Here is a 65,695-nt window from a genome sequence, read left to right on the forward strand (position 1 = left end):
CCCCTGAAGCAGCGGTTCCCACGGGAACTTAAATAAAAAAGCACGCAGCAGGAAAAATTAACCTGACAAAGCTATCCACTGGCAATACTGACCAAGTGACATCTTTCTTGTCCTCTTTTCCTCTCTTCCCATCTCAGAGGTCCTGGAGCCAAGACACCTTCAAGGAGAGAGAAAGAGAAAGCGCGCTCCCTCAGGCAGAAGAGAGGAGCTGACGGAGAAGTGAAACAGTTCAAGTCAGGAAAGAGAAGAAAGCTAACTCATCTCCGGATGTAAGTTCCAGGTCTGAGCTTTACCAGGGACTGAGAGAGTCTTCAATCGGACAGAGGGAGAATGTACAAGCTATGTTTTGCAACCGGATCACAAGGGGTGAGCTGGTTGCTGGTGGCTCACGGCTCTCATGCTAGCTACTCAGGAGGCTAAGATCTGAGGGCTGAGGTTCAAAGCCAGCCCGGACTAGCTTTGAAACAATTATCTCCAGTTAACCAGCAAAAAAGAAAAGATGAAAGTAGAACTGTGGTAGAGTGCCAACCTTGAGTGAAAAAACTAACATCCAGGCCCTGAGTTCAAGAGCCAGTTCTGGCACACAGACACCCAAGAACCTATCAATTACACCAGAGAGGACTTTTACTCTGCATATCCTTTATCTCGATCATTTTACCCTAGGGAAGACCTGCTGTAGCTTTGAGCAATCTATTTTTGTGGGTTTTCTTACGTTTTCAGGTCACTCGGGGGCTTTCTTGGCTAGATAAAACTAAGGGAGAAGGACTCCATTATCCTGTATCGAAGTTACACTAAGACTTTCCTTCTCGGGAGGGGGCGGTAAATCATAGCCACATGCCAGCTTTATGAATTAGAGACCTCTGCAACGCGCAATCGTGCTGCTCATCAAAAGCCAAAGCCTGGAGCGCAGGTCCAGGTCACGGTGTGGTACAGTGGGGCGTCTCCCTTGTAGAAGTGCTAAGGTTAGAGGTTATGCTCCAGCTCAGCAGGAAATCCCTGAACTTACAGAGACATCTTACCTGTGTCACCGTTTTTACCTTTACGTCCAGCCTGTCTAGTGGACAGCCCTGGTCCAAGGCCTTGAAATTTCTATTTTAGGGATTCAACCAGTTCCAGTGGATACTATAAACATTCTACCTACTAGCTTTCATGATTGCACACATGCACATGCACATGTGCATGCACACACACACACCATACCCCACACCACACATCAATACCATAGTTATAAAAACGAAAATGATCTGCATGGGCCGAGGATGTAATTCAGTACTTGAGGTCTTGACCAGACAGACAAGACCTCAGATGTAATACCCAGCACCGTGAAAAAGAAAAACCAAACTGAACCAAAACTACTAAAGATAAAAGGCTTTCCTGAGGTTGTCCAATGTCCCCCGGCTACAGGTACATTTACTCTATGTCGAGAAGCATTGATCTAAGATGAGAAGCTTTGATCAGTGACTGTCTTTAAGTGTGTGCTTCTGCTGGTCTGTCATCCAGAAGATGTCTTCCTGTTTCACACGTGTCTATTTGCAGCGGCTCTCTACTCTTGTGATTTGAGGGGTATGCAATGGGACCTCTCCTTGGTTCAGAATTGATTTTTCTTAGCTCAAAATTGGTTTCTTGCATGGCTGATGGAGAGGACTTGGTTTAGAGGATGTGGCGTGTGAGTGAACAGCCCCTTGACAGAGTAGAGAAAAACTAATTTAAATAGGAAATATGGGTAGGCACCAGATCTTAGGGAACGCCATAAATCACCCTGTGCTACGAAGCGCCGGGAAAGATAGAGGGCTAAACATGGACTTGTCTCCTTCTCACCCCGGTGGAAGACCTGAGTTTTTCAGTAAACTCTAAGAGATTACACAAACCAGGTCCAACCCGTGGTTCATGGAGTTGAGGGGGTTTTAGTCAATCCTGAATTCCAAAAATTGTGTGGAAGTATTGACTGTGTTTCTGAGAAAAGGCTTGAGTCTCAAGGAAATTGATCATCTCTCAGCTTCAGACCTACCTACCCTGTTTGAAAGTATAATCTCAGAATCACTAGAAAATACCATCAGAAATGCCTGAGAGCTGGGGTGGTGGCACACAGACGTAATTCCAGATATTTAGGAGGTGGCATTGGCATGAGGATCAAGGGTTTGAGGCCAACCCAAGAAAAGTCAGTGAGACCCCCATTTTATAAACAAGCCAAAAAGGTAGGGGTGTGGTTCAAGTGGGAGGCGGCGTGCCTAGTGTGCAAGGCCCTGTGTTTAATTTCTGGTACTGCAAAAAATAATTAGCCATGTGTTCTTCAAAACTCAGGTACAGTCTGGAAGCAGAGTCTCACACCTATAATCGTAGCTACTCAGGAGGACTGATTTTGAAGCCAGCCCCAGAAGAAAAGTCTGTGAAACTCTTATCTCCAATTAACCAACAAATAGTCAGAAGTGGAGCTGTGGCTCAAGTGGCAGAGCAAAAAAGTAAGGGACAGCACCCAGGCCCTGAGTTCAAGCCCTAATGCTAGAGCACACACACACACACACGCATACACACACGCATACACACACACACACGCACACACACACACACACACACACACACACACACGTATCAAGCCCAATGACTCAGGAATTTCCAGATAAATATTTTTAGCTTCCTATTTGTTTTCATTTTAACATCTTTCACTTTTATTATGAACGACAAAGAATGAGAAACTCATATAGAAAAGAATGAGACATTCATATACCATCCATCTAGACTTAACTAATATTAATACTTTGTCACATTTGCTATCAACCTTTCTTTTTCTTTTAAGGACAGAAAACATCAGTAACACATAGTCTTTCGATTGCAGTAGGCTCTTTCTAACTCGGAAGCTGGTCATATTGTTTCATTCTTCCCTATCTCTTTATTTTTATTTTACTTTGTATGCATGTATTTCCACACTGTAATATGCAATATTATTTTCATTTTTTATTTGCATGGATGTTATTTCTTACACACTATTGCTTTTAGGAAGCTAAACATTATGTTAAGGACATTCATCCCTTGATATTCCATTGATTTAGCATTTTCCAGATGAACAACAAAGACATTTTTAGTACATCCATCCATCCCTTGGTATCCATAGCAACTGGTCGGTCCAAGGACCACTGTCCTTACCTATTCCATCCTCCCTAGAGCCCCAAATTCCTGCATGCTCAAGTCCCTGATAGAAGATGGTGTAGTATCTGCAAAAACCTACAGAAATCCTCCTGCATATGTTATGCAGTGCTAAATTATTGACAATACCTAATACAACACAAATGCTGTGCCCACAGGCAGTCATTATACTGTACCGTTGAAGGAATAAGGAGAAGAAAAACAGGCTGACTACTGATGGACAGATGCAATTCTTTTACTTTTTTTTTTTTCTTTGCTGATCTAGGATTTAAATTCAGGGTCTGGTACTTGCTCAGCTTGCTTGCTAGACTGAAGTTATACTATATGGGACACGCCTCCAGTTCGGCTTTTTGCTGGTTATCTTGAGATAGAGTGTCATAGACTCTTCTGTCCAGGTTGACTTTAAACTGTGATCTCTAGGCATAAGTCACGAGTGTCTGACCTCAGATAGGAAGCTGGTGGGTTCTGAAAGCTCACTGTGTAAGTAAAAAGCTCCACTCGTTACATGGATAGAATTATTCTAAATTATATTATTTAACTATTGTTTAATTATTCGGTATTTGCAGCCTATATTTTTACTTACAGTATCTGGAAGCTTGTATTGAGGCAGCAAAACAGTTGTTAAAAAAGATCCTTCAGTAATTCTTAGGCACATCATGTAAGGATGCTTAGTAGCCAGTGCTGTTTGGTCATAAGGAAAATTACCATGCCGCCAATTAATTACTGGACAAGTCAGGCTATGTTACTTCTTCCTAGGGTCTGACACCGACTGCAGATTCGTCCGTCTAGAGGGGATTTGGGGTTCCTGAAAGCAGTCACGTGCCTCACACTGAAGAAGGGCCAGTTTCACAATGTGCAGGGGGCAGCAGGAAGAACTTTTTGTTCTGAGCCTCTCCAGCCTTTCAGTCTCTGGCTTGGCTTGTGTCTCTCTGTGTGCGGACACCAGGAAGTCTGGTTAAAACAGTTGCTAATGACTAGGCAGGAAGGCAACGCTTTCCTTCTGTTTTTCTACAACAGGGCATTGGCAGGCTAACCTCCATCCATTTGGGAAAGAAACATTGCCACCTAGTGGCAGAGCCCAGTGTCTTCCCAGGCTGCGGACAAAGGATGGAGTTCAGCTGTACCTTTTCAAGTGCACAGATTCACAAGTTAGAGTTTGGTAGCTTTCCGCTTACCATTCAGTGTGTAAACTTTAGCAGAATGCTGGGAGGAAAAGCCTTTTTACCAGAAGGCCTGGGCCTATAAAAAAAAAAAAAACCAAGTCTTTCAGAGAGGACAGCAAAATAACTAAGAATGGATTCCCTTCCATATACACTGCTGAGGATAAAATTAAACTAAGCAAAGCAAAGTGGAATTTGTTCAAAGAAACTTTTTTCCTGCCAAACACTATATGGATGGAAATAATTTATTTTGCAGTTTATAAAATGTCTGCATTTCTGATGCATTCATAATAACAAAAATGACCAAATTGCAGATACCAGTGGCTCATGCCTATAATCCTAGGTACTCAGGAGGCTGAGAGCTGAGAATGGTGGTTCAATGGGGAGACAAATCAAGCCACTCTTATCTCTAATTAAGCAGCAAAAAGCTGCAAGTAAGGCTGTGGCTTAAATGGTAAAGCACCAACTATGAGTGAAAAAGCCAACTGAAAACATGAGGCCCTGAGTTCAAGCTCCAATACTGGCACACACCAAAAAAAAAAAAGATCAATTATTAATACACAGGATCTCGTACAGAAGAAAAGCATTGAGTTGGCTTCCATCTGAGACTCCAGGTCCAGCTAAGTGCTTCCTAAGTCCATCTAATTGTGTCATCTTTAACCCTTACCAGCCAGGTTCTGAGGCTTGTGGTCTCACACGTGTGCTTCCAAAAAAAAAATCTTGCCATCCGTGTAGAGAAACTATGTAGTTAGAAATTTTCAAAGCGCTTCACACCTTGTCTTTTCTTTTCTCTTCCCTTCTTTTTTTGCTCCGTAAAGGAGCTATGGTAAGTTTAAAAGCACAGTTTTTTTCACGGTCACTTCTGACTATATCAGGTGTTTTATAGACAGGCCCCCATGTGCGGTGGCAACAGGATTAGATTGCTGTTATAATATATATTGTCTCTTCCTTGATGCTGAAGAACAAGGATTTCACAGTGGCTTCATCTTACAGTTGGCGCCTGAGTTTGTACCACTTGCTTCAATGAGATGGTTTTACATAGAAAACAAAAAAGGTATTTTCAACATTTTAATTTTGAAACAGTCTTCTCTTTCACCACCACGTCCTCCTCATCCTTCTCCTTTTCCTCCTCCTATTCCTCCTTCTCCTCCTCCTTTTCCTTCCTCCTCTTCTTCCTCCTCCTGTGTGATCCTGGAGACTGAATTTGGGGCCTCTCATATGCTAGGCAATCACTCAACCCCTAAGGTAAACCCAGCCAGAACCTGTCTGCCTGACCTCTTCCTATGCCTTGGCATCCTCTGAGAAAGAGATCCAGGCAGCAGCTGGATTCTATTTTTTAAGATAACTTTAGAAATCACAGAACTTCACAGTGCTAAGTTGTACTGTATCTGCAAAAAATATGTTTGAATCCAAACCATCCCCCTCCACCTCTGAAGAGGACCTTATTTGGAAATCAGAAGTTCGTAATTAAGATGAGGTCACTTTGGATTAGAATGGGCCCTGATCCAATGTTAGTGACTCTAGAGTAAGAGGAAAATGTGGACAGGGGATTCCCAGAGGAAAAAAATGACCCATGACAATAGACGTGGAAGTTGGACTGATGAGCTATAGGCTAAAGAAGGTCAAAGATTGCTATCTACTATCAGAACTTGAACTCAGGGCCTAGGTACTGTCCTTCAGCTTTTGTGCTCAAGACAAGTGTTCTACTACTTGAGCCACAGCTCCACTTCTGGCTTTTTGGGTAGTTACTTGGAGATAAGAGTCTTACGGGCAGGCTGGCTTTGAACTGTGATCCTCAGGTCTCAGCCTCCTGAGTAGCTAGGATTGATCCATCAATCCTAAGAGTGATCCATCAGCATCCAGCTTCTCTTTTCTTTCTTCATGATACTGAGAAATAAACTTGGGGCCTCATACGTGCTGGGTAGGCACTCTACCATTGTACTATGGCCCTGGCCTGAAGTTCTAGTATATTTTTAATGGGAAGTTGAAAGCTACTGAGCTTAGAATCCTCTTCTTTCCAAGTGCTGGAGTCAGTGGAGGTTTATCTTGGGAATCCATATTTTCAGAGCAATAAGAGCTGAAAACAAATGTGTTTTTAAAAATGTAATTCCACCAACAATCCCTTGGGCTGTGCCTTCTCCCATGGCTTATGTCTGTAACCCTAGCTGTGTAGGACTCTGAGATCTGAGGATTGCAGTTTAAAAACAGCCTAGGAAGAAAACTCCATAACTCTTATCTCCAACTAACCACCAAAAAGTGGAGGCGTGACTAAGATAGTAGAGCACCAGTCCTGAGCCAAAAAGAAAAAGCCACGTGAGAGTGTGAAGTCTTAAGTTCAAGCCCCAATACTTGTACTGTCTCCCGCCAGAGGGCGGGGGGAAGGTTTTGCATGGATGTCATCCTCAAATTTTTATTTTGGGGAGAATTGTTCGATTTATAAGTATAAATTTTATTGTAATATTAAAACAATTTTATTGAGCTACAGTTCACACACCCTAGTTTTGTCCATTTAGTATCTATTGTTCAGTGTTGTGCAATCATCACCACAAACCAATTTTAGAAGTTTTTTAGTGTTTTGCCAGTCCTGGGGCTTGAACTCTGGGCCTCCACACTGTTCCTGATCACCTGAGCCACAGCTCCACTTCCAGCTTTTTGTGGTTAATTGGAGATGAGAGTCTCAAGGATTATTTTGCCTAGGCTAACTTCAAACCTTGATCCTCAGCTCTCGGCCTCTTGAGCAGCTATGATTATAGGTACAAACCACCCATGCCCACAAGTTTTATCAAATTTTTATCCTTCCTCTTGAAAGATATTCTCCATTCTTCCAACCCCATCTGTCCTAAGCAAATGACTAGCCACTTCCCATCTCTTCAGATTTTCCTGTTCTTAGCAGAACCTATGTATAAAAGTTACAAAGTATATTATTTCACAAGTAGCTTCTTTCACCCTGCATAATATTTTATGGCTCATGCATGCTGTAACATGCATCAGCGTTTAATTTCCTTTTTATGGCTGAATAACATTCCATCCGAAAATACTATTCACTCATCAGCCAATTGACATTTTGTTTATTTCTAGTTTGGGTATTGCCAATATATTTCTATGAACATTCATATACAAATTTTTGTGTGGACTTGAGTTTTAATTTCTCTTGCAATTCTGTCAGCTTGGATGTTGTTTTAACATTCAAGTCGTTTAAATAGAGACTTAAGTATAGAACCTTGAACATGAGAAAAAGAGCCCACGTGCTCTTGTGGAGACTCATTCATTTACACATCCGTTCACCAACTCACAGATCAGGATGACTATGTGTATAACACCACCGTGGAGATCCCAGCCCCACAAGCCATGGCTTGTGTTTCAGACATGTCCCACGAAGGCTCGTTCAAGTTCAGAGCAGAGAAGGAAGCCACATCTTGCTTGGATTCTCACCGAAGTCTTCCCGGAGAAGTAGGTATAAGGTGAGGTTCCTAGCTGGAAGGAAGTGAAGACGAAGAAACAATGACACCTGGGAGGGATTTTTTAAAAAAGCAGATCAAAGTCAAATATGCAGAGCTTTCGATGTCAATCTTAAAGAGTGTAGACGAACTTTCTAGATGACCTTTCTAGACGTCATGGGAAGTTTTAGAATGGAGCAATGATGCAATCAGAGAGTTAGGACTGGTAAGGTATGGGGAGAGCCTAAATGTAAAAGAGCATGCCTTTCTTTGAAGTGTAAAATACAGATGGGTCAGAAATGATAAGAGTGCGGATAGAAGGACGGGAGAAGTAGGAGAGATGCTCCAAGGAGACACGGTCCAGTCTTGGCCATTAGTCGATTCATTCAGCAGATTTTGTCAGCAACAGTGCCAGCCACTAAGGAGGAAAGAGTAAGCAAATGAGATGTGATCCTTTCCTCGCCGCCAATGGCATTTGTTTACCTTAAGATGGATGTGAGGAAGGATGAAGGGTGTGAATGAAAGTTACCTGAGGCTCCACGCATCCGTGATGAGGGGCCTGCAGGGTCAGGGAAGAAAGGAATGCTTCCTGGACAAAATGACATGGTGGGCTGGTATAGAAGGGTGAGGAGAGGCGAGTTAGGTGTAGATTAAAAGGCAAGACATTCACACGGAGGGGACAGCATGGACCAAGACTCTCCATAAATAAGCAGGCCTGGAAGGCGGTCACCGTGGGAGGGGTTCCTGCGAATGGATGGGTCTAGGATAGAAGGTAAAGCTGCAAAGCTGGTGTGTATCCTGGAAAGAGGCAGTGTACCCTGCACACTAGTGCTATTCCAGGTGTGAGTAAAAGGAGATAAGGAGCTTAAAAAAAATAATGTAAGTAAGCTCACTGCTCCTTATAGCAAGAAAGTCTTGTGAGTGAACAAATAGCTGGTGGGAAGCTGGATTCAGGTGTGTGTCTGGGGAAATGAGGTGGGGGGAGGGGAGAGGGTGGGGCGAGGCGGGGGGTGGGGGCAGACCACGAGGAGAAGAGTGGGAGAATCCAGTCATGAGATCCAGGCATATACGTGAACAGGGAACTAGGAGGATTGGGGAGATGGATGGGGTTGGGAAAGATGGGGGGAAATGCTGGAAGGAGTGGCACTGATCGACATGCACGGTACTCATACACCGACATGCTGAACGGAAACCCTGTGCACAAAGAGAGAGGGAAAATAGTGCCTGGACAACAGCGCCGGCACGTTCACTGCAGACGGGAGTTGCACTCCGAGGCAAACGCTCGGATGCTGAGCACACTCACCAGGCCCAGCCAGCAGCCTGTCTGTGAACTCCACATCAAGTGGAGCCTTTTCTGTACATGAAGAGCAATGGGAAGTCACAGAAGGAGTTGAAGAGCCGGTGGTGGAAGCCCCGCTGTGGAGTGTGAGTTGGGAGGCAGACAAAGTTAGAGGAAAGAAGGCCAGGAGCTTGTATCCTGTTGTAGACAGGTGTTACTACAGCTGAGGGAGCCAGGTCATGGGAATAGGCTGAGCGTGGAGGAGGCTAGCCATGGTGAAAGCCATCTGCAAGAGAGAAGAAAAGAGGAGCGTGGCCGGGCGCTGGAGGCTCACGCCTGTCATCCTAGCTACTCAGGAGGCTGAGATCTGAGGATCATGGTGGAAAGCTAGTCTAGGCAGGAATGTCTGTGAGAGTCTTGTCTCCAATAACCACCAAAAGAGCCGGAAGTGGAGCTGTGGCTCAAGTGGTAGAGCACTAGCCTTGAGTGAAACAGCTCAGGGACAGCACCCAGGCCCTGAGTTCAAGCCACCAACAAGCACAAAAAAGAAAGAGAAAGAAAAAAGAATATGAGCAGAAGTCTTAAAGTAAGAGCGCTTGTACGGTTAGCCAGACGGACATCTTAGAACAAAACCCTCTGCTCTATGGGCTGTGTCATAAAGATTAATGTCAGAGATGGGCAGATGGCATCAGCACCGTGGCGCAACAGAGAAGCTGGCCGGGAAGTCAGGTGCAATGATGCTGGGGTTTTCTGGGAGTAGCGACTAAGATACACCCTGATGTTATTAAACTACATTCTAATCAGTACCTCCAACTTCACAAGTCAATCTTTATGTGTACCAACTGCCTACCCCACCCCTTACGGTGTCATTCTGCTTTCCTAATAAATCGCTCTTTATTACGTTCCTAGTCTTTGTGCCTCTTTTGCTGCGCCTAGGGAATGAACTTTGCTCATCTTAGGCACTGTATCCAGAAACTCAGGAACATCTGGGCTACCCCAATACTGCTAACAGTTGGAATAGAAAGAACTCAGTGGGTGGAAAAGGAATGCTATAAATGTAGTGTCTAAGGCTAGGCCACAGGAATCACCGTTCTAGAGGCCAGAGCCCAAGAAAAACTAACATTTTGTTTTGTTTTGGTGCCATTCCTGGGGCTTGAACTCAGGGTCTAGGCACTGTTCCTTTTTTATTTTGCTGTCATTTGAGCCATAGCTCTATTTGTGGTTTTTTTGTGTGTGTTAATTCGAGTTAAGGGTCTCATGGACTTCAAAGCTGGACTGGCTTCAAACCATGATCCTCAGATGTCAGCCTCCTGAGTAGCTAGGATTACGGGCCTGAGCCACTGGTCCCTGACTAAAATGAATGTTTTTAAACAGATTTTGAATGTCAAAAAGATGTCTCTGCCTAGGGCAGTAGCTACAAGATATTAACAGATGCTCTTCTGGTGTGTTAAAGTAGAATAATTTTAAGACCCGAATAACTTCTTCATATGCATTCAAAGCTTTAAGACATCATAAACATGTATGTTGCAGTTTGAATACAAATGTCTATATTTGAAGCAAATAAAAACAAAAAAGGTATTGGCTGTAGTCCCTTCCCAGAACATGGTAATCACAGTCCTCAGGAAGTGAGTCTTTGTTTAAGACTGAAACAGGCTGTGTTGTCTTACCAGAGATCACTTTGTTTCTGTCTAGCATTACCTTAATTTAATATTATAATAAAAAACCAAAGCATAGAACTGAATTTTCTTACCACTAAGTGAATTCTAACTTTATTTTCATTAGCTATTACAAGGAACACAGAGAGAGTGTGTTAAAATTACTACATCATACCTACAATCCTAGCCACTTAAGAAGTTGACATCTGGAGGATCATAGTTCCCAGCTAGCCTGGGCAGAAATGTCTGTGAGACTCCAACTTCACGATAACCAGAAAAAAAAGCAGGGTTGAGACAAGGCTCAAGCAATGTGGCAAGCAGGCAAGCAGACAGAGGCCCCGAGCTCAAACCCTGGTGCTGGCAAAGGAAATTAAAAAAAGGAAATTACCGTCACTTAGGACTCAAGTACACATTTGCATTTCAATTTACGTTAAAAATTATTACCAATAGAAAACAATTAAACTGAACTCTTGGTCTACCTGCTCCAAAGAGGAAAACAACCACAAGAACAGCTGAAGTCCAGCAGGGCGGGACTGGAGGCTGGGCATGGGCTGCGTAGTAAGACCTTGTCTCAAACACAAAAATCAGCAAGTGTTGGGGCCTCACCCTTGAATCCTCGCTACTCAGAGGCTGAGATCTTAGGTTCTAGTCCAGCTCAAAGTCTGAGCAGGACTAGAAGTCTTTGAGATTCTTTATCACCAATTGATCACCAAAAAGACAAAAGTGGATCAAGTGGAGGAGAGTTAGCCCTTAAGCCAAAAGCTCGAGGACAGCAATCAGGCCTCGAGTTCAGGCCCAGGACTGGACCCCCCCCCCCCCCGCCCAAATTTGGACAATTCTTCATCTAAATGTGGCCACTGCGAGACTGGGGACTCATCCGCTCCCCACGAGGCTGAGATCTGAGGGCTGGGGTTCGAAACCAGCCGCGCAGGAAAGACGCTGAACTCGAAAACCACCAAAAACAGCCAGAAGTGGAGCTGCGCGGCTCAGCTGGAAGAGGTCCAGCACGGCCGGGTTCAATTCCAGCTCCAAGTCCTCCGCCCCTCCCCCGCCCAGTGCACTGCTTTACCCACAACTCACAGCCAATGATCACTCCGCATCCCCAGACTCCGCCCACCCACCCACCACCGGTGGGCCGAGCCAGCCGTCCCGGCCCAGGCCCCGCCCCCGGAAGGCGTGGCCCCGCCACCCCGCCCTCGGAGGGCGTGGTCTACGTGCTGCCGCGCCGGCAGCGCGATGACGTGTACGCGCGCCGCGGCCCGCCGGAGCCCGCCCGCCCGCCTTTCAGCTGGAAACGCGTCCCCGCGCTGCCCGGGGTGCTAGGCGGGCGCCAACGGCCGGGTCGGCGGGGCCGGGGACGGCACGGGGGCGCGGCGTCGAGGGCCAGGCGCAGCCCGGGGGGCGCGGGGCCGGGGGCCGGCCATGATCGACTCGGTGAAGCTGCGCCGCGCCAGCGCCGCCGACTTCTTCTCGCACTACGAGTACGTGTGCGCGCTGCAGGACGTGGTGCCGCTGCCCGCCGTGCGCGCCCGCCTGCGGGAGGGCGTGCTCGACCTGCACGCCGACCGCCTGCGCCCGGCCGACTGGGCGCCGCTGCTCGGCGCCCTGTGCGTCAGCCGGGACCTGCCGCTCGTCTCCATCAGGAGCGCCTGCCCGCCGGCAGGTAGGGGGCGCGGGGCACGCGGGCGCGGGCGGCCCGCGGGCTGGAGCCCGCCGGGGGGTGGAGCCCGCCGGGGGGTGGAGCCTGCCAGGGGTGGAGCCCGCCGGGGGGTGGAGCCTGCCAGGGGCTGGAGCCCGCCGGGGGGTGGAGCCTGGGGCTCGGGGGTGGAGCCCGCCGGGGGTGGAGCCTGCCAGGGGGTGGAGCCCGCCGGGGGTGGAGCCTGCCAGGGGGTGGAGCCTGCCAGGGGGTGGAGCCCGCCGGGGGGTGGGGCCTGGGGCTCGGGGGTGGAGCCTGCCAGGGGCTGGAGCCCGCCGGGGGGTGGAGCCTGCCAGGGGTGGAGCCCGCCGGGGGGTGGAGCCTGCCAGGGGGTGGAGCCTGCCGGGGGGTGGAGCCCGCCGGGGGGTGGAGCCCGCCGGGGGTGGAGCCTGCCGGGGGGTGGGGCCTGCCAGGGGCTGGAGCCCGCCGGGGGGTGGAGCCTGCCAGGGGCTGGAGCCCGCCGGGGGGTGGAGCCTGCCAGGGGCTGGAGCCCGCCGGGGGGTGGAGCCTGCCAGGGGGTGGAGCCTGCCAGGGGTGGAGCCCGCCGGGGGGTGGAGCCTGCCAGGGGGTGGAGCCTGCCGGGGGGTGGAGCCCGCCGGGGGGTGGAGCCTGCCGGGGGGTGGAGCCCGCCGGGGGGTGGAGCCCGCCGGGGGTGGAGCCTGCCGGGGGGTGGGGCCTGCCAGGGGGTGGAGCCCGCCGGGGGGTGGAGCCTGCCAGGGGCTGGAGCCCGCCGGGGGTGGAGCCTGCCAGGAGGTGGAGCCTGCCGGGGGGTGGAGCCTGGGGCTCGGGGGTGGAGCCTGCCAGGGGGTGGAGCCTGGGCCCCCAGGAGGTGGGGCTTGCCCGGGGGTGGAGCCTGGGGCTCGGGGGTGGAGCCTGCCCAGGGGTGGGGCCTACCCGGGGGTGGAGCCTGAGCCCCTGGGTGGAGGAACAGGTGCTGGGTGTGCGGTGCGGTGCCCAGTGCTAGGGGATGGGTGCGGGGGGGGCTGAGTACTGGATGCTGGGTGCTGGGGGAGGGTGTCCAGTGCTAGGGGATGGGTGCGGGGGGCTGAGTACTGGATGCTGGGTGCTGGGGGAGGGTGTCCAGTGCTAGGGAATGGGTGCGGGGGGCTGAGTACTGGATGCTGGGTGCTGGGGGTCGGGGGCCCGGTGCTAGGGGATGGGTGCGGGGGGCTGAGTACTGGATGCTGGGTGCTGGGGGTCGGGGGCCCGGTGCTAGGGGATGGGTGCGGGGGGCTGAGTACTGGATGCTGGGTGCTGGGGGTCGGGGGCCCGGTGCTTAGGGGATGGGTGTGGAGTGCTGGGTGCTGGTCCTGGAGGACATGTGCGGGGTGCTGGTGCTGGGGGACGGGGTCCCGGTGCGGAGGACCAGCAGGTGCTTTAGACTGGTGTGCGGCCTGTTGACCAAGGCCTGCTGTCGTAGGGGAAGTTAACATGACCCACGCTGCTGCAGGGTGTGCGGTGTGAAGATGTAGGTGCTGAGCACAGCACTTGGAAACGTGGTTAAACTTCGGAGGAAGACCACCGGGTCGCCAAAATTACTTGTTCTTTATTTGAAGTGGTTGGGAGATGAACACATCCAGTCCTCCCCTCCTGCATGGTTTAGCAGGCTCTCTGCCACTCAAGACACTTTGTCCACCCGAAGAGGAGGTTTCTTATGTGGTTGTTTGTGTTGGTACTGGGGCTTGAACTCGGCCTGGGTGCTGTCCTTGAGCATTTGTATGTTCAAAGCTAGTGTTCTGCCACTTAAGAACCACATTTCCACTTCTGACTTTTTGGTGGTAAATGGGAGATAAATGTCACACAGACTTCCCTGCTCAACCGGGCTGTGGCTTCAAACCTCTGTCCTCAGCCCTCCGCCTCCCGGGCAGCTAGAATTACAGGCCTACGCCGGCCATGCCTGGCTTGTAAGAGGTTTCCAAAGGACATTGCAAGTATAAATGATTTACAACGCCAGGTACTGTAACTGGGGATTGCAGCCGTTGCATTATTCGGTAAAGGGGTAAATGCTGTTTTTTTTCTGCTACTTAACACATTTTGTACATTTGCTGAGTCCAGCTGCAAGAGGCTCGCATCTTTTATTCGTAATCACCATGCGAGAAAAGTAAAGTGAATCTGAATACAGTCTAGGCTGTTCCAGAGGGGCAGTGGGTGAAGCGTCTTGGAGGCTTGTTCAGATCCCTGCGGTAGAGATCTTGAAACGGACTCACAGCACAGGCAGGATAACCAGTTCTGCTGGCTTAGGATGACCTCCTGGGTGCTTCTTCATATTTATTTTATTTTTTTGTCGGTCTTGGGGCCTGAACTCTGGGCCTGGGCGCTGTCCCTCAGTTCTTCAGCTCAAGGCTAGCGCTCCACCACTTCAGCCACAGCGCCACTTCCAGTTCTCTGGTGGTTTATTGGAGACAAGAGTCTTGCCTGGGCTGTCTTTGAACCGATTGATATATTTTTTAAAAAGTAGCACATAGATGTTTGAGGCAGCCTAGGGTTTCAGTTCCAGAGCTTCCCTTCTGATCTGTGGCAAGTCACATAAGCCTTAAATACGTGCTGTGAAAGAACAGACATGAGTCCAGGGGCTGTGGAGACCAGAGAACCACAGGTCAGACCCAGGGAAGGCTTCCTGGCGAACGGGCCATCTTTTCAAAGCATGCGCAGAAGCCGAGCTCCAGATGGGAGGGGGGTGGCTTGCTCAGAAGTCCTATGGCAGGTTGGGGACAGGACAGAGAGCTGAAACCGGAAACCTGCTGGAGCTGTGGAGATGAAATGCTTGTTCTGTCAAGGAGTTCGGTCATGGAGAACCACTGGAAGATCTGAGGTAGCAGCTCCTTATGGCTTCCATGTGGCAAGGGAATTAAAGTAGGAGGAAGGAAGAGCGGTAATCCAACAATCCACATTAGCCTGATGATCTTGCCTAATACTTTACACTGAGTATAAGAAGAAATACATTTGTTGCACCCATTTCTCTTCAGATATCCTTAGCTGAATCTTCTTCATCTCTTGCACTGAGGCAGTCTAGATATTGCCGTTTGGCCGCCTTGCTCAGCCTGAATTACGCTTTGCTTGTACTCTTGCAGCAGCTGCGAGCCGATTTTCATTTCCATCAGTCCCTCCGCCTGCTTCAGTTCAGACGATCTTTCTAAATGAGAAGCGAGACTTCACCGCCTACAGCAACTCCCCCGCCCAGCACTCACACATGTTGGTTGCACAGCTCATTTTCTTCCTTCACAGAGGGACCGGCACCCAGCCAGGGTGCGTGTGCCCCTCTGGGTGAAGCGGCTGCCTCCCTCTAGTCATTTCCTTTACCTAATTGGACCTTCAGCCAGCCCAATTCCATAAATTGGTCATTGGACTCCCTGTGCAGCAGTAACCCTAGTTCTTACTGCTAATACGATGGAAGCCCATTCTCTCTCTGGCTTTCCGACTACTTGGTGTAGTCATCTCACCTGCAGTTTTCACTGTGCCCAGCGGGTGTCAGGCTTAGGTGACTTTGCCCCGCTCCTCTCCTGTTGCTAGTGACTCCCCCAGCCCAGTCCTGTTTGTGTCTTTATGTATGTTTTTTGGGTTTTTGTGTCTCATGGCTTTAAATTTTCATGTGTCTCTTTTTAAGGAATCTTAAGGACTTGGTTCATTTCTTCGTCTTAAAAAAGCACAGAGCAGAGGCTTTTTAACGATAAACTGTGTGATTGTAGTCACTAATTTTACAATAGCTTTGCTTTAGATTCTGACGTAAACAGAGTTGGCAGAAGTCGTATTCCTGCAATAAGATCCAAAGATGTGACCTTCCAGCTATGTAAAGCCCTTAAAGGCTGCTTGAGTGTATCAAGTGTCCTGAGGAACCTAGAGCTAAATGGACTGATTTTGAGAGAGAGAGATTTAATTACTTTAACACAGGTAAGCCTCCAGTTTTCCCTTCACAGGTTTGATGGTTGATTTAGGGCAGGGAAGAGGGGATACTATTGAGTACCTTTGTAACGTTTTCCTTCTATTACAGGGATTGAACAAATCGGCTTCTTTGGTGCACCTGTCTCTTGCAAATTGTCCGATTGGAGATGGCGGTGTAGAACGTGAGTTAAATTTTTTTTTTTTTTTTTTTTTTTTTTTTTTTTTTGTCGGTGGTGGGGCTTGGAACGTGAGTTAAATTTTGCTCAACGGTTTTCCTCTCCGTCTGCCCTTATGTTAGCCCTTGTGTCATGCTAATCAGTCTCTGTGTGGACCTTTTTCTGACTTCTGCCTCCATCCGGGTTGTCTCCTGTGCATGCTTTAAACCTGGGTCTATTTTCACTTCTTGTCATGAAAGCTTGCCAGGTCGAATGAATACCCTCTGAAGGTATTTTTCTAAAAGTTGTGTTAAACCATACACTAACCACACAAACATATATTATCCACATAAACATAAACTGTTTTGGTATTCTGTCTTTTGTGTTTGTCTTTTGGGGTTTTCCTTTGAAAAATATTTTTGGGAAGGGCAATAACATGATGTAAAGATTTTGGAGGGAAAACCTATCATTACTTTTACATAAGTAGAGCATCTGGGGGGCTGGGAAGGTGGCTCGATGGTAGAGTGCTTGCCTAGCATGCCTGAGGGCCCTGAGTTCAATTCCTCAGCACTACATAAGCAAAAAGAAAAAAGCCGGAAGTGGCACTGTGGCTCAAGTGGTAGAGCGCTAGCCTTGAGCTGAAGAGCTGAGGGACAGCGCCCAGGCCCAGAGTTCAGGCCCACGACCAAACCCCTCCCCCCCCCAAAAAAAGTAGAACATCTGTTATGCAACGTTAGTGTACTGTGATGTGTGCAGTTATGTGAATGTAAAAGATCAGCCAGCCAGCAGTCTCTTTGGTGCGTGTGGGTGTGTGTGCGTGCATGCCTGACGGTGTTACAGAAGTGGTCAGAGAGGATGACTCTGGATTGGAGTCGTGAAGGATTTATGCATGTTCATTATGTTTAGTGAACACAACTTGAGAGAACAGAGTTTCTGGTCCTCCATATTCTATTGCTGTTCTAGTATATTTGGCACTCATATAGAAATTAATATAGTTAATATCATTGATTTATAGTTCACAAATTGTTGATGGGTAATCAGGACCAAGGTATATCATTGGAAACAAAAAAAAGAGCTTTTTAGGGTTTTTGCCCTCCTACCTCTTAAAGACACCTGGTACTGTACTGTGAGGCTATGTGCAAAGTTCAGAATACTCAGGTTTAACAACTGTAATAGGTACTGTGTTATCACGGTCACCAGAATGTATGCGAGGACCCCTTGAGGTGGGCTCATTTATTGTGGCTTGTGATTCACAGTTCGGTCCATGGCCACTTGGCTAGCGGGAATGTATGATGGAGGAGCTTCTTTACCTTAATCCTGACAGAAAGCAAAGACATGAAGGGGCCTGGCCGATCCATCCAGGGCACTGTCTTGATGGCCTCCTTCATCCATTGAGGTCCCATCTTCTACAGTTTCCAGAATCTCCCAAAATAGTCCCACTAATTGGGAGGCATCAAAACAAGAGCCAGCAGGGCACATTTCATATTTCAAACTGTAACAGCAACTAATTTAATTGAGAATTCAATTATTGCTGTAAATTGGGAAAACATTTTAGAGCACACCAATCCATTGGTTGTTTGGGAAGATTGTAGAGAATAACTGCAAGAATACATCTAAAACCCGGCACAGATGAAAGGAAGTGCCCAGGCTCAGCGCTGTCTTCATCTGATGGTTTTCATCTGATTGATTTCTTTTTCTTCTTTTAGTTATTTGTCAAGGTATAAAGAACTCTATCAGTCTCAAGACAGTCAACTTCACGGGGTGTAATCTGACTTGGCAGGGAGCAGATCACATAGCCAAGATCTTAAAGGTGACTTACGTTCAAAAATTTTTGGAAATATACTAGATGATTAAAGCATATTAATAATTTAATAGGAAATGAGCATTACTTTTGTTTTAATTCATACAGTGATTAAAGTTGTTTTTGTGTGGGAAAGACATTTATTACCAAGCTATCAGTTATGGGGAGTGGCTGGGGAGGGGCTGAGCGGTGGTATTTTGGGTGTCGGCCCTTTCTCTCTGGCTTCCTGGGCCTGCATCCTGCGCTCCTTATCCAGGTGCTTGTTCGCAGGACGACCTTTGCCTGCGGGGAGAAGGAGCTGCCCACACACTTATTCTTCCCTCTAAACAGGCGTTCAGAGTTTGGCAGATTCTTGCCACAGGGCCCGAGCAAAGGCTCTGCCCACCACCTGCATGTCCGGCACATGATCTGGGCCAGGCACGTGGTGGGACAGCCTTTCGGCCTCGGGAGCGTAGGCTCTGCTTCTCAGCCCCACGGCCCCGCCAAAGGACGGGTGACGGGGTCAGAGGTTAAAGTTCTAGTTTCTTTTTTTTTTTTTGGTCGGTCGTGGGGCTTGAACTCTGGGCCTGGGCACTGTCCCTCAGCTCTTCAGCTCAAGGCGAGTGCTCTACCACTTGACCTACAGCGCCACTTCCGGTTTTCTGGTGGTTTATTGGAGATAGGAGTCTCACGGTCTCTCCTGCCCAGGCTGGCTTTGAACCGTGATCCTCAGATCTCAGCCTCCTGAGTAGCTAGGATTACAGGCGTGAGCCACCAGCGCCCGGCAAAGTTCTAGTTTTATTACAAGAATAAGACCAGTGTTTAGCTTGAGTAAGTATGTGCTTAATCTTACAAATAAGGTATTTGAAGTATAAGAATGCCTTGTGGACATGGTTTTTGTTTCACTATTTAAAAACGTAGCATTGAAAGAAACTATGCTGTAATCTTCAAATTACTTTGATTCAAGTACTAACTGCTATAATTTATAAATACACTTCAATAAATGCAGTTAATTTTAATGACAACAACAACTTTATAATGGTTGTAATTCCTGTAGTCCAAAAATTACTTGACAGTCTGACACGAACCTTTCTTGGAGTTTGATGTTGTAGATCAGGAACAAGGGAACTGTGGCCTGTCCACCAAATCTACCCTGGCTCCTATAGTTTTGTCAGAAAGGAAAGCAAGCCACGGCCAGCTGTTCTCAGTAAATATGGCTGGCTGCACCCTACTGCAAGGAGAGAGTTAAGCACTTGCAGAAGCCGAAAATGTTTACTGAGGCCTTTTACAGAGTAAGTCCTCTGACTCTTGACATAAACAGTAGTCAGGAGCATGAATTTGGAAGCCAGACAGCCCAGATTGAAATCCTCTGTAAAATATGTGTAATAAGAAAAACCTACTTCATCTATCACTGCCTTGTCTAAAATAATGTGTGGTGCAGAATCAGCACTGTGTAAGTGTTTGCTGTTAGCTCCTCTCAGTGCTCTAAACAGTTATTTCTACTAGAAAGTTGACAGTAACAATTTTCCTTTGAAAGTGTTGTGGCACAGCAGCTTTGAACCTTTTGTGGTTCAAGCACGCAGTATAATTTCTTTCTTTTAAAATCAGTGTTCCCTGTTACAAAACATTTACTTTATGAATCTAGAGAACTGATGATAGTCTTTAGGACAAACTAGACCTTCCATTTCCTAAAGCACATCACACTGGCCTTACTTATTCCAGGCTTCAAAAGCTGGGGTGTGTGTCTTAAGAAGTATGTGCTAGCCATTGGTTAAAACCAAAACCTGCATTTATTTTGTATGTCATTTAAAGAGTTCTGTTGCTTCTCTGTCGTTTCTAATATATGTAAAATATGTGTTACAGAGCTTTATGTACATAATTTATTGATAAATAAGAATATTACATTTATTTGTGGGATGCTTGATCAGATGTTGGCAATCACGAGATGATAAAAAGATAGAATTGAGAACCACTTTTTAATATAGCTGATGAGGAAAATAAAAGTCTTGAAGGTTATCTGAGTTACCAGCTTGCATAACTAAACAACAGATCACATAGTGACTAGAACCTCATAATGAATCAGTAGCCAACTGGGATCTGTGTCACTTATCCCTTAAATAAAAATCTGCTATGTAATGTACTGAAAGCAGCTGAGTTTCAGAATAAAGGGAGGGAGGAAAATGTTTGTAAAACACTGACATAGTCAGCCATACTTAGTTTTCTGCTGGTTCGTTATTCAAGCCTCTTAATTTCATGCTATTCCATCTCTGAAGTATCAGACCATGAGAAGGCATGAGGAGATCTGGGCGGAGAGCCTCCGCTACAGGACACCTGACCTGGACCGCATGGCTGGCTTAAGGCGAATCACATTGAATTGCAATATGCTGATTGGTGATATGGGTGCACGTGCTTTTGCAGACTCTATTAATGAGGATTTGTGGCTCAGAGGTAAGCTACGTCAACTTCTACACTTGAAAATAAAAAAAATTGGATATTCAATATGCTTAACATTTGGCACATAATGTTTTAAGGTTTTTTTGTTTTTTGGTTTTTGTTTTTTTTTGGTCATGGGACTTGAACTCTGGGCCTGGGCGCTGTCCCTCAGTTCTTCAACTCAAGGCAAGCGCTCTACCACTTGAGCCACAGCACCACTTCGGGTCTTCTGGTGGTTTATTGGAGATAAGAGTCTCATGGGCTTTCCTGCCTGGGCTGGCTTTGAACCATGATCCTCAGATCTCAGCCTCCTGAGTAGCTAGAATTACAGGTGTAAGCCACCAGCGCCTGGCTAATGTTTAAGATTTTTAAAAGCCTTTTTTCTCTATTAACATATGTAGTAACTTGTATTTTTAAACCTTTACGAGATATATGTGTTTCACATAGAAAATTCTGAGTAAATGAGAATACCTATTATCAAAATACATGTTTTTTGTTTTGGTATATTGTCAGCCTTATTTTTTATTTTTTATTTTTTTTTATTGTAAAGGTGATGTACAGAGGGATTACAGTTTGATTAACCTTTTTTTGCCTGGGGCTTGAACTCAGGGCCTGGGCACTGTCCCTGAGCTGCTTTTGCTCAAGACTAGCACTCTACCACTTGAGCCACAGCACCACTTCTGGCTTTTTTGTGTATGTGGTACTGAGGAATTGACCCCAGGGCTTCATGCATGCTGGGCAAGCACTCTACCACTGATCCGACTTCCCAGCCCCAGATTAACCTTACTTTTAATAGATATATTTGTACATTTAGAGATTACAAAAAAAAGAATTATGGTGTACTTAATATTTTATAACCCTACTTTTCTACTTAATGATGAATCATGTAGTTTTATTTTACGTGTTAAATTTAGACATCCCCATAGCTAGCTTAGACCGGCCTCTCTGTAAACATTAGACTTACTTGTGTAGGACAAGTTACTAGAGATGGAAAGACTTTAGTTACTATTTTTTCCCCTTTGGTGGTACTGAGCCCAGTGTTCACTCAGTGTTCTCTTACCGAACAGCCATTCTGCCATGCGTCGCAGCTCTCCCCTGCTGCCTTCCACGTCCTTTGACCTTTAGGTTTGTTTGTAGATAGCTAACTGACGTTGGCTAGGATGGCCTCAACCTTCCTGCCTCCACCTCCTAGTGAGCTGGGATTCTTTGTTGCTCCAACACACCACATTCTCTTAGAAAAATAAGGTATTTCTAGTTCTTCATGGTTATAAACATCACTGTGATACACATCCTCACCCATCTTTGGTAATTTCGTTCAGATAAATTCTTAGCAGGAGGGCGGCTGGATTAAAAGATTATGTACATGTTAGGATTAGGATTGTAGCTCAGTGTAGAAAGCTTGCCCACCAACACTGCCACACAAATGCACACCAAAAGAATCCACATTTTAAAGACTTTTGTTACCTTATCTTGGTGTAGTGTAGTAGTTGAACAGTCACATCTCTTTGCTTTAATTTGTCTTCATCTCACTTACTAGTGAGGTTACTAAGATTTACTAATTTTATTTGGGTAGTTGAATGATTACTCTTGTTTCTTTGATTTAGGTTGGGTGGCTAAAACAACAGATATTTTTTCACAGTTTCAGAGGCTGAGAAGTCCCGGATGAGGGCATTAACGTTCGGTGTATGGTGCCGGCACTCCTGGGGGGTAGAAGCCTGTCTTCTTGCTTTGTATCAGACGGCGGAGAGCGCATGTGTGAGCCCTGCTCTCCTTGACTCTTCCCATCACGACAGCGCCATTCTCTAGATTTTATTTAAATTTCTTTACCTTCCAAGGGCTTCAGATTTTAAAATAATATTAGGTGACTTATTGTAGGAAAAGAAGGCTGATCATGACACATTTAAAAAGAGGGTTTTTTAGAGGAAGGAGATGGAGGGTTTGGCCGTTTTTAAATGTATGCTTTTGTGTATGCCTTTCTGCTTTTACTTTCTTCAATGCCCAAGATTAGAAAGCCTGCCAGGATGAGTGGAGTGTATCCTAAGCATACGTGAGAGTTATCTGTATGTTGCGCTGTACAGAGCGGGCAAGTGACCTATTGTCTTTCATCAAAGCACTCGACCTACAGCAGTGCGGCCTCACCAACGAAGGAGCCAAGGCCTTGCTAGAAGCCCTGGAAACCAACAGAACTCTCGCTGTCCTCGATATAAGAAAAAACCCACTTATTGGTATGTCAGCAGTTGTTTTTTTTTTTTCAACTGATTAGCAAATAATAGAACACAAAGAGCATATTCACGCACTGACAGTTTTTACACTTAATGTGTTTACTTTCCTAATCTTGGACTTCCCTAATATTATACTTCATTGTGAGCAGATAGTTACCTATTAAAATAAGTTACACATATAAATTGCTTACAACAGCTGCTGTGAATAGAGTTGATCCCAGATAACAATCTGTTTCTATCAGGAACACTCTTTCCTCTTTTGTGAAACCTCTGGATATTTTGGCTAATTGAACTAGTAATTTTGATTTTTGAGTCCTTCGGCGGTGTGCCCAGACACTGATTCAGGCACTAAGCATGTAGCACTGAACCAGCCACACAGTCTTTCCCTCAGGGACATGCGGTGGAAGTCTTGGGATACATTACAGAACAAGCAAGCAGTGAGTACTCAGCACAAGGTAGTAGGGTGGGTGGCTATTGAAGAAATGCAGAGAGGCCAGCATGGTTGGATGAGGAGAGCCTGGTAGACTGGGACCTCAGACTTGCGTCTGATCTCCAGGGACTTGCTATTGAAGGTCAAGTTTGGATACGGGCTATTCTAAGTGGACTGAAAGTCACTGGGCAATTTTTTTTAATTTTAATTTTATGGTCAAGTTGATGTACAGAGGGGTTACAGTTACATAAGTAAGGTAGTAAGTACATTTCTTGCCTAACTTGTTAGCCCCTCCCTCATTTTTCTCCCTCTTTTCCACCCCCCCCCCCCGGGTTGTACAGATCATTCCAAACATAATGTCTTGTGAGTATCACTGTTGCATAGGTTCCCTTTGTCCTTTGTGTCACCATTCTGTTGTTCCCCTTCCCTTCCCTAGTTCAGATCCACATATATACAATACCCCGGGCACCAACATCAAATAGAGTGACAACAGGGGATAAACCATAGGGGGAAAAACACACAAAAGAAGAAAGAAATCACATGGTATATTGAGAACAACAACAACAAAGAAAAACCTCTGAGTTCATGTCTTGAAGTTCATTTCCCTTAACGTCATCTTGTACGGTCCGTATGTCCATAGCTATTGAGCTATTCTGCTCATCTGCTAGGATTATCGTAGATACATGTTTTTTTGGGTATGGCTTACTTAATGTAATTTTTTTCAAGTCCTTCCATTTCCTTACAAACGGGGAAGTGTCATTCTTTCTGATGGAAGCATAGAATTCCATTCAAATTTTAAGCTGGAAAAAGGCATGGTTATAGCAGCATTTCAGTTGGGTGACCCTGGTGTGGAGAATAGATTGTGGGCAGGTTAGGAAGTAAAACAGACCACTTAAGAAGCTATCACAATGGTCTATAAGATAGAGGATTATGGCTTAGCTTAGGGTGAAAAGTGGTTGAAACAAGGTATAAGTAAGAAGACTTGCAAATAGCTTAGATGTTGAGTATAAAGGAAATAAGTCATTAAAAAGATGTCCTAGTCAGAGCTGGGCACTGTAGCTCACACCTGTAATCCTGCCTACTCAGGAGATCTGAGGCTAGCTCTTCAAAGCCAGCCTGGGCAGGAAAGCCAATGAGACTCTTTATCTCCAATTAACCATCAAAAAGTCAGAAGTGGAGCTGTGCCTCAAGTGTTAGAGTGCCGGTCTTGAGCAAAGAATCTCAGGGACAGCACTTGGGCCCTGAGTTCAAGCTTGGGGATGGGGGGTGGTCCTAGTCAGACTTCAGGCAGAGCTCAACTGATAGAGCACCAGCTTTGAGCAAGAGAACCAAGCAAGAGTATTAGAACCTGAGCTCAAGCCCGAATAATCAGGAACAGAGCAGCTTTGAGGGATATTACTACTTTGGTTTGACTATATGAGTTGCCTCTGTAAGTGTCTGGACTTTTCTGGCTCTTGGTTTTTTATTCAAAGGTGTGCAATGCTACTTTAGATCCAGAGTGCTTAGATTTGATCTTTGATGCTGCTACAAAAGTAGCTGCTATGAGCAATATGTAAACTAGCTAACTTTTACCTATTATTTGTGAGGAAGAAGTTAAGACTATTTAAAAGGAGAAATGAATATTACATAATGGGGCTTTTATATTTAGTTTTCTGGGAAAGCACTAATTAGTTGGCTTTTGTTTGTAAATGGGAATAGCTATCATTGGAAAACAGTTACTACAATTTAAGTTTTCATTTTACTTTAGATCATCCTATGATGAAAGCAGTTATCAAAAAAGTTCTCCAGAATGGAACGAGCTCTAAGTCAGAGGTATAATCTTCTAGAAAGACTTATTCTTTAATTGTTACTTTGCTTGTTTTTAGTAAATGGTCAAGGCAATATTCTGCCATCTTAAGTTTTTAGTCAAATCAGTGATATTTTCTGGTTTTGAAAACATTGTGTGATTCTTTAATTTGGGATCTGAGAACTTTTACTAACACAGAATATCTTAATATTTTCCAGTTAAGGTCAGCCCTTCCTAAATTTACTGTTGTGGGAATTACCTGTATTTCTTTTCCAGTACCAGTGGATAACTTCTCCATCAGTGAAAGGACCACCCAAAACTACTAAACAGAAAAAGAAAACTATCATTCTAGGGAATAGTCGTAAAGGAAAAGCTACTATTAGAATCGGTAATCCTTTCTGTCTTGGCTTTTTTAAAAAATCTCATGTGTTCCTATATGGTAAGATTAAAATGTATTATTGTCAGGATCGGCTGATGATCAATTGCATGTGAATTATGGACTGTAATTGTTCAGATACCAACAAGGAGAATTTATGAATGTAGGAAGTAGTGGACGATGCATTAAGAAAGGAATGCAGACATTTTCACTTTTTAAGTTCACCATATTTATTTCTTCTTTCATAAAATACTCATTATTTTAAGGTCTGACATTTGTGGTGCCTTTGGATGGCAGTGTTAGCAATGCTTTGGAGTGTTTTAGTTGTCGTTTGTGTGCTAGGGATTGAACCCAGGATGTCATGCTATCCCACCGATCCACAGCCCCGTCTTTCATTTTTGCTGTTGTTTGAAAGTACTGGGGTTTGGGGTTCAGGGCCTTGTGCTTCTAGGCAAGTGCTTCACCACTGAAGTCACAGGCCCCAGAGCCTTTTTGTTTGTTTGTTTGTTTTTATGATGCATTTTTTTTTGGTAGAATCTCAATGTTTTGGCTAGGCAGCTTGGATTATAGGCGTGAACCACTGTGACCAGCCTCAATTATTGCTTTTTAATGAAGACTTATGCTTTCCTAATGCGACAGGAATCAAAATTTGCCCTACTCCTATTTCCCCCATCCTCTCCTCTCCTCTTGTCAATTCTTACCTAAAATTATTGACTCTTCAATGATGAGAAAACCTTGAAGTATTTATAATCCTCATTAAACAATATTGCCACCTAGCCTAAAAAGTGTACTGCCTTTAGCTGAAATATTTTAGAAAAGCTTTTTTGTGTGAGTTTATTTTTTTGTCTTATTTTGAAAGTCAGTCATGATACGTTGACCAAAACAGCCCCGAACTTTGAAATCTCTCACCTCAGCCTCCTGAGAAGCTGAGATTATAGGCATGTATCACCATTCCTTACAAGAAAAGCATTTTCTAAATGTTGTAATGTTCATTTTATCCTCCACATAGTTAATCTAGAATTTAAAATTGTCTATAATTTGTTGACCAACGGTAATGAGACAACTTTTTATTAAGCAGGGCACTGGTGGCTCACACCTGTAATCCTAGCTACTCAGGAGGCTGAGACCTGAGGGTCATGGTTCAAAGCCAGCCTGGGCAGAAAAGTCTGTGAGACTATGATCTCCAATAAACCACTAGAAAACCGGAAGTGGCCTTGTGGCTCAAGAGGTAGAGCGCTGACCTTGAGCTGAAGAGCACAGGGACAGAGCCCAGGCCCAGAGTTCAAGCCCCACAACCGACCAAAAAAAAAACCCAAAAATTTTTTTTTTATAAATCTATTTAGTATCACAAATCAGTGTCATAAATTTTACATTCTGAATATCTAAGTTTGGTGCAGTTTAATTCTAATATTTTTATATTGTTTCTAAGGAGGGTGCTACTTTTATTTTCTAGAACACAATATCTCTTGCATACATAACTTTTGTGATAAGGAAGAATGACAAAATAAAGTAATACAAGTATAATATGAAACTGATATTTTCTTATAGTAATTTTGAATTTTAAAGCAATAAAACCACAAGGACTAATTAAAAAAGAATAAGAAATAATTTTTATTTTTATTTTTGCCAGTCCTGGGGCTTTAACTCAGGGCCTGGGCTCTGTACCTGAGCTTCTTTTTGATCAAGGCTAGTCGTCTACCACCAAGCCACATCCCCAAACCATAGAAGAAATAAAATAATTTTTAATGTTCATTAACTGCCAATTTCCCAGAAAAAGGTTTGTAATGACTTTAATCATATAGCAGATACCTCAATATCACTAACCAAATTATTAACAGATAATGTTTTTATTTGGTCATTACCTAAAATTTCAAAACATTGACTAGAACTATTGAACAACCTACCTACTTAATATGGAATACAGTTAATATGGTATTATTTGTTTATGTATAGTTTAAGATAACTTTAGAAAAATATGTTGTTTACAGATTCTTGTTTAGATTTTATAAAAGTATTTAGTGTTTAAACTGATAAAATGTTGGAAAAATCATTAAATAATTTTTTAAATGTTGTAGTGAACATTTTCATAATTGTTTTGTTTTACTATTAAAAAATATTTTTTCACTATTAAACCACTTATTTGCAACGAATAGTCTTGATTAGGTGGTAGTTGAATTTTTACTAAATCAAGAGCAAGTATAGGATTTGCCTATTTTTGTTTTAAACCTATGATATTTTGTAGTTAAATAGAATGTACAAGTTGAGATTTGTGATATCACTATATTGCAAAAGATTATATCATGTGCAAAACATCCTTGAAAGTATTTCCAGTTGGTGTTCTGAAAGAGAAATAGAAAAAAATGTATGTCAAACATTAGAAGTTCTGTGATTTTTTTTTTTGTTGTTAAAGCATTCAGAGGATTTGAATAAAAACATAAACTGTTTCTTAGCATGGTTAAAGAAAGTTAGGACTGAGATTGCCATTTGCAGGTCACTGAGCTACTGGAGAGTAATCTATTTCTTGGGCTTTCTTTTATATTTGCCTCAGTTATTTGGAGACATAGAGGTAAGCCAGATCAGTGTCTTGGCTGTATACTTAGATTTCAAGTGAGAACAGGGGTAATATTTATTTGACTTGTGTTACATTCGCATTTTAAGTATGTATGCATGCTGAAGAACTTTCATTAAAATTTTTTCATCTCCTACATAAGTATAAATTCCCCTGGTTCTAATTTAAACATTTATATTATTTTCTGAAAGAGAAAGAAATGGTACATACACAGACCATACAAAAGCTACAGTTTTTGTATGAAGGTAATTAAAGTTAAAAACAAAAATTGTGTAAGATGAGCAGAGCACCTATACACTTTAAGACACACAAACATTTGTAGAAAAATGGCATCGGACCATATGACTTGATAAATTATGGTGTATGTAGTATTTGTCCTTTATTACTACATATACATGTTTTAGCTGTCATCCTAATAGGTTTTGTAAGTAAAATAGAATAAGGACAAATAGAACCATTTTTTTTTGTTGTTGGTGTTTGTTTGTTTCTTTTTTTTTTTTTTTAACATTCTGGTTTAGGGACTTGAACTCAGGGCCTGAGTACTGTTCCTGAGTCTTTTTTGCTCAGGGCTTACATGCTATTTGAGCTACAGCTCCACTTCTCTTTTTGGTGGTCAGTTGAAGAATCTCAGACTTCCTTGCCTAGGCTAGCTAGCTTCAAACCACAAACCTCAAATCTCAGCCTCCTGAGTAGCTAGGATTACAGGCATGAGCTAATGGTTCTGTTTAGTTGGGAGCTGTACTCTATTTAAATATATATTATTCTTACTAATTAATATTAGACATTATTTAAATATGATTTTACAATATAATGTAGTTTGTTCAAATAAAGTATAATCCAGCGGTCTAGCTTTCGCTACCAAATATTGTACTTAATGCTCCTGATCCTTTGGTGTGAAGTGTAGACTGAGTCTCATTTCACTCTTTTGTTTGGTTTCTTGGGCTTCTTTTGGTGGGAGGGCAGGTCCGCCTGCTTGCATGGATGGTGCTCTGTCACGTGAGCCACCATGTCTCCAGTCCTCTGCTAGGTTTTGTTTCTTTGGTGTTAATTTGTTGTTCTTGGTCATGGGACTTGAACTCAGGGCCTGGGCACTGTCTTTGGTGTTTATCTTATTTGAACCTTTAGTGTATCTTGATTCTTTTTTATGAAGTCAAATGAAAAATAAAGGTCACAGACTTAGCGGGTGACATGGACTCACTACCGCCCAGCAACCTTGAGTTGAAATTCTGGTCTAATTCAGAAGATACTGTTTAGCGGGAATCCTGGACATAGCTATGCTAATCTATCCTTGAGATTCAGAAAAGCCAAAGATATCCTGAGATTCAAAAACTGAGTATCTGCATGGTGTATAATATTTCATCCTTGGGAATATCATTTTTATTTCTGTTTGCATGCGTCTCTCATGTACTTAGCTTATACTTAAGTTAGAATAAATTGTTACTGAAGAAAACTCATTTTTAAAACATTGCTTGCTTGTTTAACAAGTTTCATAAATTGATGCTTTTTTATGGGCCTGGAATCACTGTCAGTTGCTCACTTCTTTTATTTTGAGACTGTGTGTGTAGTAGTTGATCTATAGACCTTGATACATCTTGATTTTCTTTTCTCACTTTGTCAAACATAGGATTGGCCACAAAGAAAACTGTCAGTGATGGAAGGAAACTCGCTCTTAGTAAACACGGTAATCCTGAAGCGCAGCCGCCTGGTGTGTCTGGGTTCCTGCCCTGGAGAACGGCGCAGCGTGCCAAGAGGAGCAGGTCAGATATTTCTGTTCCCTCTTTTACTCATTCCTAGTTTTCTTTTGGAGCCCTGATACCTGGGGTTTTGTAGTGTTTCCTATATAAGGCAAAAGAATACAGCTTCTACCTACTGAGTCCTCTAAGAAAGAAAAACAAAAATACTTATAGATACGAGTTGCAAGTTGCTTTCTTTTTTCTGGCTCTGGTGGGATTTGAACTCCAGGCCCTGCGGTCACCAGGAAGGTACTCTGCCACTTGAGCCATGCCCTTATCCCTTTTAACTGTCATTAGCTTTTTGATAAGGATTTTACATTTATGCCCTGGCCAACCTGGACTGCGGTCCTCCTATTTACACTTTCCACATAACTGGAATAACAGGCATGTTTAACATGGAGTGTCATGGAGTGTTCTGCCCAAGATGGCCTCAGATTGCTGTCCTCTCAACTTAATCTCTGCCTCCCAAGTATGATTACAAGCATGAGACACTCTGCCCAGTTTCAAAGAAGATTTTACAGTGTGCTGTACTATAAATTGTTAAGTAATAAGATTACTTTTGATCATTTTCTAATAGCTAACTTGTGTATACCAAGAAATTAAGGATGAAAATTGCTAAACAATTGACTTTAAATAGGACTAACTAAAAGTAGGTACTGCATAAGATGGCTGTTTAGTTGCTCCCATTAAATTGACGTGTATTATCTTCATTAGCCAATTGACTACTGTATTTTTTCACAAATGGTGATGTAAATTACTATAAAAACTATACTGAGGAACAAGTTTTGCATTTTTAGTTTTTTGTATAACTTTATAGTTTTATAGCTTTTTAGGGAACACTTACTAGTCAGTAGTCTATCCTGGTCACAAGGAGTTGTAAATTAGAGTGATTAATATCCTTAACTAAAGAAGCTAGCTTGGAAATGTCAGTCATTTTGAACATAGGATCTGAATGTGTCTCGACTACTGCCAAGCCCTTATTCTTACAGCCTCATAGCCTTCCATGTTCCTGATATGAAGTCATTTAGTTCTGTATGGATAATGAACATAGTACTAATAAGTGTGATTTATTGATAATTAATGTATTTACACCAAAATGTAATTTTATTTGTTGATATCCTTGTAGGGGGTTTCCATTAATTAAAACTCGTGATATATCTAATGAGCTCCAGGTATGTATTTTTTTTGTCATATTTATAACATACAGGGGATTGCATTGGTGGAAGATTATCCTCTAACTTTGAACTGAACCGAACATTACAAAAACCATTTTCTTCCTTGAAGTAAATCCTTTCACAACCTTCTAGTATAGATCTGGTGGTTTCACCCATTGAGGAGGAAGCTATTTCTCCAGCCCACGTAGCAGCTGTTGCCAGTAAAACAAATCTGACCACGACTCCTATCCTATCACATGGAGCTAACATAGTCAGACATGTCCTCACATTTTTAAGAAATGTTGCTCTGGGGATACATGTGCATCTGTTACTGGCAGTTCTTAAATCCAGAAGAAAGAAGTAAATGCTAGAGCCAAACCTTGCTTCCTCCCTACCAGGGCCTCAGACATTTCCTGTCCTGTTGCCACAGTCTTGGCGCAAGCTGATTGTGTCAGAGGACCAGGTTTTCCTTTCCAGTTGTCCTGGGAAGCTCTGTAGGATCTCTGAAAGATGGCTCTGAGCAGTTGAGAAGAGCCCCTGAGGCTTCTAACTGCAGGTCTCAGTCCTGCTTAGCACACCTGAAAGTCAGGGTGTGATCTCATTCTGCCAGAAAGATTTCCATGTACTGCAGGATTTGCTAGGCCCTGTTTTCCATGTAGGTATGCAATGCTAATCCTCTTTGAGTTGATCTGTAGACTTTTTTAATACGGGGTTGTGACTAAGTCAATTTTTTCAAAAGATGGAAACACTGAATATTAGGGTGGCAGTGAAACCTAATCGAATGTCATTGGTAGTATACTATACTTTGCCTAAAAAGGAGTTGACTAGAGCCTTTTTATTTTGAGCCAGTCCTGGGGCTTGAGTTTAGGGCCTGGGTGCTGTTCCTGAGCTTGCTTTCTTTTCCGGTCATCAGGCTTGAACTCAGGTCCTGGGCACTGTCCCTAGCTTTTTTGCTCAAGGTTAACTACTTTAAGCCACAGTACCACCTCTGGTTTTCTGGGGTTAATTGGAGATAAGAGTCTCATGGACTTTCCTTCCCCGGCTGGCTTTGAATTGTGATCCTCAGATCCCAGCCTCCTGGGTAATTAGGGACAGCTTCTGGCGGGCCCTGAGCTTTTGTATTCAAGGCTGGTGCTCTACCACTTTGAGTCACAGCTCCCTTTTCAGCTTTTTGGTAGATAATGAAGGTAAGAGTCACAGACTTTCCTGCCTGAGCTAGCTTTAAACTGTGATTCTTAGCTCCTCAGCCTTCTGAGTAGCTAAGATTACAAATGTGAGTTACCAGTGCCTGGCAAGATTAGGTTTATAATGAGTTAATTTTAGTCATGTGTCTATATGTATATGGTTCATTTAAAACCATTCCAAGTGTTTATCAATTGTACTTTAGCTTAATGACTAATTATTCTGTCCTTGCTAATCGATTTTCTTTCTAAAACTTAAACTTCTAGACTCTTTGTGTCTGATGTAAGGGAATTTCTCAACTGCAGTGTCAATGGCCTGAGGGGGAAGTATTTAACCTGGTTCTTCATTTGATTACGTGAAAGAAATTTAATAATTTGTGTAATTTCAACCTTTGAGCATGACCGTGTATGACAGAGTTGGATACAGTCGTGGCAAGAATAAGTTAGTGGCATTTTGTTGTAAGCTAAGGAATAGCGAAAGACGTTTCTGATAATGACTTGAACTTTCAGAGATCCCTTTGCTGAGATGTCTTTAACAATTAGTGTTTGGTTTGTTGTTATGAAATCCGTCCTCTCTGTTGAAGCAAGGAGATTTTCCTGTGACCGTGACCGTAGAGAGTCCTTCATCGTCAGAGATGGATGAGATGGATGATTCTTCAGAAGGTGTTTGTGAAGTGCCTGAGAAAACCATTTCAGTAAAACAAGAGGCATTACAGGTACAGAGCTGTCACTTTCAAATTACAAAGATTATTTCAAACTGTGGTTGACACTTGGCAGAAGCTCATTTGTGAGAAGCCCCTGGGTAGCTTTTGTGGGTTATTTGTCTGTGTGTTAACTCATGTGGCACTAAATGATTCCTTACATTAGAACAAGGTAAGAGACGTCCATGAGATGAGGCATGTTAGAATCATAGAATAGTAAACATAAGGAGAACCTTAGAGATCATAAAATATCCTCAAGAAATGGAGTGTTGTATGCAATCAATGGATTTAATACTCTTTTTTTTAAATGATTACAAAGGTGATATACAGAGGTTTAGTTACGTAAGTCAGGTAATGAGAACAGTTCTTTTTGGACTGTGTTACCTCTTCCCTTGTTCTCCCAGTTTTCCCTCCCACCCCACCCACACATTGTATAGTTCTCAGTATCTCAGTATTTTGCAAGCCAGAAAACTGACTGGGTTAGCTGAATTTTCTTTTTTTTTTTTTGGGTCCGGTTGTGGGCCTGAACTCTGGGCCTGGGCGCTATTCCTCAGCTCTTCAGCTCAAGGCTAGCGCTCTACCACCTGAGCCACAGAGCCACTTTCGGCTTTTTTCTTTCTGCTTATGTGGTGCTGAGGAATGGAACCCAGGGCCTCATGCATGCAAGGCAAGCGCTCTACCACTGAGCCACCTTCCCAGCCCCTGAATTTTCTTATTATGAAGATAATATAACTTTGTTCTTAATAAAAGTAAGATGAAAATGCTTTGATACTGAAACTTTTCATAAAAATATATAAACTATATTACATTGCTTTATTAATCTGACATCTATCATTCTGTCTCTCTCTGGACAAAAGAAAATACAGTGTTTTTAAAACAAATTCTTTATAGGTTAAAAACACTCTATTTACTAGATTTCTGACAGAGCTGACAGAAATAATGGGAGTTTGTTTTTTCTCAGGTTACACTTGAGTGGTGTCTTAGCCCTTTTGCTTTCATTGGGGTTTTTTGTTTGTTTTCTATGCTGGACCTAGGTGCTGTCCCTGAACTTTTGTGCTCAATGCTTGTGCTCCATTACTGGAGCCAGGGCTCCACTTCTAGCTTTTTGATAATTAATTGGAGATAAGAATCTCATGGACTTCCTTGGCTGGGTTGGCTTCAAACTGCAGTCCTCAGGTATCAGTCTCCTGAGTAGCTAGGATTACAGGTATGAACCACTAGCACCTAGCTTTTTTTTTTTTTTTTAATTGAAAAATACAAGATTATCTGGGTACCAGTGCTCACCTACATCCCAAGTCTAGAACGTTGCATTTCTAAGTGTGCATAGCCATTAGGGAAGACCAAGGTTAGGAACTATAGCTAATTTCTGATTCAAGATGTGCTGAAAACCCTCTCTTAAGTTCCCTCTTTAGAGAACCATCTAAAATAATGGTTTAAAAATTATGCAGATCGATAAGAGAATAAAATAGATTCCAGCATATACTGAAAGATACCATGGGTGGAATAAAAGGTAACTGAACCAGTGGAACAGAGAAAACCATCATTAGCATATGCACAGCGCACCTACAGCTCTTCCTGTGGACAGGGCTCCATACCGAGCTCTGCGTACCAGGGTTTGCTCCAAGACTTGATGGTCTGCCTAGGGAAGTTGACACCCAGCCCACATCCACAATCCTCAAGTGATAATTTAACTTTGAAAAAGTAAACTCTCTGAGGAAAGGTTGAGTAGCTAGTGTGTATTTTGCACTCTAGAACTAAAGGACAGTTGGGATATCCTATCTTAACTGGCTTCTTAATTACTTCAGTGTGCAAGGTTATTGGCTTCTAATGAGATTTTACTCTCTTACTCCAAAATACATAATAATCAGAGTCCACTAGATAGTTGGCTAAAACCTACAACATGACAAGGGAAAAACAAGATTAGATGTGTTTTCTGACCAGCTATGCTGATGCACACTTGTAATCAAAGTACTCAGCAGTGAAGGTAGGAGAATTGTAAGTTCAAGACCAGTTTGGGCTGCATACAAAGCCCTTTTCCCCAAAAATGAACAAACAAGCAAAAGCATCTGTGTAAAAATGTTCACCTCTATACATCACCTTTATAATAATAAGTTTAAAAGATGTTTTTGATTGTTAAACTGCATGGATAACCAGGGAAAAGTTAATTAAAACCACAGCACTGCTATCAGATTGGCAAAATCTAAAACCTGATAGTATAACAGGTATCACAGACCTGGAATGTGATAGGAGTCTCACCCTCTGCTGAAACCGAATATGTGTCATTACAACTACTTTGGAAGTATTTGGTGTTGTCTGTCATTTGAAAGCATATAAATGCCCGGTGGTCCAAGTTTCCCCAGGGTATGTGCATGAGAAAAATTGTCATAACAAACAAGGTCTCTAGGTATTATTTCTAATAACCCAACTTGAAAAAAAAATGTCCACCAAGAATTAGAAATTATTTTCACAGCCATAAGTCAAAGTGAATTTTTTAAAATAAAAGCTTTAAAATTGAATGAACTACAGCTACAGGTAACAACTAACACATATACACAAGTGATTTTTTTTTTGTTTTCACTTTGCTCTGTTACAGTTATTCTTTTATTATTATTATTATTGTGCAAATACCGTACAGAGGAGTTACAATTACATGGGCAAGGGCAAGGTAATGAGTACATTTCTTTTTTTTTTTTTTTTTTTTTTTGGTTGTGGGGCTTGAACTCCGGGCCTGAGCGCTGTCCCTCAGCTCTTCAGCTCAAGGCGAGCTCTCTACTACTGGAGCTACAGCACCACTTCCGGTTTTCTAGTGGTTTATTGGAGATAAGAGTTTCACAGACTTTCCTGCCTGGGCTGGCTTTGAACCGCGATCCTCAGATCTCAGCCTCCTGAGTAGCTAGGATTACAGGAGTGAGCCACCGGCACCGGCTAATGAGTACATTTCTTATCAAGCATTGTTGCCTCCTCCTTTGTTTCCCCTTCCTATCTCTTCCCATCACCCCCCTTCCCCCCCCCCCCCCCCCCCCCCCCCGCAAAAGACAGCAGCCTCCATGATTCCTCGATAAAGTTAGAGCTAGATGAAGCCAAGCTATCTTGTTAGAGCTGCCTCCCTATGAAGGAAGTGGTTATCCAAAAAGCCTAAGGTGGCAAAGCACTGGTGGCCCACGCCTGAAGTCCTAGCTACTCAGGAGATGGAAAGCTGAGGATCACAGTTCAAAGCCAGCTGGGCAGGAAAATCAGTAAGACTCCTATCTCCAATTAACCACTGGAAACTCAAAGTGGAGCTATGGCTCAAAGTGGTAGAGCACTAACCTGAGCAAAAGAGCTCAGGGACAGCGCTCAGGCCCCGAGTTCAAGTTCAACAACTGCAAAAAAAAAAAAAAAGCCTAAGATGATGTCTAAACCATGAAGCCCATGAAGGAGGAAGGGAAGTTGTGATGGGGATTGGACTTGGAGGATGTCCCAGGTGCTTACATGAATATTCCTGACAGTTTCATTCTGTGCCCTTTTCAATGTTGGATCAGTTCTCTCTCTGTGTGTGTGTGTGTGTGTGTGTGTGTGTGTGTGTGTGTGTGTGTGTGTGTGTGTGTGTGTGTGTGTGTGTGTGTGTGTGTGTGTGTGTGTGTGTGTGTGTGTGTGTGTGTAGATTATTAACTTTAATCAGAAGCCCTTCTAATTGTATTCATGTGTCCATTTTCCTGTACTGGAGCATATACCAGCTCTTCTGAACACAATGTGTCTAATTCATTTATTAGCCAACAATTACATGAAACATGAATGTATCTCCATTTCATAGATGGGAAATTAAGGCCTAAAGTTATTGAACTTGAGCAAGGTTATATAGCTAGTAGATGGTGTCAGGACTTTGACCCCAGAGAAGCGGAGTTTTCAAAAAATAATCTCAAAAGGGAAATTTAATTATTAATTAAGTGAGAAAAGAAATGCAGATTCATCAACGAGAGAAAGCTTTCACTTATTCATTTGGAAAAACCCCACATTCTTTCACACACATAAATCTTATGTTAGCAGGGACTTTGTTGCTCAGCAGTTGTTTATTGCTTGTCCCTCCGTGCTGGGGATAAAAGCTTCCTGACAGATGCACCCTTCCCTCAAATAACGTGAACCTTACGTGAAGGGAAGTCAGTTCACCATAGAGACGATCAGCCAAGCGGTAGGCTCCGTGGCTAATACAGGGTAGAATCTTACCAAAGATGTTTGGACATAGGTATCTCAGAGTCAGAAAATGTTCACAAGGGCTGGTGATGCACACTTACAATCCCAGCACTCAGAAGCTGAGGCACTTGGATCGTAAGTTCAAAGCCAATCTGAGATACACTGTGAATTTTTTTTATAATATAAAAGTTAGAAAATAATTTGAGTGTTTAAGTATAAAAGAGATTACCTGAACCAATAATCCCACTCAGTTGACTATTTTGTATCTCATTTAAAAGTCGAGGTTGCGAATCCTCTGATCATGTGAGAAAGTCCATACAGGATTAAATGGAAGAAAATTGGACATAAAATTTGACATGTGTCCCAAAAATAAAATCAGCTTGCAAAAGAGTACCGAAGAGAAGGAACAAATGACAAGGAAAATTAACTAAAACTTGACATAATTTTATTGACTTAGTGGAATATTTAGAGTGATTTTACTTTCTACATTTTTTATGCCATTTTTTCTGTAAAGAGTGTGAATTACTTTTTAAGGGAATACTGAGACAAGGGACCAGGCATGGGGCGGGCACTAGCTTGCCAGGCTAGTGGAGGTTGAGCCAGCGGATTTCCAGTTCAAGGTCAGTCTGGGCTAAAGAGTGAGACCTTGTCTCAAGAAATAAAAAACTGAGCCGGAAGCTGGTGGCTCATGCCTGTAATCCTAGCTATGAACATCGCAGTTCTCGGCCATGGTGGAAGGGATGCGCACCACCTCCATGAGCCGGCCTGGCACCCGACTTCCTGAATCCAAAACCCAGCTCTTGTTTAGCTGATACTGAGACCTTGGGTGTGCTCTCTGCTCCTCTCGGCCTTAGTTTTCTTATCTTTAAAATGGCAGATCCTGGCACCAGTAGTTCTAAAATCCTAGCTTCTTGGGAGGCTAAGACTTGGAGGATCACAGTTTAAGATCAGCATGGGCAAAAAAGTGTGTGACGCTCCATTTCCAATGATCAAAAGCCAGGCTGAAGATGAGGCTCAGGTAGCAGAGCGTCAAGCACTCGAGGAAAGCAGAGTAAGAAGCCCTGAAATGAAGGCCTAGAACTAGCACACATACAAAATTAGAAACCTTAAGACAGTGATTAGCATATAATAAAATGCCTTAAGAAAGGCTTTTTAGGCCGGACGCTGGTGGCTCACGCCTGTAATCCTAGCTACTCAAGGGGCTGAGATCTGAGGATCACGGTTCAAAGCCAGCCCGGGCAGGAGAGACCGTGAGACTCCTATCTCCAATAAACCACCAGAAAACCGGAAGTGGCGCTGTAGCTCAAGTGGTAGAGCGCTCGCCTTGAGCTGAAGAGCTGAGGGACAGCGCCCAGGCCCAGAGTTCAAGCCCCACGACCGACAAAAAAAAAAAGAAAGGCTTTTTAGAAATTGGATTTTAGTTTGTAATTACAACAATTCAGGTGTGTTAAACATGTTAACAGGTTTTCCTGTTATAAGGAACCCACAAGTAATCTAAATTTCCTTTCATTGCCTTGTTTTTTTTTTTAATTTTAGACTCATTATAAGTATGTGCCTTTATGGTGAGCTGGCAATAAATCTATTGTTGGAAAACGAGGGATTTGAATAAATCTGCAATGTGCTGTATAATCTGCTTTAAATACATCTGCTTTGTTTTGGGCACTAATTTCATTGGCATGGTTTGCTACTCCAAGCAGAGGGCTGTGTCGCTCGAGTGTCTAGTTTACCCCTGGCTCTGCTCATGAAGACTTGGTGGAATCTGTAGCTGAAGAGCTTTCGGGGGTGAGGGGAGTTCCAACGCAGTGTGTATGAGTCATAACTTTCACTCTCTCTTCACACCAGGGAAAACTGGAGGAGTGCCTAAAGCAGTTAAAGGAGGAAAGAATAATACGACTTAAGGCTGATAAGCGAGTCAGTGAGGTAAATATGTCTTTGCTCATATTCTGAGTTAGTGCTTTGTCTTCTGTTTTAAAACCAATGCCACGCCAAGTCCTGGTGGCTCACACCTGTATTCCTAGCGACTCAGGAGGCTAAGATCTGAGGATTAAGATTCACCGCCAGCTTGGGCAGGAAAATCTTTGAGACTCCTGTCATCAATTAATCACCAAAAAAGCTGGAAGTAGAACTGTGGCTCAAATGGTAGAGCACTAGAGCAAAAACACTTAGGGATAGCATCCAGGAGCTGAATTCAAGCCCTTCCATGCCCCCCCCCAAAAAACAGCCATATTAAGCCATATATGCATAAACACCTAAGCTTTAAAGGGAAAAAATAGTTTGTTGCATGTTAATCTTTGTATTATATATGTTGGCATGTGGTTATATTCCAAAAGCTTACTTTAAAAATGTAAAACTTAGCTGGGTACTGGTGGCTCACACCTGTCATCCTAGTTACTCAGAAGACTCAGATCTGAGGATCATGGTTCAAAGCCAGCCCAGGCAGGAAAGTCTGTGAGACTCTTAATCTCCAGTTAATCACCAGACAACAAGAAGTGGCACTTTGACTAAAAGTGGTAGAGTGCTAGCCTTGAGCAGAAGAGCTCAGGGACAGCGCCCAGAGTCTGAGTTCAAGCCCTGTGACTGGCAAAAAAAAGTAAAATTTATAAAACTATCTTGTCCAAGGTTTTATATGTCTATGGCTTTTTTTTTTTTTTTTGTAGGTTGTGGGGTTTGAACTCTGGGCTTGGGTGCTGTCCCTGTGCTCTTCAGCTCAAGGCGAGCGCTCTACCCTTCTCTACCCTTTGAGCCACAGCACCGCTTCCAGTTTTCTAGTGGTTTATTGGAAATAAGAGTCTCACAGACTTTCCTGCCCAGGCTGGCTTTGAACCATGATCCTCAGATCTCAGCCTCCTGAGAGCTAGTATTATAGGCATGAGCCACCGGCGCCCGGCTTACAGCTTCTTTTCTTTTTTCTTTTTACTTTTTTCTTTTTTGGGGGATTTTTTTTTTTTTTGGGTCCGGTTGTGGGGCCTGAACTCTGGGCCTGGGCACTGTCCCTCAGCTCTTCAGCTCAAGGCTAGCGCTCTACCACTTGAACCACAACGCCACTTCCAGCTTTTTTTGTTTTTGCTTATGTGGTGCTGGGGAATTGAACCCAGGGCCTCATGCATGCAAGGCAAGCACTCTACCACTGAGCCACCTTCCCAGCTCCATGGATTTTTTAAATATATATTTGTATTGTAAAAATACTATCCAGGGGGATTACAGTTACATGAATAGGGTAGAGTACATTTCCTATCGAGCATTGTTACCTCCTCCTTTGTTTTTCCCCTACCATCCCTTCCCTCCCCCCTCCCCAACACCTCCCACCTCCCCCGACATTGTCAAGTTCTTTTTCAACATGGTGTCTTGTACATCTCATCGTCACAATGGGTCAACCTGCATCCCCACTTGAGCTTTCCGATATACCCCGTCCCTCCCCAAATTACAAAAACCTATATATACAAGATGCGGAACACTGGAATCAAATACAGTGAAAACAGGGGTTATACCATGGGTGAAGAACATACAAAAGGAACAAAAGAACCACATAGTTTAGAGCTTATTTTCTATTCATGAAATGTTCTGTCACTGTCTAGTGACAGTGAAATAGCACGATGAATAATGTAAAGAAGAATAAGATAATGAAAAGTTGCTATGAATGCATTGAAAGATAAAATCTATTCTGTGAGTATTCAACTGAACTAACGTGCGTAAAAGCTAGAGAGTTCCATGTAGATAGACTTTATTACTCCAAATTGAGATGAAGGGAGAATCTTTGGAAGTATATCTGTTAGGTAGAAGGACACTCAGGAAATTTGGGGTACCTGATTATATGAGGCAAAAAGTGCATCAGGACTGCACTGACCTTAGTGAGAAACACAAGTGTTGGGCTGACTGTGATTTGGAACATGGATGCTGACAGGGCAGAGCTACAGGGAGTAACAGCCAGGAAGCCAAGAGGAAGGGGCTAGTAGTTGTATGGCTAATCAATTTGATACGTATGACTTGGGACTTTCAAACATGTGCATTATATGTTAAGCTTACTAAAATTAATCCTTAGCAGATTATATCACGATTATAATTTTGCTCAGCTATGAATACATTTGATTTGAACCTTAGCTAATTTTCTGATATAGAGTGATCCACCATGAATTTAACCAGTTAGATGTATGATTTTATGGAAGATTGTGAATGAAGCAGTAATTGACATATAAGTGTTACATACAACGTTTTGTCAAGAATCTTCAAGTTTGGTTATGTGTTACGGTTATTGCCTTTCCAGTGGACATTAGATAAGTTATAAATGAAGTTACATTGTAAAAGTTTTCATTTCCTCAAAAAACTGTTCTCTTTAGATGATAAGAGAAAATCATATCTCACGCCTCCAATCCACGAGTTTTTTAAATCACATCTCTCGTTTTCAATCCTCTGTTACAGCTGGAAACTGAAAATGCCCAATTAAGAAATATAAATTTCTCGCTGTCTGAAGCCCTTCAGGCGCACTCACTGACGAGCATGATCCTGGATGATGAAGGCATTTTGGGCAGCATCGAGAGCTCTTTTCAGAAGTTCCATGCTTTCCTGGATCTCCTGAAAGACGCCGGGTTCGTGGGCTCTCTGTGGGGCGTTCCTCTTCCGTGATGTTAGTGCTCAGTGGCTGTAGCAGTGGTCACGGCCCTTCTTAAGTCATGCTCAGTGTGTTGTTACAAGTAATATACTTGATTTTGCATTTTTATACGATGCTAGGGCTTGAACTCAGGAACTGAGCACCATCTTAGCATTTTCACTGTAGGCTGGTGCTCTTCCACCTGAGTGAGCCACCCCTGCACTTGTAACTTTTTAATGGTCAGTTGAAGATGAGTCTCACAGACTTGGCTGCCGGGCTGGCTTGGAGTCCCAATCTTAGCTTCCTGAGTAGCTAGGAAAACAGGTGTGAGCCGCTAGCACCCAGCATACTTGATATTTTTAGGGGAGAATTAATTCTAAAAGGAAGACTAAAGGGCAGACTTTCCTGGTAGACAGACCATCTTAAAAACTAACCTATAGCTAGAGTAATTGCTACGTATAGTTCTTGGTAAAAACTAAATTAAATGTTTTTTAATTGCACATAATCAGAACATGCAGGAATTTCCTTGCCTTTTATTCATTTGCTAGTAAGTTAGAGTTAAGTTATTGCCATAGATACTAGAATGCTTATGAATCTGCCGGGAAGATGTAGGTACAGATACAGAGCATGGTTCTCAACTACAAGTGATGTTGCTATGAAAGAGAGCTGGAGGTGGTTGCTGAGTGGTGTCGGTGAATGAGTTGATACTAGGAAGGCACTAACACCTCCTTGCACACTACAGGAAGGAGGGCAAAAGGTCAGGGGGAGGTGAGAGGCTCTGGATGTACGGCAGAAGCCGAAGCTGCTGGGGACAGGATTTAAAGCAGGTGACATGAGGGAAGTGAAGCCGAGTGATATTTAGTCTCTTGGGGGTTGGATCCTGAACGGACATGATTCTGTAAGGTGGCCCCCCAGCAGGCATGTGCAAAGATGTGAAAACTACAAGTTGTGCTGTAGAGTAGGATTTTAAGTCTCAGTAGTCATTGATGCAAGGGTTTGCTTGTATAGCTGGAGGGAGGTTTCGGCGGTGCTTTCGTGGTTATAGGAACCTCACCTCTGCCCCTTTCCTTCGCTTCCTCAGGCTTGGGCAGCTTGCCTCTATGGCCGGTATAGATCAGTCAGATTTTCACTTACTCGGTCGTCCGCAGATGAATTCCACGATTAGTAGTCAACCTGAAGAAGAAAGAAAGGCACTGGACGAAGAAAAAACAGTTGTGAAGCAGAATGCCGTAGGACAAATGCAGAATATCCACGTAAGGACAGTAGAACTTAATAGCTCAAGAGTGACTGGCAAAGAGGGAATTACTGAGCCAGAGAGAGAAACAGAGATCTCTCAGTTCCCATGCTTGGGTCAGGACCTTCTTGGGGTCCCTTCCAAGTCTGAGATGAATAAGTTTAACCCATTTCATTGGACTGTGGTTACTTTAAATAAGAAAACAGTTCTTTTGACCATTTGTATTTACTCTTTTTTTTTGTCCATCGTGCGGCTTGAACTCTGGGCCTGGGCACTGTCCCTACACTCTTCAGCTCAAGGCGAGCACTCTACCTCTTGAGCCACAGCGTCATTTCTGGTATTCTAGTGGTTTATTGGAGATCAGAGTCTCACAGACTTTTCTGCCTGGGCTGGCTTTGAACCACGATCCTCAGCTCTCAGCCTCCTGAGTAGCTAGGATGACAGGTGTGAGCCACTGGCACCCGGCTTCCATTTGTATTTAAAACACAGTATCCTTAGTGAAAAAAAGAATGAAAGAGTAAGGAAAATATCCCAGATTTGAAGTTTTGTAAACATCTATTCATATTTCATCTAGGTTTCTATTTGTATGCAGTCAGCTTACAGTGAAGGAACACTAGTGAAGGTACAAGTACCGATACAGATAACTTTTAACAATAAGTCATACAGATGTAGCTAACAGTCAATGCGTTCCAGACAGTGCTCTGGATATAAGAATGAGTGGGGAACCATTTGTATCACAGCACTCTCCCACTTTCCCTCTGCTTTACCTAGAGCCCATCTCTTGTCTGCAAGTCTCAGACGGCTGCCAGTCTGAGAGGTCACAGTCTGTGAACTCAGTCAAGACACACATTGGATACTGTGTTGTGCATGGAGGATAGAAAAGAAATCTGTTTTCTAGGGGGGAAAAAGACTTCGAAGAGAAAGGGAAATGGACAATAATTAACTCAAAAGTCTTAAAATGTAGATCTAGTCTGAATCACTTGATAGTATCTAGTTAGGGGGAAAATGATTAATCAACTGCTTAATAATAAGATCACAGAACAACATTAAAAGTTTTAAGCTCTTTTTTGGGGGGTGGGGGTGTCTTTTACGGGGCTTGAACACAAGGGTCTAGCCGCACCCCTGAGCTTTTTTCCTCAAGGCTAGCACACTACCATCTTGAGCCACAGCTCCACTTCCAGTTTTCTGGTGGTTAATTGGAGATAAGAGTCTCATAGACTTTTCTGTCCAGGCTGGCTTCAAACCACAGTCCTCAGATCTCAGCTTCCTGAATAGCTAGGATTACTGGCATAAACTACCAGTGCCCATTTGAGTTCTTCCTTATCTTCTCTTGCCAATTCTCTGTCTCTGTCTCTGTCTATCTCTATCCATCCATCTCCCCACCCATCCATTCATCCAGTACTGCGGTTTGCATTCAGGGCATTTGTACTTGTTAGGTAAGCACTCTACCACATGAGCCACACCTTTTGCATAAGCTCTTCTTTTTCATTGTTAGCTTTGTTTGGTCACTGATTTTTATTGTATCTTTCCTTCAGTTTCAGACAATCACAAGTGATGGTAGAATGCCTTTGCCTCTCGACTCCTTCAGTGTTCCAGCCCCCAGTCAGGAGACCTCAGCGGATGCTAGAGACCATGCAGGAGCCCCAGCTTCTGAGTGGCAGCAGGAGCCTTTTGAAGAATTTCTTGGTAGAACATGTTCTCCTTTAGCAGATGTGATTTCTGCAACTGGAAGTCATAGAGATGAAGATGTGTGGTCTAGAACTAGCAAATCATCTTCAGAGAAAATGGCCAAAACAGGTGAACATACCAAAAAACACTCGGCTAAGAAGCAACTTGGAAACTGGAAAAGCAAAGGAATGGGGGGAAGTAGTTCCTTGGTTAGTGAACCAATTGAAAATGAGTCTTTGAAAAAATGTGTTTCTGTCCAGAAAGAAAATAGAACAGTGACTACTTCATCTAAGACAAATAAAAGTAAGCCCAGTCAACTAGAACATTCTGAAAATGATCATCTTGGATCTGATTTTGAATATCAAGAAAGCATTTATTCTCTATCACGCCTAACTTAGGTTTAAACCTTTTGAAATTATGTTTTTGCCTTCAGATTTTAATAAATTTTCTTATGTTTTTATTATAGCGTACTTTGTTTTTAAATGGAAAGTTGAAGCCATTATGGGAAGATTTGTTTCTACTTAGAGCAGCATCCTTAGTGTACTTTTTTTCTTGATATTTTGCATCATTCATTCAGTTTTAACATGAGAGAGCCTGATGTGTACAGTACTCTGGGTGCTGTGGTTTTTCAGGATGGAAGAAAACAGGACCAACAAATCAGGGGACGGAGCGGGGGGGGGGTCTGGAAAGGACTGAGGCTCAATAAATGGGATGTTTCACCATTTGCATAAACACTGTTTTGGTCAGTTTTGAATTAGACAAAAGCAAAACAATGAAAGGGTCAAAAATAAAGTACAGTTAGTGGGAGGAAATAAATCTGAATCTTAGGAAATAAAATGAGCAAGACAGAATTGGTTACAGGCAGAAAGCAAGAGGGAGGCAGAAGGTGCCCCGGTCTGTGGGTGTCACCGAGCGTGAACGCGGGGTGGAGAAGCACATTGAGGATTTAGGTGAGACATGGTGAATTTTAAAGCAAGTATAATTTCAGCATGAGAGGCCTACTAGATGTTTTTGGTGTGTACATAAAAGGAATGGAAAAGGAAGAAAATGTCCAGCTGATGAGTGAATATAAGTAAAAGAAAATATAAGTGAGTGAATATAAGTAAAAGAAAATGGATAGAACCACAGAATTGTGGAGATTGTCAAAGAGGGACAGAAGGTAGCGACTTCAGAAGGAAGAGTGTAGTGTCCCACTGAAGAGAATGTAGGCTTCCATCAGATGCGGGTGGTCAGGCTCCAGGGATCCTGAAGGCAGGTGAGTGAGGTGGTTGGCAAGGAAGGGAAATTTCGAAATGGGGGGACAAGGCTACCCTGAGAGAAAAATGTAGATAACATAAGCTACTCTTTGAAGGCGTTTGGATGAGATGAGGAAGCAGTATAGAATAAAGGGCTTAAACTTTATAGGGTGAAATGAAGCAACCAATTAACAGTGAGAGCTAGAGGCTCTTGTACACAACAGAATCAAAAAGAGCATGAGATATGTTGGTGCTGTTAAGACGTTGAACAGATCAGTCTGGAGACTTGATTTCTCTGAATTTGTGGTGGCTCACAGTGTAAGAGGTGGAGCTTAGTGATAAGAGAATCTGGGAAGCAAATCTAGGTAAAGAAACTAGAATCGGATCACATTGGAAAAGAAAAATGATTATATCTCGGGAATACTGATAAAAGTAGGAAAATTTGAAGTTAAATGAGCTTATATAAACCTAGACCCTCAGTCTTCTTTCACCAGACTTTTTATATCTTATACATTTCATCATTTACTTTTTTTTTTTCTGTTTATGTGGTACTGAGAAATCGAACCCAGGGCTTCATGCATGCTAGGCAAGCACGCTACCACTAAGCCACATTCCCAGCTCCTCATTTCATCATTTAAAACTATCCAATAGGAAGACAGTATGGTTGCATGTCAGGGCCAAGGAAGCAGAGGCAGAAATACTGAGTTAGAGGACAGCTTGGCTTAGACAGCAAGCACCAGGCTAACATGGACTACACAAAACCGGTTTTCATAGCGGATAGATAGGTAGGTAGGTAGAAAATATAGATAATTCTTTTTACTGCTTACTATGCAATTTTAGCTCTTCAAGTAATTAGAATTCATTATTTGTGGTAGGAAGGGCATAGCATTTGCCTGCCTTGAGAAGTTGGTTTGTACTTTTACTGAGTGCTTACCAGAACCTTTGCAGTTTGTTTACAAGCAGGACTGTTGTTAACACAGTAACAGAGACTTGTCATCTTGCCTTCAATCTGTCCTTACTGGTGGTTAAAAATTACCTGCTTGCCCGTCCATTTCTATATGCAGTTATTCAAGTGTGTATTTAGGAGTACTCTAGATTCAAGACCGTAATACTTTATTTTTATAGGACTAGCAAGATAAAAGATGATTGAATTTTTAAAACTTCTGATGGCTTAACAAGCTCCTTTGTTCTTCCAGAATACCATTGACATGACTGGGAAATTAGTAAAATAAAAATAATAGAATTGAAAAACCAGAAACTGAGCAGTGTGAGATTTCTTAGAAGAACAAGATTATTGGAGGACCACTCAATTCAGAGATAGAACAGCTAAACCATTCCACTCATCTCTGGAGCATTTAATCCTACAGTTTGCCACTGACAGAGAAAGCTGCTGTCTGAAGTGAGAGTTCTAATATATGTAACCCTGGAATTGGAGATAAGATTCAGGATGGCCAAGGAACGGAATTCAAGCCACCTGCACTCTTTCTGCCTATGTTGATCCCTTAATAATCATCCTAAGTGTCTATAATCAGAATTTGAGTTCCTTGAAAGTGGACCAATACTCATTGACTGAGAAAAGTACTTCAGAGTTCAATTTTAGGTCTTTATAAATAAAGACAGCCAACAATCATTGAGTCAAGAAAAATAAAAGGAGAGACTCCTTGGAGAACAGAATAATTGGCATATATGTATACATACACGTATTTGTTATTGAGACAATACAGACATCAGATTGATACTTAACCTTTTATCAGCAACTAGATTACTTAGAAGAATCTTTAGGTGATACAAAGCAGCTTGAATAATAAATCCATGAAAGATTTTTAAAATCAAACTGATGAACCAAGATACCAGAAAAAAGTTCTCTGACTTTGCAACCTTCCCGTCTCCTTTGTAATTACAAGAGGTCTCAACAAATCTGAATAGGTCTAAAATACTAATGCACGTGTAAAAATCAGCTTGAACTGAAGTTAGAGATTTCAACATGGATGGCGACAGGGCAGGATACAGTACGTAGTCAATGGGAGAATACTGGTTCTTTTTAATTCTAGGTGTTGATGGAAAAGGGTATGCCGCTAATGGGTCAGTTAGAGGATGCTGCAGTACCCCTGAATCTGGTCTTTCCACGTTGGTTCATTTGTACTCATGCTATGTGCCTTTGGCAGGTTGGCTGAAAAACTTCTTCCTCACTATCTCCTCCGTCTGGTAGCCAGGTTGGTAGCGTGTTGCCATTTGGAGCACTGTTGGCTGTGGTACCCTAGGAAAGAAAAGCATGCACGGGGTCTTAACACTTCTACTTGGATATAACCTATCACTTCTCACCTTTTACTGGGTCTGCCTGAGGTCAGCAGAGCTGTGAGTTGTAGACTTCCACTTGTTGGCACAGAAGCAAATGTATTGCAACAACTCTGATAACTGCCAAGAAATAGTGGAATTTTAAAATCTAACAGTAAGGAAAAGAAAAAAATAGCAGATCAAATTCTTTTGACAATATGTATGGAGAGGTTATGTAGTGGAATCCTTAAGCTTGAGTAAAAATACGAAATCCAGGGCTGGGAAGGTGGCTCAGTGGCAGAGCGCTTGCCTTGCATGCCTGAGGCCCTGGGTTCGATTCCCCAGCACCACATAAGCAAAAAAGAAAAAAAAAAGCCGGAAGTGGCGCTATGGCTCAAGTGGTAGAGCGCTAGCCTTGAGCTGAAGAGCTGAGGGACAGCGCCCAGGCCCAGAGTTCAGGCCCCACGACTGGACCCAAAAAAAAAAAAAAAAAAAAAAAAAACGAAATCCATTTGTACTAGGTGCAAAAGCCAAACTAAAACATTATCGAAGGTTATTAAGAGGGAGACAAAAATGCACCAGGCAAATGCTAGCAAGAGTAGATACGAAGCTGGGTGCTGGTGGCTCTCGCCTGTCATCCTAGCTACTCAGGAAGCTGAGATCTGAAGATCACAGTGCAAAGCCAGCCTGGATAGGAAAGTCCATGAGACTTATCTCCAATGAACCACCATAAAACCAGAAGTGGAGCTGTGGCTCAAAGTGGTAGGGCATTAGCCTTGAGCAAAAGAGCTCAGGGACAGCGTCCAAGCCCTGAGTTCAAGCCCCACAACAAACAAAAGAGTAGATGTGACCATATTATTTTGAGAATTAGTAGAACCCACAGTAAAAACAAGAAGTACAGAGGGCAAACAAGATGTTACGCATGGTATAGCAAAGATGTTTTTAATGTCTGGAATTTTTCATTTAAGATGAAAAATTTCATCTCAAAAGTATAACATGAAAAATGTGAAATACAAGGGAAAATATACAAGCCAACTATAGCTGCTTGTCAGTGGTTTATCCGTGCAATTCTACCTACTCAGGGGGCTGAGATCTGAGGATTGTGGCTTGAAGTGAGGCCAGGCAGGAAAGTCTGTGAGACTCTTCTGTCTAAGGAACCACCAAAAAGCCAGAAGTGGACATGTGGCTCAAGTGATAGATGTGGCTCAAGTGAGTGGAGCAGCTAAGGGACAGACCCCTGCCACTGAGTTCAAGCCACAGTACCAGAAAAAATGAGTGAGAGGACCTCTTCAGAAGTACTACATACTTATTCGAATGGCTAAAATAAATATGAAGTGCTAATGAGTGTGCTAAGCAACTGGAATTCTGCACAGCTGTGAATGAGTGATCTGGTCATGGCATACAAGCCAGCATCTCTGCTCCTGAACACTTAAGAGATGAGAAATATTCATGAGTATCAGCAGCAGCTGCCTGGTAGATATGTGTCCGTATGGCAGAATTCTACAGAGCAGTAATAAGGAATAAATTATTCATATGAGCAACAACTTGAATTCTCAAATTCATGCTGAGCGAAAGATGCTCAGTGAAGGTTCCCTTACTGTGTGGTTTCATTTCCATATCAGTGTGGAAAAGGCAAAAGCAGGGACAGAACCCATCAGTGACTGCCATGTGTTGGTTACAAGATGTGCACGAGTTTGGTAACGAGTGAACTGCTCTGTTTCCTGACTGAGCCGGCAGCGACATGAGCCCGTACACGTGGCAAAATGCAGGCAATTGTGAGCCCCTCAAAGCTGTCCCTATCCAAGCTCCTCTGAAGGGAAATTAAATTGCAAGCTGTTTGGGATGAATAACATGGTAAGCCTGAGGGATTCTGCTAGCTGGTACTAGAGGAAATTTTACAGATTTTAATTTACTTTGCAGGGAGTAGGAAAACAAAGCAATTGAAATAATATTTTGGAATCTAAACTCTGAATGAATAAGCCAAAAAAAAGGTCGAAGTGAGGAAATAGCATAAACAGCAAATCTGGATCAATGAAACGAAATGTTTTCTTCAATTTCATTTATTTATTTGTCAGTCATGGGATCTTGGGCCTGGGCGCTCTGTCCCTCAGCTCTTCAGTGCAAGGCTAGTGCTCTACCACTTGAGCCACAGCGCCACTTCCGCCTTTTTCTGCGTATGTGGTACTGAGGAATTGAACCCTGGGCTTCATGCATGCAAGGCAAGCACTCTACCACTGAGCCACCTTCCCAGCCCTGTTCTCTTAAAATTTAAAAGCAACAAACGTTTGGAAAGTATAAAGGAAAAAGTAAGAAGTGATCTTAACAAAATTTACCAGCAGCAGTAATAATTTTTAGAAAACTTACAAATAGACTTTTTTTTGATAAAAGGAAATCAAGGTTTTTTAATATGGCCAGGCAAAATGAGGACTATGTGAGCTATTAGCTCAGAAAGAGGCCGGGACTGTGGGTGGGGGTGAAGGCTGTTTCTTACAGCAAAGCTTCTTGATTGATATACTTGCTGAGGCATGACTTCAGGCTGGGCAGTGAACTTGGTCCTGCTTGCTAATGTGCTGACATTAGTCTCTAGTTGTATTCCTTCTTGTCCTGTATGTTCCCACGCTGCTGGTCAGAGATTAGGAGAGCAGGGTGGTGACCTTACCTGAAGCTATAAAGACTGTTGAGTTCTGGATAAAATGGTTGTCAATGAACAATGAATGAGAAGGAAAAGCCCATCACAGGTGAAGTGCAGGGGCCGGACAGCATATTTGGTATCCTTCTGGATCTCCCTCAAGAGGAGAGATTAATAATGCAAACTCCACCAGTAAACTTCTCCTGCCACAGAAACAAGGTTTGCACGCTCACTTCTCCACAGAGAGGTGTTTAATAAAAGTACTAACAATGAATGGTAAAGAATGAAGAAGCACCAAAACTTACATAAGATATTGGGGGAAAGAACCCCTCCAAGGCATGCATTGATTTTGACTACTTCAGAAAGTAGAAGAAAAGATGTAAAGCTTGTTAACTTGATATAATGGCTAGCAGAATCCTGAACAGCCGTAAGAACAACTGTAAACCAGACTCACTTAATATAGGTGTAAAAATAAAGCCAACCATGTAATTTTTAAAGGTGTCATTTTTAATATGCAAAACATGCAAGACAGTTAACAAATTACCAAAGCTCACAGAATTAACACATGAAAGAAGCATAAAGCAGCTGGGAATGTGGCTTAGTGGTAGAGTGCTCACCTGGCATGCAGGAAGCCCTGGGTTCAATTCTTCAGTATCACATACACAGAAAAAGTTGGAAGTGGTAAAGGGCTAGTCAAGCAAAAGGAGCTCAGGGACAGTAACCAAGCCTTGAGTTCAAGCCCTAGGACTAGCAAAAAAAAATACAGTCCTCACAAGGAGATAACATTGTCATTCTGTGCAAATAAAAACGTGGACAAAGGATCCATGATGATCTATTGGCGTGCACACTAGCACACTGATATCTAAAGCTTTTGTGTACACCAGTACTATCCAGTTACAAGATGTGTGCTGTGCCACATCACCATTCACTAGCGACAAAAGCTAAATATTTTGAAATAAGGTTAAGAAAGACAAAGCCTATGTTGATAAAAATAATTTACTCTGAAAGCTATAAAAAAGACCCCAAAATTGAGAAGCATGTGTATTTGTATTTTTTAAACAGCATGTTTGGTTTTTTTCCATTTTTTATTAGCATACATCAGTTTTATAAGAAGGGGTCCTTGTGCATTACCACACATGTGCATCCCAGTCAAACTCTGTTATTCCACTATCCCTTTTTAAGACAAATTGAACAGGTGTCCTTGCTCTGTTTTCTTTCTTTCTTTTTTCTCAGGTAAGGGGTAGGTTTATTCATCATTCCTGCTGGCACCAGGCCATCTTGGTCCTCCACGCGGTGGGGAAAGGCCTGGGAAAGAGAGAAAGCTGGGAGAGGGAGAGAGCTGGGAAAGGAAGAGAGAAGAGAGCTAGAAAAAGAGGAAAGAGCTGGGAAAGAGAGGTGGGAAGGAGAGAGCTGGGAAAGAGAAGAGAGCTAGAAAAAGCTGGGAAGAAGAGAGGAAAAGAGAGCTGGGAAGAAGGGAGAAAAGAGCTAGAAAAGAGAAGAGAGCTAGAAAAAGAGAGAAAAGAGCCCTTGCTCTGTTTTCATACTAGAATAAACATGCTTTTATATCCTTTCTCAGAGAAAACGTGGAAGATGAACATTTGTAATCCGTTCCTCTCAGAGTGTCCTCCCATGTCCTTGTCTACTGAGTACAAATGAGCTTCATTATGAACCTCCTTTCAGGGCTGGGAACCCAGAGCATACGTGCGGCCAACACAGTGGATTCAAATGTCTATGAATCGCACCCACAGTAAAACTTGTGTTTCCCACAAACTAAGAGATCATTGTCCTGTTCCCCTCCTACCTGTGTGTGTGCATAATGGATGGGAAAGCTATCACGCACCACTTAATGTACTGCTAGTGACTCCCTCTGGTATCTGATCTAGCCTGCTGAAACTCCCTGATTCACAGTCCACTGACAGGTCCTGTCCCACCGGGAAATCAGTGGCAGAAGGTTTCAAACACCTGCTGTCCATCCTGAAAAAAAAAAAAATACTGCAACTGGCAGCCGGCTGGAGTCTGTCTCACAAACTGTACTTAAGAATTTTATGGAAATTTTCTGTAGAGGCTCCTTTTGAGAACTTACAACACTGAAGGCCAACACTGAATCATAATTTTCAAACTCAGTTTGATGAAATAGTTGGAAGACGGCAGCAAGTCTCTGCCTCTGCCTTGATTTAAGGCGTGCATTGGCCACGCCCGGCTGCCCCCAGGGCCACAAGATCGTATCTTAGATGTGGAAGGGCTCAGCCTATGTTCTCAGTACAATTTGTACAGTTTAAACCAATGTGAGTTTTAAAAGGAAAAAAAACTCCCGTAAGCAAAATAATTATTAACTTTAATTCAGAGCAGCTCAGGACGACTACTTTGTTTAATGGTTTAGAAAGGTGGTCCTCAAAAATCCCTAACATATAGAGGAAGCTTTTCTCTAAAAACAAGAAGAAAAAGAGGGAGAGAGAGGAAGGAAGGAAGGAAGGAAGGAAGGAAGGAAGGAAGGAAGGAAGGAAGGAAGGAAGGAAGGAAGGAAGGAAGGAAGGGAAAGAAAAAGGAAGAAAGAAAAGAAAGAAAGAGAAAGAAAGAAAGAGAATGGAAGAAAGGAAGGAGAGGGAGGGAGGGAGAAAGGAAGGAAGGAAGGAAGAAAAGCAACGAAAGAGAAAGAGAGCAAGCAAGCTTCCACAGAATCTTGGATCATTATATTTAAGGATCTTAAATGAAAGAACTTGAAAGCATTAAAATCAATTTGCTAAACAGCTCTGTTTCTTTATATCAAACTCAAACTTTGTATTAGTTGCACAGGGATGGACAGCCCTCGTTGTATGCCAGACCAGACCAGAGATACTCCTAAACTAAGCATAAAGGCACCCAACCCTGCCTACCCACTCACGTTTCTTAGTTCCATGTTTATTACTTATATTTAGTATTACATCTATATTTGTCCCCCATTCGTCTGCACCCCAATATTTCAAGTGACATGTTTCAGCTTCCTGGTATTCTTTATTTTTAAGTTCAAAGGGGTTACACCATGGAAGTCCACCCTATGTATACCATACTTTTCAGTTAGATCATGTCTATCTGCTACGGTCTCCATGTGTTATCATATCTGATTATTAGGTCTAACTTCCACCTGTAAGAGAAACCATGTGCTCTTTCTTTCTGTGCTTGGTTTACTTAAAGCAACATAATTTTTTCAGGTTCTTGATGGGTGAGTAAAGTTCTATTGTACACATCATCTCATTTTCTTGACTCATTGGTGATAGGACATCTTGGCTATTTCCATAATTTGCTATTGAAAGTAGTGTAGCAATGAATATGCGTGTGCAGGTGCCTCTATTGTATCCTGACCTGTAATCTTTTAGTTAAATGCCCAGGAGTAGTATTGCTGGATCATAGAATAGCTTCGTCCTTCCTTCCTTCCTTCCTTCCTTCCTTCCTTCCTTCCTTCCTTCCTTCCTTCCTTCCTGCACTTTTTCCTTCCTTCCTCCCTCCCTCCCTCCCTCCTTTTCTTCCTTCCTTCCTTCCTTCCTTCCTTCCTTCCTTCCTTCCTTCCTTCCTTCCTTCTGTGATCACCATAATGACTTCCATACAGGCTGCATTCATTGCATACTGACTTCCATACACGTTACACTAATTTATATCCCACCAACACTATATTAGGGTTCTTTCATATCATTCCTGTTCTTGATGATGGCCATTTTGACTGGAGTAAATGAAGGACTTCTACAAGAAAAATTTCAAAATCTTTGTGTGTGTGTGTGTGTGTGTGTGTGTGTGTGTGTGCGTGCGTGCGTGCGTGCGTGCGTGCACACACTGGTACTGGAGCTTGCATTCGGGGCCTGGGTTTGGTCCCTGAGCTTTTTTTTTTAATTCAAGGACAGTGTTCTACCACTTGAGCCACAGCTCCACTTCTAGATTTTTGATGATTCATTGGAGGTAAGAGTCGCATGGACTTTCTTGCCTGGGTTGGCAAAAGGAAGAAAGGAAGGAAGGAAAGGAGGGAACGGGAGAAAGAGGGAAAGAAGGAAGGAAGGAAGAAAATGTACGGGTACATATTATGTGTGTGGATCTGGAGAACCATATGCTAAGCAAAAGAAGCGAGTCACCAAATGATAACTTTTAGTTCTACTTATTGGGGATAGTAGTCAAACTTACAAATACAGAAGTAGAATGGTCACTCTCAGGAACCAAGGAAGATGCTGGAATCCCAAGCTGAAATATCTGTGACAAAGAAATTCGTACATAGAGCTGAAGAATCATTGAGATTTCTGCTGAAGAAACAATTCTATAGTTTTCTTACAGAAAGTAAGCTATCCAAGTCAGAAAGATAAAAACAAATAAATACATTAAATAACCTACTAAATCTCGAAAGTTCAATCTGAAATGGCAGGTGGGGCAGGTCAGGAACGAGGTGCATTTTTGCTGAAGCCCTAAAATAGTCATAATGTTCTTCTGTGGTGACTATCCCAAGGGTGTAGATCTTCAGAATTCAGCCACAAGGGAGGTGAGTTGCAATTCAGAACCGTAGAGGTTCAGTGATTTTAAAATACGTTTCTTAGCTGGGTATTTGGGACTTACACGGATCCTCTCAGCTACTCAGGAGGCTGAGTCCAGAGGGAAGGCAGTTCAAAGCCAGCTTGAGCAGAAAAATGGGAAAGATTCTAATTCCAAAATCGCCAGCAAAATCTGGGCCCTAGGCGGGGCTCAAACTGTACAGCACCTCCTGAGCAAGCAAACGGAGCAACCATGAGGTCCTGAGTTCAAGACCAGCAAAAAAACGAAAATAACCTTTTGCCTTTGCTGTCTCACCTCATACCCAGGGCTGAGATAAAACGTTAATCATTGATGTTCTGTGGAAACAAGAGCTTCAGTGGGCTGATGCCTCATTCCAAGCGTTTTCCCATGTGGGTAGTGAAATGAGGCGCCCAGGATGCAATGCACGTCAGCAATGTGTTGACAGAAGTCGAGGCGAGGTCACAGGACACAGATGGGTAAAGGAGGGTGAAGTGGACACACAGTGTTTGTCTTTCCAGCCCTCAATGCTTCGTCTCCCTTTTTTGCGGGGGGAGGGGGTCAAGCCCATTCTACCTCCCTTCAGCACTATGGTACATTGGGTGCTGCCACCTCCGTTGCTCCAGACTCTGGGCACAGAAACACGTGTGCGACCCAAACGCACTGGAGTCCTTTGAAAGTCTTTTCTTTCTTTTCTTTTTCAGTTAAATGCTTACTCTAAATTTGTTCATTTAAACCATCAAATAGTCAGTTGCATGTCAAGTGTCAGTACTGCTATTACAGACGAGAACACAGGTGTACGTATGAAAGAAGTTATTCGTGGCAATATCATTTTGAAATTAGAGATGTTCAGGTATGATAGAATCCCGAGACTCAAAGAAGAATCTCTGAAGAAGAGACGAAGAGTCTCTTCTCTAATGACAGAGATGGTCCAATCCCTGGCCACGGTGAGATGCTTGAAGAGAATGAACCACTGAAGTAATGTGAAGACAGAAGCAAGATACTCACAGATGTGTACCTCATAGTATGTGGATTATTTTTTGTTGAGTTTGTGCCTGGTGAAGCTTACCCTTGTTCACCTACCCTGATGTTTCATTCTAGGTTCTGAGAATGGATTAATTTCTCTTCTGCCTTAGTTGGAAGAGAAATCAACTTTCTGTCACTTTCTATTGCACTAGTGTAGAGATACAGCTCGGGGAAATGGACACAGGCCCCCTAAACCTGGTGCAAGGAGTCCCTATGAGAAGAAAATAGTAAGAGAATTATTTTCTGTTTTGCATGTGTGTTGTTGTTGTTGTTGTGAAAAAAACCTGAGGGAGCCAGGTGCTGGAGGCTCACGTCTATAATGCTAGGTACTCAGGAAGCTGAGATCTCAAGATCATGGTTCAGAGCCAGCCAGGGCAGGAAAGTCTTTGAGACTCTTAACTCCAGTGAACCACCAGAAAACTACAAGTGGTTCTATGGCTCAAAATGGTAGAACACTAGCTTTGAGCAAAAGAGCTCAGGGACAGCGCCCAGACCCTGAGTTCAAGCCCCACAACTGAAAAAACAAAACAACAACAAAATACCCGAAGGGAAGAAGAATTAATTTTGGTTCCTGATGTCAGAATTTTCAGTCCATGGTTGAAGGCGCTGTTGTTTGTGGGCCTGCGGCGAGGCAGAGCGTCCTGCTGTAAAGGCAGGGTTGAGCAAAGCGGCTCACTCTGCAGCAGCCAGGAAGCAGGGAAAGGAAAGGAAGACAAATCAAATGATTCGTGTAAACCAAATAGCTTCTCCTGTTAGCCATTGCCATTAGAATAAGTATTTCCCCACAGAACTCAACAATTGAAGAAAGATTCAACACTACAACAACTGTCAACACCTAACCTGGTGAGGAAAGACAAGAAGAGACAAGAATTAGCTTGGAATGAAAATAAGCCAGCGGTCTATAGGGCAAAATAGAAAGGGCCCAGCTGCTCTAAAGGCATTGGTAGAAGGATCAGCAGCCTGGGAAAACAGTTAGGGAGACTCCATTGCAACGAACAATCCAGGTGTGTGGTATACCGCTATTATCCCAGCTATATAGATGCCAAAGGTAGGCGGATTCTAGTCTAGGGCTAGACCCAAGTAAAAAGACCTGGACTCAGGCAAAAAGAACAAGACTCTATCCAAACATCAGTTCAAGCATAAAAGAGTTGGGGGTGGTTCAGGTGGTAGAGCACCTTCTTTGCAAGAGTGAGTTCAGTACTGCCAAAAACCAAAAAAAAGGAAAACCTTTGCCAAGTTTGCAAAAGATATTGTAGATTAAATCTGCAACTGACAAGACCGGAGGCGGTCATGGGGAAGAAGCTCTGTCTGCTAATGGAATGGTTGTGGCATTTTATGAAGGGAGTAGCACACCCTTTGGCAGGGCAAGACTGGGCAGAGCCCATGCTCAGGCACGCCTTCTATTCCTTCTACACCCTTCACTTTCTGTGCATGATGTGAATGTGTGTGTGTGTGTGTGTGTGTGTGAATATATATATAATTTTATATATTTATTTATAATTACTTTTATTATAAAGCTGATGTGCAGAAGGGTTACAATTACATAAGTCAGCTAAAGAGTACATTTCTTTTTGGACAATATCACCCCTTCCCTCACTTTCTCCCCTTGGGAGAATTTAAGTGATGTTATGAGTACCTTTACTTTTGAAAACAGAGCAGAGGGCAGAACACCAATGATCTGAGCACACCAAATCATTCTTTGTATTTGTTTGTTTGTGTGTTTGCTTTCAGACAGGGCCTTGCTGTGTAGCCCAGGCTGGCCTCAAACTCATGATTCTCCTGTCTCAGCCTCCTAAATGCTGCTGGGATTACAGATAGGCACCAGAACTCCCAAATGAATGTCTCTATCTGTATTTATTGCTGTTGTGCTAGGAATGGAACCCAGGGCCTTGCACCTGTTAGGCAAGCACTTTACCACTAAGCTACACTCTGGATCTTTGACTTCATCACCTACGAGTTCCCTTTTTGGTGATACACTTAGATGCTGTGTTATCTGGAGTCAGTACAAATGTGAATTTTTAACATTCATTCTACTCAGTTCTGCAAACCTCCTCCCCAATCCTTGGCCCTTCCTCTGGGAAGGGCTTTGTGCTGATTTACAGGGAATGTAGTTTTTCCTCCCCACTGCCTCAGGACAAAGCTGGGAAAGGCTGGCTGCCCAACCGTGTGGGTAGATGATTCTAGGTGACATTCCAAGATCCCTCTCTAGCTCTGTGAATTTGGGAAACCAACGTCCATGGCCTCTTTCATGGCCTCTCTACATCTTCTCCTGACACACAGGGCTCAGCCATTCCATGAGGGCTTTTAGACTTTCGTTGTGAGCATTGCTGGCTTGTCATGCGAATTCAGAGAATGGTGTCTGGATCTAGTGCCAGTGGAATAGAAGTAAATTCCTTGGGAATCCCCCACAGGGCTGCAAGCCCAATAGTACCCAGTGAGCTATTTCTACTCAACCTACGGGAAGGAAAGGCCTTGCAGACGCCAGCTCTTGGAGCCTCCAGAGCTGAACCACACGCTCTCAGGGCATCCTGGCTGTTTTACCCCCATCCTCACTTTGAGCTTTTAAAAATAACCAGCTTTATTTGCGGGTGGCCAGTCCCAGGGCTTGAGCCCAGGGCCTGGGCGCTGTCCCTGACCTTCTTTGTGCTCAAGGCTAATGTTTTACCACTACAGCCACAGCTCCACTTTTGGCTTTTTGGTAGTCACAGACTTTGCTGTCTGGGTTGGCTTCAGATTCAGCCTCCTGCGTAGCTAGGATTATAGGCATGGGCCATGAGCATCTGACCATAACCAACTTTTTTTATAAGATGACTATTAAGTTTTAAGTGTTCCCTATAAGAAATTCTGAAGAAATAATTAAAACTCATAATTTTCCCCAGCAATAAAGACTGAAAGCATATTCAAAATAAAATTAAAATAAAGGACGGTGGGTATAGCTAAGTGGTGGCATGCACAAAGCCTTTGGTTTGAATCTTAGCTGCCTCAAAATGTTATTTCCTCCTTCCTGGTCTATATATTCACTTAAAAATATTCACCAGCCTAGCGCCAGTGGCTCATGCCTGTAATCCTAGCTACTCAAGAGGCTAAGATCTAAGGACTGCATTTCAAAGCCAGCCTGGGCAGGAAAGCAGGAAAGTCTATGTGATTTGTATCTCCAATAAACCACTCAGAAAACTGGAAGTGGCTCTGTGGCTCAAGTGGTAGAGTGCTAATCTTAAGCTGAAGAGCTGAGGGACAGCATTCAGGCCCAGAGTTCAAGCCCCATGACCAACCAAAAAAAAATAATAATCAGCACACACTGTTGACTCACACTGTAATCCTAGCTACTCAAGAAGGCTGAGATCTAAGGATCCTCATTCAAAGCCAACCAGGGTAGGTAATCTAAGAGGTAGATAAATCTAAGAGACCCTTACCTCTACTCAACCAGCAAAAATATGGAGAGGTGGCTCAAGTGATACAGCACCAGACTTGAGGAAAAAAAAATCTAAGAGCATAAGGCCTTTAATTGAAGCCTCAACAAGCAAAACAAAACAAAATTAAAAACGATTAAGTTCCTGATACGCTTAATACTGTGGATACACATATGAACCAAATATCTATGTGTGAATGAAGTAATAAAGACAATAAAGAGGAAATGTTTCAGAGACTGGTACATCATGAGAGAGTTAGCTAAAGGTTGAGCCAAGAGGTGGGCAGGGTGGGGGGTGGGGGCGTCTGTGAGAAGTCTGGGTGTTCCGCATGTGTTTGGATGCCACCGGAGTGCTTTAACAGTAGAGTTGTGTGATCTGCTTGATGTGTGTTTGGAGAAGTGGGCTGTGGTGGTTGTTTGGATGAATGAATATTGAGAGAGTGAAGTAAATGCGAAAACACAAGCTCAGGAATCTATGAGATTATGGGAGCTCAGCGAAGCAGCCCTAGTGAACAGGAAGTAGACAAGATGGAGATAAGAGTAGGAGCAGATCAATATGAGAATTAAAAAAAGGGAAAACCCCCTTGGAACATGGCTGAATGAGGCCGGACCTAGTTTATCAATAGTGCAGGCTATTAATAATGAAATCTGTTTTGGTCTCTGATGTCAGAAGACTTGAACTGTCTTTGTTTCAATAAGCAAATGCAAGTTGAATGCTCAAATCTGAATGCATGGAGATGATGAATGATCGTTTAAATTTGGGTAGGGTTTTTAAAATTTTATTTTCATGTTTTCATAGGGGGATGGATGTTCTCTTGGGATGTGTGTGATTGGAGGTGTTTTGTTAGGGAGGTGAGGGGAAGCGGCTTTTATTTTCATATGGTATTTCACACAGAGCCTATTGCTATACCATTCAAAAGATATGGGGCGCTGGTGGCTCACGCTTATTATCCTAGTTACTCAGGAGGCTGAGATCTGAGGATCACAGTTCAAAGCCGGCTGGAGAAGAAAAATGTGTGAGACTCTAATTTCCCATGAGCTACCAAAAACCCAGGAGTGAAGCTGCGGTTCACGTGACAGTGCACCAGTCTTGAGAGGAAAAGCTCAGTGAAACCATGAGCATCCTGAGTTCAGTCCTCAGCGTGCACGTGTGCACACGCATACACACTCACAAAGTCAACACTTGATTTCACAGCGCTACGGTAGTGGGCCACACACGTGTGGCCGGCCTTTCCCATCCGCCCTCCAGCCTCACTCCACCTTGCCTCCCCTGATCTCATCTCCACAATGCCCCTTGCTCCTGGCAGCTTCTAATTCTTATTCCTTTTCTTAATTACTCTGGGCTGCCTGCGGTACCACACTTAAGCAATCAATGCAACAACTGCCACTGTTTTCCTGCGCTGCGGTGTGCTTGGGGTCCGTTGGAATAGAGACTTGATTGGGGACGAAGCAGCTGTTTTTTTAGGCCCCGTCATGTGGGGATTTGCCCTCCCTTCATCTTTTGCCTGAGTCTTTTCTCTGGCTCCATAAAGAGAAGGAAAGATAGAAACAACAGGCAGATCATTAACTCAGCAAAGTCTTTCCAAAGCAAAGGGGGATGGCTGGTTGTCTGTAAGAAGCGCTGGTAGACTTTGCCCAGCTGATTACAAAAGAGAAGAGCTCTATGACCTGTTGTCATGTGGGGCCCTCAGGTGAGGTAGCTCTGCTGACCTGTGCTGATCCACCAGACGTGAATATCCACGGCCAACATGGTAGATTAGAGTGGAGAATTCCGATGCGTCAACATTGCACTACAGAGGCAGGGCCAGGAGTTAGCTCCTTTCTAAACAAGACACATGCTAGGCTGATGTAGGAGGATTAGAAATTTGAGACTAGGCTGATGTAGGAGGATTAGGAATTTGAGACTAGCCTGAGCTACTTGGTCAGACCCTATCTTAAAAATAGATAAATAACAAAAAGTAGAAAAGTAGACTCTCATGTTTAAAAAAGCCATGCTTTGTCCCACATCAAGATCTTTTTATTTATTTATTTCAGCATGCAAGAGGCGGGCCCTGTGTATTTTCCCCATTGGTCTGTAGACAATTTTTTAAATTGGTAGCAGTTATTAAGTACTTTATTTATATAGAATCTGCCCTCAATGCTTCTCTATACCAATGGGTTAAAAAAAATAAAGCAGAACAGGTAATCCTGGAAGATACCATGCTAAGCAAAACAAACCAGTCATAAAAGGACAAGTTCTGTAACTCCACTTAGGCCGTGAACTCACCGACACACAGCAGAATGGGAAGGCAGGAGGTATAGGGAGTTATTGTTTAGTGGATATGGTTTTGATAGGGGTGGATAAAAAAGTTCTGAAGAAGGATGGTAGAGACAGTCACACAATAATGTAAAGGAACTTGATACCACTGAATTTTACTGGAAAAAAATAAGGTTAACATGGTAAACTTTATGTTAGGTAGGTTTGTCACAATAAAAAATATAGTAAACTTAGTAAAAAAAATAAAGTAATCTTAGTAACATGAGCAGGAGAGAAAGTTTTGTCTGTAGGGGCTGGAATAAAAATGGCACACACCTGTAATTCTACCTATTCAGGAGGCTGAGATATACTGAGATATCAGGATCTCGGGTCAAAGCCGGCCTGGGCAGGAAAGTCTGTGAGACTTTTTTTTTCTCCAATTAGCCAGCAAAAAAGCCAAAGTGGAGTTGTGATTAAAGTGATAGAGCACCAGTCTTGAGCAAAAAGGCTAAGGGACAGCACTCAGGCTATGCATTCAAGCTTCAGTACTGGCACACACACACACACACACACACACACACACACACACACACACACGCACACATACCACACACCACACACACACACACCACACACACACACACACACACACACACACACACACACACACACACCACACCACACACACACACACACACCATGTAATAGAATATAAAGAATTGGACTTTTTGTTTCTCTTTGTTAAGTACACTATGATTACTTTGTCTCTTCTCCCTCATTTTCTCCAGGAATATAGATGACAAAACTGAATCTCTGTCTCCAGCTACAGAAAGGGAAGCAGAAATAATCTGGTTTCACTCCAAATCAGTTTCCCTCCCTGCTTGTTCATCGCTTCCCTGGATAGACAAACCTCGGAAGAAGGGCAGGAGAGCCTACCTTTCTCATGTGTACTAAGTGTTTAATAATCAGTGCATCATAGCTTTTGAAAATTAAAATCCTGCCTTTTAATAAGATATGTATCTTATAAAGAAGCTCCTTTCTAAGATCTAAACCAGACTCTAGAAGGAGGAGGGCCCCCGCTGAAATGCAGGGGCTTCCTGGTCTAGATGTCTTCATACATTTATGCTGCCCAGTAGACAAAGGTGACAGAATAATACTTTGAGAATAAGTTGTATTTCCTCCAATGGTTTTCCTTTTCTGCTTCCCTCCCTCCCTCCCTCCCTCCCTCCCTCCCTCCCTCCCTCCCTGCCTTCCTTCCTTCCTTCCTAACTTCCCTCCCTCCTTCTTTCTTTCCTTTATTATTATTGATTGATTGTTGTTGTTGGTCAATAGGCTTGAACTTAGGGCCTGGGCACTGTCCCTGAGCTCATTTGCTAGAGCTCTACTACTTTGAGTCACGGATCCACTTTTGGTTTTCTGGTGGTTAATTGGAGATAAGAGTCTCATGGATTTTCCTGCCTGGGTGGCTTTGAACTTCAAATCTCAGTCTCCTGAGTAGCTACAATTACAGGTGATAGCCACCAGCAACCCGCCTTTCCTTTCCTTTCTTTAAGCAGTTAGCAGCACAAGCTGCTATGTGAGCACTAGCATGCAAAGCACTGTACTAGAGCTCTTAGGAAAGCCAGTGACCATTAACCCTGTAAATAAACCATCCAGCACCTCTCATAATATTGATCTGTACAGTGCTTGTCTGAAGCTTATGTCTATAGTTGTGTAATAATTGGGAGACCTCACATAAAAGCCCAGGGTTCTGGTTTTTCTTTCAAAATGTGTTCTCACAATCTCTCTTCTACCTGGCAGCAATCAGCTGAATTGGAACTTTCCTTGGATTTAGAGCAGTGGGTCAATTAGAATAACATCAGCTGCTGAAAAACATAGCCTTTCAGATGTCAGAGGCATAAGACCGTTGGGCCGTTGGGAGACTCAAATTTTCTACCTTACTGTTTTCAACCAGCCATTTTCAGAATGGAAAATAAAAAGGCCATGGAAGAACACATTGATGTCTCCACCATGTTGGCTTGAAAGTGTCAAACCTACCAGCCGCTCACATCCTATTGGTGGAATCCAGACACATGGCTGCCAGGGAGCAGGGGTTGCTGGGATATACCAAACCAGCCTGGGTGGCCACTTCAGGATGATGATTCTATTGCGTGCATTGTGGGAACACAAATATATGGTAGTCCCATGATCTCTGCCACACATAGGCATGTGCACTCAGTTTACCACAGTCTCTACCTATCTTTCTTATCCCAGAGTGGCCTTTAGATGTGTTGGTGGTCTAAGGGGTCTTGTGGGTAGATCTTGAAGAAGATACAATGAAAGAGATTTTCTCTATGATAAAAAGAGATCAACCAGGCTCATGCCTGTAATTCTAGCTACTCAAGAGGCTGAGATATGAAGATCATGGTTCAAAGACAGCCCGGGCAGGAAAGTCAGTGTCAGTGAGACACTTATCTCCAATTAAGCACCAAAAGCTGGAAGTGGAGCTGTGGTTCAAGCGGTAGAGTGCTAGCCTTGAGTTCCAAAGCTTAGAGACAGCACCTAGCCCCAGGACTAGCATGCACGCACTCACTCACACACACACACACACACACACACACACACACACACACAGAATTGTATTGGGCTGGATGATCAGTGGGTTCTGAGGTAGAGGGGACGTGTGACCGACCAGCTTCTCAGCAGGACCCCAGGTTGTGGAAGGGCTACAGGCCATGTCTTAGCCAATGAGACGGTGGATACCTCTGTCCCATCCCATGATAACTCTTTGTCTCTCTAGAGACAAGGATGGCAGCCCTCGAGAACTGGACAATGGAGATAACTCTGCCATGTTCTCTGAGGACAGAGGACCAAATGGGTGTGTAATCCCTTTTTCTTAACTACTCCCTGGAACAATGTAAATTCCTCAGGTTCAAAACTCTAAGGATGAAGGTCAACTCTTACTGCTCCCAGTATATTAGTAGCTGTGTGTGTGTGTGTGTGTGTGTGTGAATTATTATATAAAATACTAGATGTACCACAATCTTTACATACTACAGTTTATGGGCTGAGAATCAAACTCTCCATTCATTGTAATTTCCCTTCCTTCCTTCTTTCCTTCCTTCCTTCCCTTCTTTCTCTCCTTCCCTCACTCAACCCCCCCCCTTTCTTTCTTCGAATCTGGAGTTTGAACTCAGGGTTTTGTGCTTGGTATTCTACCATATGAACCACACCTCCAGTTCTGATTTTTGCTGGTTTATTTTGGAGATGGAGACTAGTGAACTTTTCTGCTCAGGCTGGCCTTGAACATGATCCTCCAGTTCTCACCCTCCTACGTAGCCAGGATTGCCCTGAGTAGCTAGTGTGAGAAACTGGTCACCAGCTACAATTTTCTAAATGAAGTAACCAAAGAAGACAGTGACTTTATTCAGTTCAGGCTTTTCTAGAAACGTCGCCCTGCAACTTCCAAACCCAAAGCAACACTTTCGCTTTCAGGCCTCTGTTCCACCCATAGAACCACAGCCAGCAAACACAGCCCCAATCCCCAAAGGCATTTTGGACAGCTTTCCCTCCCCGGCTGGGTTGCCTGACGGCTGCGGCTGGTGTTATGCTCTCCAGTACACCTCGCCAGCATTCCCAGACCTGAGAAAGCACTTTCATAGTAAAAGAGATGGGGTTCAATTGTGCAGCAGAAAGCAGAATCACATCCAGATCCCAAAGAACCCCGTCTTGCAGGAGAGGGGAGGAGGGCGTCTCCGGTTCAGCACCCTTGGGGGCCTCTGCTGGAGTTCTTTCGAGAAGGGCACTTGTGCGGGGAGGTTGGAGCCCGTCTGATCTGGCCCTGTGCCCACCTTGTCTGGGGGCTGCGGCTGGGGCTGCAGCTTCGCCCCGTCTCGTGTTCCCGCTCACGGGTCCTCACGTTTCCAAACTCCAAGCGCGTGCGCGCGGGCGCTGCCTCCCGGGAGGTTTCCGCGCGGGGC

At 43.3% G+C, this 65,695-nt stretch overlaps 1 protein-coding gene and 1 long non-coding RNA gene across 4 annotated transcripts; one reads left to right on the forward strand and one right to left on the reverse strand.

The window, feature by feature from the left end:
• Positions 1-7,399: 7,399 nt before the first annotated feature.
• Positions 7,400-10,932, reverse strand: LOC138836849 (uncharacterized). The gene is made up of 3 exons (XR_011375090.1): positions 10,848-10,932; positions 9,042-9,303; positions 7,400-7,775 (listed from the first exon to the last, which is right to left on the reverse strand). It is a non-coding gene; the product is annotated as an uncharacterized lncRNA (long non-coding RNA).
• A 1,143-nt stretch (positions 10,933-12,075) lies between these two features.
• Cep78 (centrosomal protein 78) lies at positions 12,076-44,884 on the forward strand. Of its 3 annotated transcripts, XM_070035792.1 has the most exons (16): positions 12,076-12,335; positions 16,084-16,256; positions 16,357-16,429; positions 18,109-18,212; positions 20,456-20,630; positions 22,727-22,840; positions 25,015-25,079; positions 25,330-25,441; positions 27,978-27,995; positions 29,623-29,755; positions 30,858-30,903; positions 32,651-32,782; positions 38,780-38,857; positions 41,354-41,520; positions 42,604-42,775; positions 44,292-44,884. In XM_070035792.1, the coding sequence occupies exons 1-16, from the start codon at positions 12,095-12,097 to the stop codon at positions 44,820-44,822; spliced, it is 2,334 nt and encodes a 777-aa protein (XP_069891893.1). In that variant the 5' UTR covers positions 12,076-12,094; the 3' UTR covers positions 44,823-44,884. The 3 variants fall into 3 exon arrangements, with proteins under 3 accessions (XP_069891893.1, XP_069891895.1, XP_069891894.1); XM_070035793.1 differs by lacking the exon at positions 27,978-27,995 and having other exon boundaries at positions 12,077-12,335; XM_070035794.1 differs by lacking the exons at positions 25,015-25,079; positions 25,330-25,441; positions 27,978-27,995.
• Positions 44,885-65,695: the final 20,811 nt, after the last annotated feature.

This window comes from Dipodomys merriami, unplaced genomic scaffold (assembly GCF_024711535.1).
Source record: "Dipodomys merriami isolate MVZ:Mamm:240054 unplaced genomic scaffold, mDipMer1.0.p SCAF_26, whole genome shotgun sequence".
Lineage (NCBI taxonomy): Eukaryota > Metazoa > Chordata > Mammalia > Rodentia > Heteromyidae > Dipodomys > Dipodomys merriami.

What these genes read in the sequence shown, in the direction of transcription:
- Cep78 (XM_070035792.1), top strand. Translation starts at nt 12,095, where the DNA reads ATGATCGACTCGGTGAAGCTGCGCCGCGCCAGCGCCGCCGACTTCTTC. An exon ending in TGGAGATGGCGGTGTAGAAC is followed by an intron (nt 16,430 to 18,108) that starts GTGAGTTAAATT and finishes TTCTTCTTTTAG; the next exon opens with TTATTTGTCAAGGTATAAAG. An exon ending in GAACGAGCTCTAAGTCAGAG is followed by an intron (nt 25,080 to 25,329) that starts GTATAATCTTCT and finishes TTTCTTTTCCAG; the next exon opens with TACCAGTGGATAACTTCTCC.